Source organism: Thamnophis elegans, chromosome 6 (assembly GCF_009769535.1).
Source record: "Thamnophis elegans isolate rThaEle1 chromosome 6, rThaEle1.pri, whole genome shotgun sequence".
In the NCBI taxonomy this organism is placed as follows: domain Eukaryota; kingdom Metazoa; phylum Chordata; class Lepidosauria; order Squamata; family Colubridae; genus Thamnophis; species Thamnophis elegans.
This window is the reverse complement of record NC_045546.1, coordinates 48,537,250-48,609,338: the sequence shown is the minus strand read 5'-3', so window position 1 is coordinate 48,609,338 and position 72,089 is coordinate 48,537,250.

The window sequence follows — 72,089 nt, the reverse complement described above, 5'->3', positions numbered from 1 at the left end:
TGGCAAGCCTTTTCAGCACTGAGCACCGAAAAGGGAGCATGTGCGCTCGTCAAAGCCACAGCCCAGAAGAGAAGCTGCACAGGGGACATGCGTGCACCATAAAATGTATTTCTGGTTTCCTTCGCATGCATGTGCACCGGCAAGCTAGTCTTCCAGTTACTGGTGCAAATGTACATGTGACTATCAGCTGGCCAGTGTACATGCTCACACCAGAAAATGGAAGACTAGCTCTTCTAGTTTCCAGCACTGCCATATGCACGAAGGCCAGCTGATCATTGCACACACATGCACACCAGAAACCTGGAAGAGGAGTGGGCGATGCCGAGCGTGCCAAGCAACATGGCTCTGTGTGCCACTTTGGGCACACCTGCTATGGATTTGCGGCTTTAGGATAACTCTTGTAGAAAACTCTAGATCAGTGTTTCTCAACCTTGGCAACTTTAAGTCCTGTGGACTTCAACTCCCAGAATTCCAGCTGGCTGGGGGATTCTGGGAGTTGAAGTGCACAGGACTTAAAGTCGTCAAGGTTGAGAAACACTGCTCTAGATGAACTGGACCATACATTCAATTAATATATACAAATTTCAAGCTTTCCATTTTCAAATCCCTTTTCCTCTGAGAACCAGATCAACTTTTTAAAAAATTGTCAAATCTTGGATAGGTTCCATGAATCATTCAATCCTATAGAACATGTACACTGCTAGAGTATACATCTTTAAGAAATGATAACCTACCTAATGTTGTGGCTATGAATGTACCCGAAATAGCATGAATGTTTATATGTGATGATAAAAATGGATGAGAGAGATGTATATTTAAAGTACTGATAATACACTGATTATACCACACACTTCCACCAAAATAATAAAAGAAAAACCTTGCAAAACATATGGAGCCACGTTTTGAACTATAACACAGATGAAACAACAAATTGATTTTTTTTTAAAAAAATCTTCTGTTTCAAAATGGTTAATGCAAAAAAAAAAGACTTCCATCTTTGCCTTTTTCATGCATACATCATTTAATCAGTATTAGAAATTCATCACTTAATATAGTATTTAAAAGTTGAATGACCTATGGAAGGTCTAGTACTTGAATATGATACTGGTTAACAAGAGAAATGATTTAATACATTTTTTTTTGTTAAAACTCATGCACAATTCTTTCAAATTGCTCTTGTTGCTATGTTATGGTAGAAAGCAGGACCTTATTGCATTGACTGAAGTCAGGCTATAGGCAACACTATCACGTGTGCACAATGAAACAAGCTTAAGCAAGGCAATTATGAGAAAAAGCTGCCAAGGAAGAAGACAAGGCTTGTTCCTATGAAAGGAATATTGACAGTGTGATAAAGAAAAAAATGAATCCAGCACTGAAGAACAAAACAATTGGCAGGTATATTTTTCTGTCTAAACCTTGACAAAAGGAAACTTGTTTTTTTTAATGTTTCTTTTTTGCGTCAAGGACAGCCTAACTAAGTAAACTCTCAGCTATTGAACTATACAGCTATTGTTGAAAGAATACTTTTCCAGATGAAAATAAAATCCTGATTCAAAACATATACATTTAAAAGCTTGTCCATTTTTCCAGATATTTTAATTTATTGTATAAAAACCTCTTAAAAGGAGATCATCAAGAAACATAATTCATTCATCAAGGTCACCTTCCCATTGTGTAGAATAGCTACACTTTTAGCACAAGCTCTGTTTTGATTTTATTGTTGCTGTTGTTTCCTATATATAAACCTTATTTTATTGACTTTATTTCAATGTTTTTATTTTGTGAATTTAAATGTATAACCTGCACTTTAAACTATCTGATGGTAGGGGTGGGAAAAATACACAAACAATCCTGCCATTTTGAAATGGTCATAGCAAAGAATTCTTCAATTCAAAGCTTTTCCTGAGAACTTAATCTCCTGGAATTTCATGAACAAATTGGAACTACTATTCTGAAAACCGAAAGGTACAATGAATTCTGTCCACCACAACAAAAGACTGTGGATTTTTGTGGAGTGATAAGTTCAGAAAAATATTTTAATTTATTTAGATATTAATTTATATATCTGCCCATCCAGCCAAAAATGATTCTGAGCAGCACACAATTTGATAAAAAAACAAATAAAGACGTAAACATCCATATTAATAAATAACATAAAAGCAAAAATTATAAACCATAGGAGAGGGAGGATGACAATGGTGGTTACAATGATGAAACCATATGAGCAAGTCTCTGAATACCAGGGAGTTCCAGGCCTGACAATATCTTGAGTGCTTTTGGGATATCAATAGGGATGGAACTAACTTGATTTGGGAAAGGCAAGAATGTTTCTTAAGGCAGCATTTTGGAAGAGGAGGCATGTCCCCTAGGACCCATTAAATGAAGCACTGTGCCAAATCTCCCTGATTTAATCAGGGAGAAGCATTCAGATAGCTGTCCCATACCATGAAGCATTTTAAGGGTTAACATCAGCATCTTGAATTGGACTTAGGAGTAAACTGACAACCAATGTAGCTTGTGGAGCAGAGGTGTAACATGTGCTATTCTAGAATTGTATATAACCAGGGGTGAAATGCTACAGGTTCAGGTCAGTTCGCCTGACCCAGTAAAAAAATGCTACCGATTCAGGCGAACAGGTAGTCAGTTCTGTGACAATGAGCTCTGCTGCATGATTTACATTCACTAGAAATCACGCGGCATAACTGATTGTCACACAGCTGATTGTTGGAACTTTTTAAAAACTTTGTTTAGCATTTTTTACTTAGGAGAACCTAAGTAGTAAAAAAATGCTAATTTTTTTTTTTTAAAAAAGTTCTGATGATCAACTGTGCAACAATCAACTGTGCGACAATCAGTTGTGCTGCACGGTTTATATTCAAGCAGCAAATCCTGCTTTCTAGCGAATATAGATCACACAGCACAGCTGTTTTCTCCCCTCACTGTTCTACTTACCTTTGCAGACTCAGAAAATGCTTCTTAGTACATGCGCATGCGAAGCAAACCGGTAGCAGACTTCAGAGCATTTCACCCTTATATATAACTATCTATGATGCGCCATTCTGTGCCGAACCAGCTGTAGCTTATAGTTACTCTTCAACAGCAGCTGTATATGCAGCACATTACAGTAGTCCAATCTGGAAGTGATCAGAACATGAGCCACTACAAGTACTGTAAGCCAGGCTTTACATCCAGGAACAGGCACAATTGTTATACAATGAAGCTATACAAAGGTCTTCCCAATCATGACTGCCACCTGCTCCTTGAGCAGGAGGAATGAATCAAGGAAGATCACCCCCAGATTGCACACTGGGTCTGCTGCAGTAGTATAGCCCCACCCAGCACCAAAGATGGCAATATCCTGAACCAGGGGGGTCCTACAATCCAAAGCCACTTAGTCTTGCCAGGGATCAGCTGGAGACTATCTTTATGGCCTCAGTTAAAATGCTGGTAGTGCAGATATATAATTGGGTATATTGAGTTAAATAACATTGTAAGTGAAAAACTCTCCTCTTAATTTTTGATCAGATCCTATCTTTTAACTGCTCAGATGAATATAGTCTTATTTGATCAACTAACAATTACTTATGAAAAAAAATTGATAGTTTGAAGAAAACACATGACATCCAAAGAGGATCTTTCCCACAAATACATTCTGTATGTATTAATGCTTTTACATTAATGTTGTTTTTAAGAACACATAGAACTATGTTGTATATGTCATACTCTAAGGTACTCCTATGCTGGATGCTTTACCAATGACAAGCATGGAAAAAAGCAATGCTTAAGTTCCTTCAAGCCCAGGTAAGAAAAGGGCTGATGCTGTCATATATCAACATAAACAACTACTTATGTTTGTGCTTAATAACAACATTAATATGGCAGTATGGCTTTTCAGAAGCTCTTTTCATTTTTCCTCAAAACAACTATTCCATTGCCAACCATTCATTGGCCTTGGTCATATTATATAGCAAGAAAAATAATGCATGAGTAGCAGGCGGCGGGGGGAGAAGTCAGGTTGTTTTTCCAGCAGCTCAGGAGTATCATTCAATGGTTCTAAAAATGAGAACTTTATGGAAACATTCTGAATTATTTAGGTGTTTACCAGTGGTGGGTTCCAGATCCCATTGCAACCACCACATGCACACATGCAGCATGCACATGCGTACTTACTGTCCGCGATGCTCCAGCTACTCGGCAGAGCATCACGCAGGCACCGTACACTCTGTGCGCATAAGCCCCGATCGGCTCAAATACAGGTAAGGAGTTAGGGCGGGTGGGTGGGCCCTCTGGAGCACCATATCGGAATGGTACCTGGGGCCATACTGGGGCATACCGGTCGTTTCTCACCACTGGTGTTTACTAATCAAAATATATTTGTTATCTCCTAATAACATTACATCAACTCATAAACTTTAAAATGCTATCTTTAACTCAGAGGCCTGCCAAATTATTTCTCTGTCCTTGACAGCAGGCCATATCACATAATGTTCTACTGCCATGAAAAGAATATTGCTGTCCTTGTCAAAGTGAACTAATTAACTGTTACAATATGACAGACCAATGTGAATAGTCAGAGATATTGTCCACAACTGAAGAGCTTGTATGAACAGTGAAGCTGAATCAAGGGACAGTAAAGGCCCCAACTGGTTTGGTAATCTGGACAAAGACTCCAATCTTATTATAATAAAAATGGCAATTAACACCAGCAAGAAATGTCCATACCCCAAAGGCATTGTTTCTACATTAACTAAAGATAACTTTGATCTTTTGATGGACACCACTAATCCTGGAGAAGAAGCTCAGTTCAGCAATCTTGTCTAAGAAATGTTACAAAATGAATATCTTTCCCCAGTTAATGAAAAATGTGAGATCTCCTGTGAGTAGACATACTTTGTTTGAAATCTGCTAAAGCTGGAATAAGCAGCTAGGATGCAGGGCGAGTTGTTGCTGATGACTTATTATTCAGATCTAATAAATTTGTTTTCTACATCTTATGCCTTCAAACTTGTTTCACTGATCAATCCAAATCAAACCTTAGGCATTCTACAAAAAGCTGTTTTCTTCTCATTCTCAGATACATTCTGTCTGGTCCTGAATGCTAGATAAGATAGCAACAACCACATCTTCCAAGCTGATTTCAATGAGGACCCATCAAAAATATTCACCTTATATTTTATCACCTATAAAGATCATTTGAGTAGCTCCAGATTATCATATAAATGCAACTGAATTGTCTATTCAATAAATGCCACACCCACTGGTCAGTCCAAAGTGATATCTAGTTACAAGAGCCCTGGCTCAAGAACCCCAGTATTACAAAATTAATAAATAAATGCTTTTAATTCTGTTTCCAGTATGCAAGGGTTTGCTCTTTGTGTAACTAACTCTTACCTTGTATTTAATCTTGAATCAAGTAGGCTTATTTTATTCACAAAACTGTCACTGAATTCCTTTGCGTGGCATGTATTTGCTAAAAGGCTCAAAGAAAAGTAGATGCTTTCCTTCCTTGTTCTCACAACTATGAGACTATAATTTATTAAGGATATGGATCTCTGTTACATTTCTCATCATACTGATGTGTATCTATTGTATATCACTGAGTATTTTGTCCTACATTTGTAAATGACAGTTTTACAGAAACAATGAAAATCCTTCTTTTTCAGTATCCAAAATTTATGCTTATAAATACAATAAGTGAAAGCCAGATATGGCTTAGCATATTATAGCATTGTTTTCACTTTGGTTTATTCAGTATTTTCTAAGTTCATAGGTTAGGAATAATAAAAAGGTAGGTATAATCCTTGTCTTTCACCTGGGTTACATGTCAATTTTATGGTTCGGTGCTGTGTTAATGTGTTAGACACAGAGACTTTTGTTTCATAACTGTCTGCTTTCAAGCTGTGAGGCAACAGTTGCTGTCAAGCTCCAAGCCATGTTTCAAGCTGAGTTCTCAAGGTTGGGTGGTTGGCTGCTGACCATTAAGCTGAGCTCCCAAGCTGAGCTCCAGATAGAGTTTAAGCAGACTTGTTACTGTTTCCAGTGGCTTTTGATCCTAACGCTATAAGGTTCGAGACTTTTGACTTTGTAGCTATGGTAGCTGTTCCTGTTTTAGTTGCTGTAACATCATTTTCCATTTCCTTGTTGCAGTGCCATTTTCCTGCTTTCCCGTTCTCTCAGCAGGCTGAGAGGATTGGGCTATCCTTTTGTTGGGTTTTCTGGCACAGGCAGAATACTGTTCAAATGATGCTAGAGATTAGAAATAAACCAAATTGGTTATTATTTTTTAATCCTGATTTTGGGAAAGCCAGAGAGAGTCTGTTTGTTTCAGGTTTTCTAGCAGCAGATGTTATGGTCAGGCAAATTCCTAATAACAATAAAGTAGTTAACAAGCAATTTCTGAAAGTTACCAGAAAAGAAAGTAAGTGAACCCAGTGAAGCCAGAGTCTTTATAGGCCCCGACCATGGATTGAGCAAGACAGTTATTATCTTTTCTCCCAGAGCTTTAAATCCACCAGAGATTGTTTTCTTTCAGTCTCATGAGGAGCAACTCTATGGATAGGGCAATCTCAAGTCCTCTCCTTGTCGAGAGAGAAATTATGAAGAGACAGTTTATTCCCCAGCTCTTCATTCTGCTGCATTCTGCCATTTCTTCTCTGGAAATTGTGTTTTATATACATTAAAATGTGTATGCGTGTGTGTGTGTGTATGTGTGTGTGCATACCTGTGCGTACACTCACACACACACTACTAAAGTGCTCATTGACCAAAATTTAACTGGGCAAAATTATGTAATGTATCACATTGTAGTAAAACCCTCAGAACAATAGCAATGCACCTGTAGTCATTCTGTTTCTCTTTTTAGGTCTGACTATATATTCTTTCATATGGTATAGTTTGAGGTACAATGTTTAGTTGCCTAAGAAAGTCATGAAAAAGGACAGATATGTGTGTGAGTGTGTGTGTGAGAGAGAGAGAGGGAGTGAGAGAATGTACATACACACTTGAATTTAAGTAAGAAAAGCTCTGGCTGCTTTGATCTGTCTGATTTCTCTTGCAGAAGTAAAAGAAAAAGCTTATGAATTCTTTAGTAGAAAGCATTCTAGTCTATTTAAAGAGGAAACTGTTTCTAGCAATGCAGTCAACCATTAGTAAGTATATTATGGAATGAAGTCACTATCTGAGGATGAGGGCAGCATAGACCTGAAGGTGGAAACATTAAGCTAATTAACACTGTGAATTCTTGAAGGAGAACTCATTATCATATTTCAGTGTGCAACAGAGCATTGAATTAAACTACATTTGCATTATTTTTTTTAACCTCTTTTGCCTTAAGCCAGTGTATTTCTTTTCTTATTAATGGGAGAACTATGCCATGGTTTGGTACACATACAATTAGATAACTCTGATAAGAATTATTTGTAAACTCATGCTTAGGAGTGATACAGAAAATGCTGATTCATGTCCCACCAATATACAGCACATACCAGCTGGTACATAGAAAGAGATAGTTAGCTCTTATAATTAGGGGTTTTTCCCACTTTTGACCACCACAATTTAGATATCTGAATATTTGCAGAGGAGGGCAGCTAAAATAATAATTTGTAAGGAAAGTCATATGTGGAATAGCTAGGACATTGAGTATGTTTAATTTCTATCTAACCTCTCACTCCATCCCTGACCTGGCAGCAGCCATTTACTTGCCTGTAGGTCTAGAGCTGCCGGTTTCCTACTGACTTTTGTTATGGGATGCTGGAAGAAAGTGCTTGCCTAACAACTATGGGATTTGGTTAACAACAGCCATATGGACTGCATTTATGCACTATTCAAAAGAGACAATAAAAAGGTAACAAACAAACAAATGAATAACAAAAAACAAAAAAAACCCAAAAAAACAGCACAGATCTTCCCCAGTAGTTTACACCCAAATAAATGGGGATTAACTTCAGACAAACAATCAAGCAAACCACAATATTCTAATCAAGGAACTACCAAGGGGAAAACTGCCCCCCACTAACACTGGCAGAGTAAGTTACCATATGTAAACAAGAAGAACCCGTACACTCACTAATACTGATGATGTCATCCAATACCCAGTGTCTGCAAACAAATTTAGGTTCCAAATATGACTGAAAATTATTCAAATTATTCAAAATGTTCCAACTTGGTCTGAATTAATGGCACAGAATGCTCACAGTATTGTGTCCATAAATGATTCATTTTTATTTATTTCTCCAATTTCTGCTTAATTAAAAGTAATTAAGGAATTTACAGTATTATTACATTTAAAGACAGATATTAAATGATTATATAAAAGCTATACAGTAATAATATGGTCAATGACTTTCTAAGGACCACTGGGGTCTATGTGCAAAATAATAAACAATGATATGAAAGTGATGCCACTGCACTTGGGGACTTAAAAAAGGAATAAGAATAATTTTAATAGTTTACCTCCATCCACAGACCCATTGGCCCTTTCTAGAGTAAGTTTTTTTTTTAGATCAGCCAAGTTTGGCAGTGTGGTATGTCCAGTTGAATTCCTTGTGGTTGGATTGACTCCTTCATAGCCTCGTCTTCACTGAACTTCACAATAGTGATCTAACAAAACCAAATAATTTCAAGCAGGGAACATACAATAACTGGTATTATAAATCATCTGACCGAAAGCAATGTTTAATGGCATAAGGCTATTGTGTTATTACTGTTATCTGAAAATACATAACTGTTTAGCAGAAGAGGGCAGTATTTCAACAATGTTGATAGAGAAAAGTTATTGTTTTTTAAAGCATCATCTCTAGAGAACTAATACATACAAAACGATAAGCAATCTCTTAGACTGCAAAATAATATACTATTCAGTTAAAAAGTAATCATTACTGCTTAACCATTATTAACTTCAGCAGACAGCCTGCAATCCAAAATCCATATCATATTGTTCAGATGTTTATGTTATGAGTAGAAAACTCTTTAATAATGCAAAATTTAGATGATTTATCGTTGGATTTTATTATCCTATGTTACATTCTGGCATTTGAAATCTGATTCTCTTGAAATGAATAGTGAATAAAATGCATTTGTTAGGTTCTGGATTTAAATAAAAACAACAATAAGACAAAATCAACAGCAAAACACGTGGCACATACAAAGGCAGGATAAATATTAGGTATTTAGTGTATGATATACAATATCAGGGAAATATACAAATACTAGACACAGTGCAGTCCTGGCAGCCTAAATTGTTAGTTTGTTCTGTTTGGCACTTGTGTACCTATCCTTGGTGCACTGCAGGATGTGAACTAGCTTACACAGCTGACTAGCAATACTCAGGTTGCTGGCTCTTCCAACCTCCTCCACCAGTCTTGTCTCACCTTGCCTCGTGTTGTAGCAGTCCTTATTCTATCCTGGACAAATAGTTATTCAATCTTTTTTTTAAACCTTCAACAATGAAGCACCCGCAACTCTGGGAAGCAAGCTGTTGCATTGGTTAATTGTTCTCACCCTCAGGAAATTTATCCTTATTTCCAGGTTGGATCTTTTTTTAATGAACTTCCACTCATTGCTTCTTATCCCATCCTTGGTGCTTTGGAGAATAAGTTGACTTCCTTTTCCTGTGACAGTTTTCAAGTATTGGAAGACATAATCTTTCTCTTCATTAGCCTAAGCATCCATAGTTCTAGGGGTGGGTTCCTGCCAGTTCTAACCTCTTCTATAGAAGAGGTTCCACAAATCTACAGTGCCATTTAGAACCAGTTCCAGCTCCCTCCCCCCGCATATCCATACATCATCAAGATGAAGAACGAGAGGAGGAATTCTGGGAGTTGAAATTCACACATCTTAAAGCTGTCAAGTTTGAACACCCATGGAGTTTTTTTTCAAAAGGGTTAGGGGTTGCAAGGGTTTTGTAACTTGACAGCTTTAAGACTTGCGTGCTTCAAATGCCAGAGTTTCTGAACCAACATTTTGGTTGCTAAGCAAGAGCGTTGCTAAGTGAGTTTCACCACATTTTATGTTGGCCACGCCCACCCAGTCACATGGCTGGCAAGCCACTCCCATTCAATCACATGGCTGACAAGCCACTCCCACAAAGCAGGCCATACCTACATAAGAGGTTCTAAAAAAAATTGAAACCCACCACTACATAGTTCCCTTAGCTATTTATTATAAAGTTTAGTCTCCAGCCCCTTTATCATCTTTGTTGCTCTTTTCTGTACTCTTTTTAGGGTCTCTCAGCCTATTTTTTGTATCATGGGGACAGAATTGAACAGAAGTAACTAATTAATTAATTGGATAGTAGCTACATACTACCAATACTCTCATTTCACTAATCTTTAACTGAGTAAAATGCTGCATCATAAAGCATCCATGTTTAAAGCAAGATATCGCAAAAAGGCAAATTTACAGAATGTGTCCAAAATCCAAGACCCATGATTCCCAAGGAAATGAAATTTGTGGCTGCTTCAGATTATTGCAGGGTCTATCTGAAATAGATGGAACCAAGTGCAAGTGCTTCTGTTATGCTATATTTTGTTCAATTAGTGGAACTTCAAACAGAGATGGTAGATACAGGATTGAATAAATTAGCCATTACCCCTGTTATACATCCCTTATTCAAATTCTACATGAATTGTTTCCAGATTAAACAGTAGTATTAAGGGCACTTCCAAAGACTGGCTTGACTGGAGTTCTTTCGCAACCCAGCATGAGTTACTGGCACTTTTCCCTTTACATTACAAAGGTGGTCAAGTGTCCCTTGTTAAATTGATGAGAATGAAGAAACTGTATAAAGCCCACTAGAGGTTTTTTAAAAGGGCTAATTTAAATGAACATATGGCAGTTAATTTTAACAGTCAGGGACAAATCACCACTCTCCTAGCAAATTATAGAGGCTGTCAAAAATGATTTGCCCCTCCAATCCATAAAGTTTCCAGAAAGACATGGGAAATTTATTTTAAAGTCTTTTACACTCCTATGAGCAAGAACTCTGGCAAATCTAAAAAAAATGTAATAAATCAAGGAACTCTTCCCACTCCAAACAAGAATTTTTTTTGAAGTCTTTGAATTTAGGAAAAGCCTGACCAAATAATAGTAGTTATACTATTCTCTTGAAACGTTGGAGGAAAAGTCAGCTCCTGATTTATCATTCTCTTTTTTTAATGGAGGTTACTTTAGTCACGTTCCTCAGTACTTGGTCATTGTCATTATTGTGTTAATGTTTAAAAAAAGGGTATCAGGATGTTTGCAAAGAAATATCAAATTTGCTCTGTACAGTTTACAACATTTTTGTCTATGGAATAGATTGTAAATTACAAATAGGGATAGAGAAAAGATTGAAACTAGGCAATAAGCAGACTCTTTTTGACTGTTCTACATTAGATCATGGTCCTATGACATCTTATTAAATTATATATGAAAATATAAAAGATCTATAAATAGGTATATGTCTTTTTAGATCTTAATTCTAAAAAGCCATTCATAGTCTAAGAGTTTTGCTATATGAATGACTGCCTATCTCCAAACTTTCTATTTTGTTAAGATTCACCATCATTATACTCATCATCCCTATTACCTATCATCTTATGACTATAACTTGTTGCTTTTGTCTTACGATTTAAATAGTTTAATTGGTACCCTAGTATGATTTATGTTATTTGCTTATTTAGTATCCATGACTGCCACTAAGTATTGTATTTAATGTTTTATGATGTAAAAGTCGCATTGACCGATGATCTCTGGAGAGCCAGGAGATGGAGGACATTCCTCCATCCTGGTCCTCCTTGACCTCTCAGCGGCTTTCGATACCATCGACCATGGTATCCTTCTGCGATGACTGCGGGAGGTGGGAGTGGGAGGCACCGTGTTGCGGTGGTTCTCCTCCTACCTCTCGGACAGGTCGCAGTCGGTGTTAGTGGGGGGGCAGAGATCGTCCCCTAGGCCCCTAACATATGGGGTGCCTCAGGGCTCGGTCTTATCCCCCCTACTATTCAACATCTACATGAAACCGCTGGGAGAGATCATCCGCAGGCACGGGATCAGATACCATCAATATGCGGACGATACTCAACTGTATCTGTCCGCCCCGTGCCAACTCAATGAAGCGGCAGACGTGATGAACCGAGGCCTTGAAGCCGTTATGGACTGGATGAGGGTTAACAAGCTTGTACTCAACCCAGAAAAGACCGAGTGGCTGTTGTGCTTCCCTCCCAAAGATTCGATCAATATTCCATCACTCAGGCTGGGGGGTCAAATTCTATACCCCTCAGAGAGGGTTCGCAACTTGGGAGTCCTCCTGGACCCACAGCTGTCGTTTGACCACCACTTGACGGCTGTGACCAGGGGGGCATTCGCCCAGGTTCGCCTGGTGCGCCAGTTGCGACCCTACCTGAATCGGGAGGCTCTCACAACAGTCACCCGGGCCCTTGTGACCTCTAGGCTGGAATACTGCAATGTGCTCTACATGGGGCTGCCCTTGAAGAGCATCCGGCGACTTCAGCTAGTACAGAACGCGGCCACGCGAGTGATTGTGGGTGCACCTCGGTTCACCCACATAACACCTATCCTCCGCGAGCTGCGCTGGCTACCTGTCAATCTCCGGATGCGCTTCAAGGTGCTATTAGTCACCCATAAAGCCCTACATGGTAGTGGATCTGGATACTTGAGAGACCGCCTTCTGCCAATTACCTCCCTGCGACCAATAAGATCTCATAGATTAGGCCTCCTCCGTATTCCATCGGCCAGCCAGTGCCGGCTGGCAACTACAAGGAGGAGGGCCTTCTCAGTAGTAGCCCCGACCCTTTGGAACGAGCTCCCCGTGGAGATTCGTACCCTCTCCACCGTCCAGGCCTTCCGCATAGCCCTTAAGAACTGGCTAGCCCGTCAGGCCTGGGGACAAGGATAGCCGCCCCTCCCGAATGATGAATGTATGTTGCTTACTATTTTATAATATGTCTCTATGTCAATGTTTGTATTCCCCTCCCCTGATTTTATGTGAGCCGCCCTGAGTCCCCTCAGGGAAAAGGGCGGCCTACAAATATTAATCAAATCAAATCAAATCAAATCAAATGAATATAATTTTACAATGACTATGATAATGATTTATCACTATTGTTATATGTACACTGAGAGCTTATGCACCAGAGACAAATTTCTTGTGTCTAATCACACTTGGCCAACAAAGAATTCTATTAGGCAGTGGGTATGCTCCAAATTCCCTTAGTTAACAATGTCATCTATTGGGAACTAGGATATTTATCTTCTCTGTTTCAGGGGTCACCCAGGAATACATATGACACAGTCTGATGATATCCAGAAAGTCTTTGAAAGCTGGCTATTCTTCAAGCCTTTGTTAGGATGGTTGTCAAATTGTCTGTTTGTGTTGTTCTTCTTCTGAACACACATAATATATTCCTTTATATTTCATTTCATTTAAATTGTAAGTTATCCAAAACTGTTTGAGATTTGGTGGTAAGTTGTATAAATAAATAAATTTTGGGGAACAATTCTTTGGGAGAAGTAGAGTCGTACAAAGATAGACAGGTGTCTCCATTTTAAATTCAACACACCATGAATTAGAAAAAGGTGTAATCCTCAAAATATTTTATGTAACTTAATTCCTGTTTAAAATGAAATTACACAAGTTTGTATTTTAGCCACCTTACTTAATATTTATTTAAACTTCTTACCAGGTAGATGGTCAGATTGAAGTTTCCACCTCCTTTGTCTGGATATTTCAATTCTGCTAAAAACTGATAATATGGCCATGATTTCATTAATACCTGTAGGACTTAAAGAAGGTCTCAAAACATTTTAGCCATTTATTTGTTTCGTTGTTAAATTTATTTACAGTGCAGCTACTATAGACAGCTTATAATAATAAAATAAAGAAAATGATAAAAATGTAAAAACAACAATAGTAAAGGAATGAAACAATAAAATAAACAGTGGAAGTAAGTAATAAAATTTAAAAAATGAGAGGAGAGGGAGCAGGAAGAGGAGAGGGTGTCAGCAGGGTGATGCAATGACCACTTTTTGGCAAGCAATGACTAGAAAACCAACATGGTGGTTTTTGCCAAAAAATATTGAAAGAATTAGTTTGAGTCAGTGGCTATATAAATTGTAATAATTAAATTTAACTTAATTATCAAGGGAAGAAAACTGAGTAGTTTAAGAATTCCAAATATTTGGAGTTGGTGCCCCAGGCTAGAGTTGTCTAGAAGATGCACATTGATCATGATGCTTCACAATCACATGCAAGTATAGCAGCAGTCATGAAGTTTATCCAGAAAAATGTAGAGATTGCATTCAAAAGTTCTGAAACCCTTTACTGCAAAATCTTTGGTCCAAATACTGTATGTTGCCCATATTTTCATAATGCCCCTATGCCTAGACAATTATTCTTTCTTTACTGACACATTTTGCAGATCAAAACAAAAATGTTCCTAATAATTTTCTTTTTCCAATCAAAAACCATTTATCACATTTAATGTGGCCAAGTTTTGTACTGCAGCAATTAAAATTCATAAATAGATAATTACAGAGATGGAACAAGAGCACAAATATTGACGATTCTTTTCTTTCAATCACTTTCACAATTAGTACTGAACACTTTTTCAACCTTCTCATTCTTATTATGTATACATGTTATTAACTATACACTTCATTAATCATATTAAAATGCAATTGTTTTCTCATAAAAGTTGGTCAGTGGCTATTAGTTTACATATTTTTAATATTTTAATATTTTATTAGGCCTTTATTTATGAACATTAAAATAAGTTTTTATTAATATTTTATTACATAGTTTTTCTGTTATTTTACTATTTTTATTTTTTCATAGCATTTACATCTTTTATTTCACATGCATCTATTTAATCTTATTTCATCAATTCATTTTTCTCAGATTTATTTATATGAATCAATGACTATAATAAATTTGATTGATTGATATTTAAATGTTTGCTTGTAAATGTAGATTAATATGACTAATTGGATGGTTACGTGTTTTCTAACTGGGAAAGATTGAGGACAAAAGAAGAAGGGGATAACAGAGAATGAGGTGGCTGGATGGAGTCACTGAAGCAGTAGGCGTGAGCTTAACTGGACTCCGGAGGATGGTAGAGGGCAGGAAGGTCTGGAGAAACATTGTCCATGGGGCCATGATGCCTCAGACAAGACTTTGCAACTAACTTTGCAACTAACAACAAGTGCAAAAAGAATTTGAACTTCTGCAAGAATAAATACCAATGCTGTTGAGGGCTGTGTATTACACATTTTGATTAAGATTACAATCTACAAATTCCTAAAATGAAAATGACTAATTTTATTCAGGCAGAATTAAAATTCTTTGTTTAAATTATTTTAGAGATGCCAGTGTGAAATCACTTTTAATTAACAATGAATGTCCATAATCCAGAAATAGTGCTTTTTTTCTTGACATACTTGAAATAATAAAAACATTCTGTAGCTAATGTCAGTATTTCTATTATGTATTTCTTGTTATTATCAAGGGACTTTATTAATAACCAGAAAAAAGTTTCACAATTGGAAACAGAGATGGAAATTTCATTTTAACCTGAAAAAACATGTTTAGGAATTAATACTGAAATTGAGCTTCAGATCCTTTGCAATCTGCATTCAAACTTTTTATTTCATCCCAAGCTTCAGATAGTAAACATATATACATATACACAAACACACCCTCTATTAACATATTAAAAACAGCAATAATTTGAAAACTTAGATAATTGACTTCAAAGAATACGTTCCAGAAAGACCAGGCATTTGTAAGCTAAATGAAAACTATCTAATTTTCCAGGCAATTAAGACTCTGAGAGGAAAAAAATAGCCTCATATTTCTTTGGAGAATATTTATGTTTAAATGGTATCTAGATATAACCTTTCATCCCTTAGAAAACTTATAGTTGCCTGGATTGTTGCTAGAATTGATTAATTAAGAATGCCTATGATCTGGTTTGGTTGTTCGATTACCTTGGATGGGTATGTTTATTGAAATTCTTATAGACTCACTAGAAGTAGTTATTCTAAAAGTTTCAACAAAGCCAGCAGCAGAAAAACATGCTTCAGATTGAAGTATCTTCTGTTTGATCAGCAATACAGACACAACAATGCAATTAAGTGGTACTGTAAAAAAAGACTTTCTAGCTTTTCCTTATCTCTGGAGGTGGGGAGGGACAAAGGGCAGTAAAAAAAAGAAGGAATAGGAAAAGGAACAGATTAACACTGGTTGCAGTATGTAAAATAAAAGAAAGGTGGAAAAAGACAGCAGAATGATTAGTTTTATTGTGAAAGATTAATATGCTTGATAGTGCCACAGAGGACTGGACATTATATATAGACTTAAACAATTTTAAAAATAAATAGATTGGTTAAGCTGTGAAATTCTGAAGTAACAGATGTAGAAAAGACTGTTACCATAGATGTTATATTTAGAGGAATATTTAAAATTGCTATCTCCATGGATACTGCTGCTGTGAAAGAATATACTAGAGAGCTACAGTCAATAGCAGATAAATGGGGAACAACGGGTCAAAATGAGCTGCACTACTTTTGCGGGCAACATAACTGCATTGATGGACTATTTATTAAATGTATAGATGACAAAATATTGGGAAGTCTGGGAAACACTCAGAATGGCACAACAAGCTTTTGATCTAATCTGCACGTTTAAAAAATTAGGCTGGGAGGAACAATGTCATTCAATAGGAACAAATGTAAGATATCATACTTAGGGAAGAAAACTATAGACTACAATTACAAGATGGCAGTTTCATGGCTTGAAAGTACTATATTGGAGAAAGACTTGGGTGTGATCATTTCTGTTAGATGAATATGAGCCAGCTTTCACGAAGTAGCCTTTCTGAGCTATGTTAGAAGAAACTTTGAAACTTTGTAAGGACAGACTGGAAGAACTTGAGATGTTCAGTTGGAGAAAAAAAGACTGAAGAAAGACACAGTATCAGCTAATGTAGGGAAGATCAAACAATCATCTGATGACACAAACAGTTGGACCTGAAATAATAGATACGTTAGTTATATAGCTGTTGTTTAAAAAAAAATTCCAGATGTAAGATCTATACAGTAAAAGAAAAGTTTCCCAACAGAGTTTGGCACAGAGTGAATCTCTGGGGTCTTTAACAATTGACTAGATGGTGATCTTTTGAAAGTTTTTTCACTATTTTTTTTCTGCATTTTGGTTTGACTAAATTATTTTTATGATCCTTTTGAACTCTACAATTCTATTATTCTGAAAGGTGTTTAGGATTGAAATTGCATATATGTGTTTAATGGAATGTATGGATGACCTTAGAGGTGGCAGATTTGTAAATTTTAGACTTGTAAATTTTCATCAATGTAGCCTTACAATAAAGTAGAATTTAATAAACCTGCTTGGTTTACCTGGGAGAACTGACATATAATAATTCAATTATTATATTTCATAACTTTTCTTGTACATGTCTGTTTTATGTAAAACAATAATTCTTCAAAGAAAATCCATAAGTGTAAAAAATGTGATTTGCACATTTTTGCAAATTATTCAAGAAATATGCTATAGGTATCATGTTACATTTTTGAAGCATTTAATCAGAATTTATTCCCTGTCTTGTTTTCTTTTGTGGCCTTTTGTCACAAAGTGTCAATATTCAATTTATAATGCCTGATTGTGGAATATGTTTAGCCATTGACCATGGTTTTCATGGAGTTGACCATGAAATAGGGCATGTGGTATTGAATACAACAGTTAAGGTATGGATTGAAATAAGATATATCTACTCTGCAATTATTACATCATCTCATAACTTTTAAGAAGTATTGCTCTCTCTGTTTCAAGAATATTGCAATATTATTGTGAAAGAGCCTATGTTCATAGTATCTTGTTATAATTGCTGATAAAATATCTATTTTATTTATGTATTCCTAATTTGCTCTCAAGCCCTGCATGAAGAAATTCAGTACAGTTAGAAATACATGAGAAATTCACTATTTTGTGCATGTATGTATGTTTATGTGTATGTGTGTGTGTGTGTATGTATGTATGTATGTATATATATATGTGTGTGTGTGTCTGTGTGTGTCTGTGTCTGTGTGCACACATGTGTGTGTGTTTGTGTATTGTGTCACAACCCCTGGTATGCCCAAATATGGGAAGGAGCATACTCCTTCCCTTTTCTGTCTTTCAGCTCACCCTAGGAGCCATCCAGGCAGAAAGCCATTGTTTTACTGTTGCCTTTGTTACATTTGTGTTGCATTTGTGCTGATAAATAAATAAAGGGAGACTGGTCTAGATCTATTTCAAGTTATTTAGCTCTCATCAGCTAGCCATACCCTTACTGGGAATTGAACCTGGGCTGTATTACATATCAGGCAGTTGTATTAGCCACTAAGCCACAGGCTCTCCTGCTTTATCAGGTAAGCTAGGGAAATAGGTATGTATTGTGTCACAATCCCTGGTATGCCTATCTATATATCTATATCTATATCTATATCTATATCTATATCTATATCTATATCTATATCTATATCTATATCTATATCTATATCTATATCTATATCTATATCTATATCTATATCTATATCTATATCTATATCTATATCTATATCTATATCTATATCTATATCTATATCTATATCTATATCTATATCATCTATATCATCTATATCATCTCTCTCTCTCTCCCTCTCTCTCTCTCTCTCTCTCTTATATATACATACAAAAATACAAAAATACATACATACATACATACATACATACATACATACATACATACATACATATATATATATATATATATATATATATATATATATATATTTAAAGTCACAACCCCTGGTGTGCCCAAATATGGGAGGAAGTTCACTGCTTCCATTCTCTGTACTAGAGAATGTACATTATCTATACTAGTGTCCCTTTATTTATCTATCAGCACAAATACAACACAAATCTAACAAAGGCAACAGTAAAAATATTGGGTTTCTGTCTGGATGGTCTCTTATGATGAGCCGATGGACAGAGAATGGAAGCAGTGAACTTCCTCCCATATTTGGGCATACCAGGGGTTGTGACTTTAAATATATACCTTTCTCCCTGGCTCAGCTGATAAGGAGAGGAACTCTGTGGCTTAATGGTTAACACATCTGCCTAAGATGCAATACAGCACAGGTTACAATCCCAGTAAGGGTATGGCTAGCTGATGAGAGCTAAATAGCTTGAAATAGATCTATACTAGTCTCCCTTTATTTATTTATCAGCACAAATACAACACACACAAACACACAAACACACACACACACATTCTTAATTAAGGTAAGGTAAGTTTGTTCTATCTGTTCCATAAGAATACTATCTTAATGTAGTATTAAAGGTGAATAGTTGTTGTCAGCGTTCCAAGTATCATGTAGAATTAAATCAGAGTCCAAGGCAAAACAATCCTTAAAGTTCCAATTTAATAAAGCAGACATCTTAGCACATCTGTGTTAATCCCAATTCTGGAAATGACATCAGAATTCCACCAAGTTAAAAGTTCATGATCTTGTCCCCACATACACAATCCATCACATGGTCCAATCTTCTTCTTCCATGCTGGCATCCACACCGAGCTGCTTCCGGTCAGGTGTAAAAGTGTGGAGACAAAAGATGACTTGGCTTCTAGAAAAGAATGAAAACAATACATTCCACAAACCTACTCCTGTCTATTCTCCCCCTCCCATCAACTATACCAATGAAACAGCATAATGAAATAAGAGAAAGCGTGGCAGGCCAAAATTCTAAAAGGAATATAATTGCAGGCCTGGCAGTTGTATTGTTTTGAAATAATTGAAAATTGGGGACTAGGGATTATTGCCTTAAAAATAAAAATAAAATTGTGCTACTATTATAGTCACAGAAGAAACATCAATCGGTTTTGAAATAATAACTATCTGATTATTACAAATCAACAGTGGGATTGATAGTCTTAATGCACAGAGTGTATTATATAATAAAGAATAATATAGAGGTGGTCCTCATTTAGCAAACATAACTGAGACCAGCAACTTGGTCATTAAGTGAAATGGTTGCTAAATGAAATTATGACTGTACTTATGATCTTACTTCAGCTTTCCTTTCTTTTATAGACCTATGAAAGTCATAAATGAAAAGATTGATACTAAAATTAGTTTTATATCACCATCCTAATTGTAATGGTCAGTAAAAGAGGCAGTCACTGATCTGTCCATGGTGATACACATCTTATTACAAAACAATTTTAATTATTTAATTATTTCTTTTTTATTTTTACTTGGTTATTTTATTTATATTTTAAAGAGTGGTTTCATTTTAAGCAAGTGTTAATTAAAGATATCCCATACTGTCTGGCATATACCATTTTGGAAGTTATGCTCATGCTTCTTTGATTGGCAAGCTAACAACTGATAAATGTTCTATTTCACTTATTTCTTGACATCTGATCTATTATGGAATGTACAGTAAATTAATTATAATGTACTATGTAGTTTCTTGCTTTGCAAAACAGCATAAATCCTAACTGTTCCTGGCAACAGTAATTTTATTTAATTAAGTTATAAATTACCTGCTAATTTAAACACTGTGATATAGTCTTGTAGAAAAAAGTTTACCACTTGATTTATTGCTGATTTGTAGGAGAAAATAAGTCATCTTGCAAGGAATCTGCAAGAATCAATAGCATGCCATCTGAAAGATTGGGGTTTTTTTTTTTCATAATGTATGCTTCCACAATATTATTACTATTGTTCTTGTTGGTGCTACTGCTTTTATTTTTGTTATTTAATTTTGACATAGTTTGTCATCCTCCCCTGTTGGGTGAAACAAAATCTCTCCATAACAGGAGATAAACTTGTAGCAAATATATTGGTAGATCAGTGGTGGGATTCAAATAATTTACCAACTGGTTCTCTGTCCTAATGACCAGGCGGGTAGGCAGGGCTTAGTGATCATGTGGCTACGTGGGCGTGATCAACTCAACATTACTCAGGTCGATAGACACTTTGCCTTAGCTGTTACAATGGTATAGGGGTTAACCAGAGAGGCAGTTTCTGTAAGCAGGGAAATAAAGATTCAACTAGAAATAACACCAGAATACTAAAAAGCGGAAAAAAACTAAAAGAAGGTTTCTTCCAACAACTGGTTCTCTGAACCTCTTAGAAAGTTAAGTACCGGTTCTCCCGAATAGGTGCGGAGTGGTTGAATCCCACCACTGTGGTAGATATTTGGATGTGAGAAAAGCAGATAATTGGCTTTTTGGGAGGGTTATAATTATTTTGAACCCTTTATACACTTTAATTTTGCTCCTAGAATGACATTGAAAAACATTTTTTTTTAAAAAAAATAAGTAAATTGTAGTTAGGTAAGTTTCCCTGAGGTAAATCTTTGGCCATTTTAAAATTTCACAGTTTTAGTATCATCAGTAAACAGTAACTACAAATAACTTACTTGTCTCATTTGTGCATGTTGTTTCTCACTGCTTATCAGTAGTTTCTCTGGGATGAAGGAGGATGGATTAATTAATTTTTGCTAGATTTAAGATTTTGGTTAACAGTTAAAGAATAATCTTAGCCTTTTATGTTTGATAACTCATCAATAAATGAAAAAATAAACCAAAGGAATATTAAGGATAATTCAAAGAATGTGATACTGGAGGACCAATAGTGAATACTATTTGTTTGTTAGAGTTCTATCCTACATTTTCTCTAGCCTTCAAGATGAAATATATTGTATTTCCTACCACCTTATCTCTATTGTTCTCTCATGCTGCTTCAATATATTTCTTTCCTCTTTCCAGACATGCTGTCACTCATCCTTGCTTAGCCACTGCCAATTTGCTCAGGAATGGTATAAACATCACTTTGAAGGTTGATACATTGTTGGCAACTGCCTAGGCAATGTGGAACTATAGACTCTTCTCAGTTTGTTGCTGATATATTTCTATCAGAGAACACTTTGAGATTGAACAATATAGAATGTGTCCCAGGAGAAAAGCAATATAGTTTCAGTCCTGGGACAGTGTGGTATCTTTTATGTGACAGCAAGTGGAACCTTGAATTTATATTAATATTTGGTTTTCTTTCTTGTGCTTATTTACTGATCCTTTATATTCCTTCTGCTACATTTCTCTCTCTCTTTTTTCTTTTGTGTTATGTCATGTGGAGGACAAATTTAAGTATATGGTAGGGTGGTAAGAAGGGCTTAGTTCTGTATTTTATTGCAACTACAAATGGCTGCAGCTCAGAAAATTATCTGGTTCTATTGAGGAAAACTGGGCCAGAAAATCAACTGCTAGACCATCACAAAGATGGATGGCATTGACTATATCTTTGAATAAGAAGTGTTTGTCCCCACCTTAATAAACAACAACAGAAACTATGATACGTCTCCTCTTCAAAAGGTCATCTACCATTCTAGTTTCTTGATACAATATCAAACAGTTTCTAGTTTTCATTTTATAGGGAGAGTATTTTGGAAAAAATAATGGGATGTAGTTGCAGAGATTACTCAATGGAATTAATTAAACTGCCTTACAGCTTCTGGCTGCAGGTCAGTATGCTAATTGTTACTTTAAACCCTAAAAAGGCCAGGATTTGGATATCTCCAAATTACCTTGTCTGGACTGAATCTGTTCATCTGGTGAATCCTGCAGAGAACATGTTATTTACAACAGCCCATTATTTAGCTTTCCTGCTGTTAGCAAAGCTTTTAAAGAATAACTTCTTCCTAACACTCTTTGGCATCCAAAGAGCCATGAAGTCATGGTTCTTCATGAAAACCTTTGACTACAAAGCTGATGTAATGTTGCAATGATTTCTGTTTTTGTTTTGTTGTTTATTTTTACCCTATGCTATTGATTAATATAAATCAATACTCAGAAAGTAAGACACTCTTATTTTTATACACAGCCACAACAACAGCAGTCTAAATGTAAGTCATGCACATTTTTGATACAAATCTTGGCCTATTATTCATATTTTTTTAAAAAAATCTTCATTTCCTGTATGTATTCATAACTATATTTCATAACTAAAAACCATTATATCCTATGTTCAGATCAAGTGTATCCTTCCCTTTCTCTCAGTTTCATTGATAAACAACATTTCTCTCTCCCCATTTATTAATTTGTGCCCTTTATCAGTTATTTCTATTACATTCTACATTGCAAGTTCCATATTCCATTATAGCCACCCAGTGAATTCCATGACACCCCTCATGAAGGTGGTGAATAAGGACTTTCACATAATAAAGTCAAGCCAATCCCCACACATAAATAAGTTACTAACCATACCCAATCTGTCACCTGCACAATTTTGCCAAGAACAGTGTCAGTTTGGGCACATATTACACAGTGTGCTTACGTTCACAAATTAAAAAAAACAGTTTTATCCCATGCCAACATACTGATGCTTGCAAGGAGGTAAGTGCAGTATACTGAGACAAACTGCAATAGCTCATCAAAATACACTTCTCTCTTTATTTGAACATTTTCCAGGTATCTAATGAGATGGCTGGAACTGCTGCCTAGTCAATTTTGAGTCTATTTGTAATAAATTTCAAAGCACATGTTTTTCCCCTTTTCCTGGTGGTCTAACATTTTCTAGTAACTAAACACTGCAAGCCAAATCTAATTTCCACAGAGGAAATTACTGAAGAATTGAAGCATAACATTTTTGCTAGTTGCATCCTGCAAAGTTTCAAAGTCCATCTGTGCTCCTGCCATAGCATGATTCAAATCTCATCCTCTTCAAATCCAGGAACAAAGTTGTTTAGTTGACTAATACTTATCTTCTGATCTTTGCTTCTAGAAAAAATGTCAGTACATCTGTCAGATATAACATCAGTTTTCATCTTTGTCTCTTGAGCAATGAGCCAGTTTTCTGATGATATGATGGTTGCCAATTTCTTGATGCTCTACAGATTTCTCTCATACTTAAAATCACTTCAAAATCCATGCATAAGTGGAAAACACTAAACCTGAAAGTCCTGGTGGTTTTAACATTGCAAAATGTGTTGTGAACTAAGCCAAAAGTTGATTGGAAAAAATATACCAACAAGATTCATGTAATTGGGTACATGTTTAATTCAAAAGGAAAAGGCCATGTAATAGTTTAAAAATTAATATAATCAATGACAAAAAATGAATCACAGTCATTTTTTAGTTTCTAGTTGCTAAATATTTTAGGTTGTTATTTACTTATTGTCAGCATGTAACATAATGTCAGTCTTCTTTTACCCTGTCATTGTAAATGATTGCAATGTCCTGTTTTCTCATTATTCATTTGTTCCATACACATCATGTAGGAGTTTTAAAAATGTAACTGTGTCTTTCTGCATTTCAGAAGTCTTACTGAAGATCAGGATGCTATACAATTTGTATGCATGACAATAGCTACGACTCCCAATGTATGCATCACTCTTCCTGTATATATTGCATAGGAATTTTAACTTCACTGCAGAATTAAAATCTCTAAGTACAATTCTATGATACCATTGATTCTTTGTTATACACAAGTTTTTAAAATGTATTTTACTTATTTAATTTATATGACCCCCCCTCACAATTCCAGGCTATTAGAAATATAAATATTGGTGGTTATAGAAATCTAACTCCTAATACAAATTTCCATGTCACTTAATTGCAAAATTCAGCCATTAAAATACTACTAATGGCTGCAGACATTCCAATTTGTTTTTTAAAAATGGATATTCCAAAATTAACCCATGTTAAAGTGTACAGAGTAATGTTTTGGATGACATCTTTATTTAGTTTAAACTATCAATGGGCTGTAGAAGGTTCAATTCATATTACGTGAACACAGATGAGTTATTGAAAAAAACACAGTATAATAACCATTTTAAAAAGGTGTGTTTAATTCAACTGAAAAAGAAAGGGATATTTATAATGTTATTTCAGTTAATTATCAATTATTTACAGGTGCAATTATGACCCCATTACCTTAGAATAAGTTCCAAGCTCAGTAGTCTTACTTGTAACAAAATATGCTTCAAATTATGTAATACATTATTTCTTTCAAACTTTTAAAAGTGTAATATACTTCATGTAAGATGCCAAGAGTCTGGATTATGGTGTGCTAGAAGTGTGGAAAATTAATTAATTAATTAATTATTTAGCACCTTAGTGACATTTTTTTAAAGTAGTACAAGTACAGAATATATTTTATAGTATAGCAAAGTTGAGAAACTGTTCCACATTAACTATTTGTCGAGATAGTTTATTATTTCAAAAAGCATCCAACTTTGAAGGAAGTGAATGATGCGTTTAAACAGATAGTACCTACATCTCATGGCTAAAATGTAAGCTTTACAGGGCCAGTTTATATTTAGAAAATAAAATGTACAATATCAAAACTATGAAAACAGAAATTTGTTTCATTAGGTTTTGACTAGAATACCAATAATATAGGAATAAATTACATATAGTGTGTATAGTAGGCATTCAAGATTTAAAGATTTTTGTACTTTTGTAAATTATAGCAACAGTATATTTATTGCACTTTTTGGATATGTTATATATTCAATATAAAAATACAGTACATGTGAATATGAATTTATAGTTAATATTAAACAGTTTAAAATATTTTAATTACATTGCTATTTTTTAAACTGCTCCATAGCAGCAAAACAATGAAAACACAAATTACACAGCAGCAAGGCCGTCGCTCAAAATCTAAAGCAATACAAATTAAAAACCAATTAACAGACAATTCAAAAACTTGGGAAAATAGAAAAGTCTTCACCTAGTGATGAAATTATACTAATGCCAATTGAGTCTTTTGGGGAGAAGAGTTCTATAAACATGTTTGTGTGTTGTGATGGGGGCATAACAAAATCTCTCCCCCTTTCACAGACCCCAGCTCACCAGCTTTGGTTGGGACGATTATGAATTAAATGTTAATATTTGCAGTGTATTGAATCTTATGTTACCTAATTACAAATTGCACAAAAATATAGTTGTATCTTCTATCTGTCTCATTTTGGAATTGGGTGAAAAAGATTTAATAAGATTGCATTGACTTGAAGATAAGTCATCAAATGTTTTAGTTTAAAATAATTTTAGATTGCTAGCATTTGTTTTGACCTAGATTGGTGTGGTGGGTTAAAATATTAGGCTAGAAACCAGTTTTAGTCCCATTTTAGGCATAAAGTCAGCAAGGTGACCTTGGATGATCTTACCCAACCACTTTCTCTCAGGCCTAAGAAGTAGCTAGTGGCAAACCACTTTGAAATCTTGCCAAGAAAACTACAGGGACTTGTCCAGGCCATCATCAGAAGTCAAGACTGACTCTAAGGCAGAGAAAAAAGTATTTGTTTTAGATCATTTAGACTTCAGCTCTCATAGTGAGAAAATGCTGACTTCTTTAACATATCTAGAGTGTAAGATATAAACTTCTAGCTGTTGGATGGAAACTCCCAAAATATATTATTACATGGTTGATTTCACATATATATGAGTATACTTTTGGTTTTAATTTCCCTGTACTTTGCTATGTACCATTTCTATCTTCCACATTGCTGTACACTTTTGAAATCATTTTTCTTCGGGCTACCTCCAAATCACAACGAACATCTACTAATCTGTTGATCTTTGAAAACCTAAGTTTTACATTGTATGGTAAGACACATTTGTATTAACTCATTGTTAATACAATTAACAGGTCCTTTTGTCTCTGTGTTATCTAACTATTGGGTGTTACAGTTGGTTTTTGCACTACTTTGTTTTGCTTTGGTAGTGCCTTCAAAACAATCTTGACTCCTTGCAACTGCCTGGACTAATCCTTGCAGTTTTCTTGGCAAGATGGTGGAACTGGTTTGCCATTCCTTCTGCCTAGGGCTAGGACAGATTGACTGCTTTAGATTGACTTTGGTGCCTACAGTGGGACTACAACTCTTGGTCTCCCAGTTTCTAGCACAGTGATTTAAAATATTTCTATCTTGAAATGCTGCATTAAGACTTATAATAGCTTTTTCAGTAAAAAATTCTGAAACAGGGTTTATTTACCAGAATTCAATATATAATTACCATTCCTTTAATTTTTCAGATCAATTTTCTGAATGGTTAAAACTAAGCTTTTGCTGATTGTCTATCATATAATGTTTAATGAAAGTGCAGCCAAAGCAAATCAAAAACAATAACAAAGAAACTATGAAAAAAACCCAGAGAAATGAAATGAAGACTACACTTAAGCATAAGTATAAGCGAAAATTAATCTTCCCTATTATTGCAAGTCTATCTACATTGTAAACTGTACACTTAACTGGAAATGTAAAAACAAATATTTACAACATTGCTTATGCTACAATTTAACAAATAATATTTTCCATTAGACCTTTCTAACCAAGAAACATTGACTGAAGCTATTTAGTTACTATAGAAAATTTTAAATAGAACAACATTTGTCTAATTTATTGCCTTCGTATATGCTAAATATTCCCCCTCCCAATTATTCTGAATCCAACACTTTAGTGCCTCTGTTCTGGGGGAAAAAGAAAGACTTCCAAATCAAATGAAGGGCAAAAATTGGAAATAAAAACAATACGCACATACCCCTATCTCTGCAATTGTTCAACCTCCATGAAATATTCCATTTATTAAGGCTAGGGAAAAACTTCAAAAGACATACTTTTCAAATAGCTAAAGTTCCTTTGTTCTTTGCAAGGCTGACATGCTTGGGAAGTTATTCTCACTTATCTTTGCATGTGAGTGCCTGTACAGCCAATACCTGTCCATGCACATATATACAAAGACAATCAAAAGTCTTGCAAACACCACTGCTGTTTTAACATTTTAAAGCAGTACTTTATCTGTGCTCATTTGCATTGCAAATCACTGCTTTCAAAGGCTTTGCACAAGGACATTTCTTTTTTATGAAGAGAAATGTTCCATTAACGTATGAGCGGGGAAAGAATAAAATCCCAGTGACTGGTGTCTTCAATATTACAAAGCTCATTTATTGAAAACAAAGCTGTCAAGAATATATTCTGTTTTTCATAATTCTTTTTTAATTTAAATTACGTGCAGAAGAAATTACAGTGAACAGAAAATAAAGGCAGATACAAATCTAAATAAATGAATATGTGCTTTAAAGCCTGACTCCCAAATTAAAATGGGTTAGTCCAGAGAGATTTGGGCTTCAATTCAGGTGAAAGAGAACTTGAAGAAAAAGCATCAGTTCCAGCATGGATTCTGAGAAATATATAAAATCGTCAAAGTTTTTTTGTGGGGGTTGCATGTTTTGGCTTAGCCATGCCTATTACTCATACCACCACAGTCATTACTATAAACAACCTGTGGCTTAGTGTTAAATTTCAGTTACAGTAACTCTTTCAAATCAAAAATCCAATCATGGCAAATTACTCATAGCATACTCATTATATTCAATAGAGGTATACTATTTCTCACAGCAACTTCCCACTCACTGAAGTGAAATAGCAGATGGCAAATAATACATCAAAGTTATTAGTGCATCAGTATTATAATCAATTAGTGACATAATGCTGAAGACTTTACTTTTCATTTAACTCTCATAACATTACCAGCTTAGTTGCTTACTAGAATATAGTAGGCATAACATTCAATGATAAAGTTTCCCCTCAATATTTAATAGAGAATAAGTAAACATGATTTATTCTATTATGACATGACTACAGAATTGGGGAATATCTGAGTATATATAAAAGGCTTTGCATCAATCTGGATTGAAACATTAAATGATAACACATTGGATTCCTTTCTTGGCTTTACAGTCATCAATGTATTAAAAACACTTTGTTAAAAATAGTGGTTAAAAATAGCTTTTTTAAAATTCTTGATCCTATGTCTTGCTTTATTTCATACATTTCTTTCCCTCTGCACTGTATTCAACTTACTTTTAAGTTTGTCCTGCAAAATAGAACTCTTATTTACATGCCATTAAGTGGGGAGAAGTAAGCTATTATACACAGACATTTTTTTATTTCTTTTAATAAGCATTCATTACAAACACTAAGATTCATAAACCTTAATATTTCAGCCTCTCCAAACAAATGCATTTGCATTTTAGTTAGTAGTTTTAGTTACTTGGGAAGTTCATTACCCCATGATATCCATAATAATCAAATTTTATTTCATATGATGCATTCACATTTGAAACGTATGTCACAGTATGGGTCAACTCTCACCAGAAATGTATAGGCATCTTACCTATTTTAGCTATTGCACAGGATTGTGAAAAACAGGACAAAATCTCCCCTTGAAAACTTAAAGAATGGAAAGGTCTCTATAAATACTGAGATTAAGTTGTTCAAGCTGCAGCATTACTTTACCAAGCTATATAAACATCATGATATGTGTACAGATTACAGGCAAATTATCTTCTCGGTGTGTGATTTTTACAAGACCATTAATAGTGACTCAAGATACATGCAATGAAAATAATATGTGCCCATACAAGACTTGTAGTGTAGCTGTAAGGTAATAAATTCACTTTATATACTGTACTTGACATTGGAAAAGTATATATCTTTTTCCAGAAGCAGCAAATTGGACAAGCAACATTCTAATGCTCTATGTTCCAAATCTTTATAGGAAACATTTTAAACCCCAATTTAGGTGTAGGCTAGGCATTAATCATGTATAAAATGTTATTATTTCTTTAATTTTTCAGTGTTGTTTTATAGTAGCTAAAGATTGGCTAATATTTTATTATTTGCTTCTTGTATAGCATGGAATAAATGTTTTCAGGATGCATGAGCTAACAAAGTAGCTGTTGAATATGTATTAACTTTGCACCTAATTTTATTTTTTCTCTAATCTTTTGTAATTGTTTTAGAATAGAATAATAGAGTTGGGAGGGACCCTGGAGGTCTTCTAGTCCAACCCCAAATGAAAAGAAAATGGTTTGATACTATTTTAATAGACTAAAGCAGAGTCCCCAACTCCTGGGTGCATTCAGAACCAGGTCACTTGAGTGATGGGTGAGCACACTTGTGCATGTACCCACTGTTTGCACAAATGGAGCTGTGCACAAGCACACGTGTCTGTCACTCTCAGAACCATCCCCTCTACCCCCACCCCCCAGCGGTCTATCAAGCCAGCAAGGTTGAAGACTACTGGACAAAAGATTAAGACTGGTAAAAGTAAAAGGAAGGAATATAAATGTGGCTTATTTTATTAAGGTTAAAATGGGAAACTAGTAGAAGTAAATAGAAGAGTGTAACATTGGTTTAGCTGATCAAAATTAAAATATAAATTCCTATTATTTCTGGTTATTTTAAGAGACTTTTGCTGACAGCAGGACTAAAACAATGATATGTTTTAAATGTGTTTATTGATAAGATATGGGAAGAAGATATTGTAATTTAAGAGGTGGTGAAGAGTTACTAAAATTGTATCTATAATGAAGATTGGAAGTCACCTTTATATGTTTCTTTTCTTTTTCTTACATTTTTCTTTTTCTTTTTTAAATTATTTGTCTTGTTTTTTTCCTTTCTCCCTTTGCACTTTTTACTTTTCCCCTTTTTTATCTTTTTATATTGTATTTACTGTAATAGTTATAATATTATAAAATTACTTGAAAAAAATAAAAAGAAATTTCAAGCATTTGGTAATGAAAGTATTAATACATGTATGGTTGTATTCATCTTCTCCCAAAAAACTAAAAAGAAATTCATGGCAAGAATGAACCAAAAGGCAGTTTTTATTTGTAAAAAGTTTTATAGTAGTTCTAATGATACCAAAAGGGGATTTGACTGCTCTCTTGTTAATAATATACTACAGTCTTATTATTATTTTTATAGTTAATCATTACCATTGCTTCTTTAGTGGGTAGTACTGGCACAAAGATGTTTACTTAAATAAGCATGAATAATTTTGATCAGATATGAAGTAAATATGTATTATTCATGTTTTAATAATTAATAAAAGATGTTTCTTTTCCAGTTGTTTACATCCTGCATAAATTAAGTGTGAAGTAGTATCTCATCACATACAAAACCCAATCATATGGATATTTTCCAGCTAATAGTTAGAACAGCTGGCATAAATATTTAGGAAAGAATGCACAATTATTTTGATCATTTTCATAATATTATTAACAATAAACTATAAACTTTTTATATAAAACTTTCTAAAATGGCCAAAAAGGAATTAAAGTTTCTAAAGCAAAAGCTTTATTAAAATTTGATAAGTATGAACAATATCTAGTTTATTCTTAAAAATAAAAATAAAGTTTTGCAACTTTTGTCTAAGGGAAGATAAAATCATTTTACTTGGACTTGCTCTAAGGCAAAGCTACAGTAAAAACTGCTTTTCCACCCACTTAGATTGAATTTGGAAATTCCACCACAATTTGGTACAATGGGAAATAAATTTTCTTGGCATATCCTTTCTTCCATGAGTTCTGTAGTAATAGATAATTATGAAAGACTGTCACCACTCAGGCTGAGCCTCCTGATACCTTCCTACTATGCCCAGATGAGTAATCCATACTCCTAAATTCTCTCTTTTGTCTACTCCTAGAAAAACAAAACAAAATAAAAAAGCTATTTTGGCTTTTTCTACCCCAAGACATAAATTAGCAGAATTTAACAAACTTTGTTAAGTTGTGCCAAAGAGTATTAATAGTGCCCATGGGGAAAGTTTTAATTAGAAATTCATTAATAAAACCATGAAATCAAATCTGTAGGAAGGAATTCATTGCCAATGGAAAATAAAAGAAGGTTGACTAGCACAGTTAGTTATTTATTACCTCTTGAATATTTATTCACTGTAGAAATAATGATTGGGGGTCATTTGGGGATTTCTTCTTGGATGTTCATATACAGCCTTCTTTTTAAAATTCTTTTTTCTTTTTACCTTCATTTCAATCATTTTTCATGAGCATTTATCCCACATTTTATAGAAAATAAGATCCAAATGAAGTCAGCATTTTTGAAGTCTGATGGCTGCTTTGTACAAATTGTCTATTTGTGATGTCCTCGGTATTTCTAGAGTGTAGCCAAGCTATCAGAAATCAATTAGAGACACACCTGCTTATCCCCTTTGCCAGAATTGTAAGTGTACAGTTTTCTCCAGGTCTCCCTTTGAGTACAAATGGGATCACACAAGATAAGCGGAATAAATAAATAAAACTGAATTCTCAACATGCTAGGTTATCAAAAGCTTTTATGGTACTCTGTTGCATCAAATCAAAAGTAGGCTCCATTGCACTAATAGAAACTGTACATGCAGAATTTTGTAAGGTTGTAAGATAGTTAGCCAGGAGAAAAGAAATGTAGTCCATTTCCTTGTTCAGAAATGATATATTCCTGTTATTCTACTCAAGGCAAATCTCTTACAATTTTCTCAGTGAAATAATAGAGAAAAATAGTTCAAGCATATTTATTTATTCTTTTTTATTTATTTTTTGCCCAATGATTGAAACAACGAATGGAAAAAATCCCCACCTATACTCAGAAGGGAATCATATTGATTTAAAGTGTTACTGTAATGTGATCTTGATATTCAGAAAATCTGAGGCAACTTCTAGAATGGCTGACAAAAGTTCTTAAGAGACCAAGAAATTTAGGAATCAAGTAAATTATTTTTCATATAAATTCTGCGTCCTTACCCATTATCATCTGGGACATGTATTTAAGTAACCAACAGAACCTAGTAATTGCAGGGAAGAGGAGCCAATGTCGAGACGTTACATCGTGCAGACTCGACAGTCCGAGTCCGCCAACGACACTTTTGTCCCTGGACAGTCCGGCAGGACCTAAACCGTCCCAAAGAGACGGTGACTGGGAAGACAAGACCTTGCTGGTTGCAGAGATACTGCAAAGTCCCTGATCGACCCAAGGGAAGCGGGTGGCAAACAGGCAGCCCCCAGGCTGACATAGTCGGAGATGGTTCCGAAAAGAAAGAAGAAGTGAAAGTGTTCCATCTGGTGAGGTTCCTTTTTTCTTTTACTTTTAGAAGATTGCCCTAAGAAACTTTTTTTAAGCTAAATTAGTCCTTTAAGTAAGAACAAAGCGGCGAATTTAATCCCTATTGGACTGCCTTAGAAGGTTTTTTGCTCTTGCTTGTAATGATGTTTTTGGATTGAAGTAACTGCAATGTTTCCTGTTTCTCCGCTTGAGGTGAATGGACTGATCTTTTTTCCTCTATCTCTTTTTACTACTTTAATTTTTTTGGCTTAAACTAAACTTTTTTTATTCTAATAAACTTCTCCTTCTACTTGTTACAAAATTATATTAAAGATACTTAAGGAAAAAGTATTAAAAATAGTTGAATCTGCCACTTGGAAGCCTAAGTCTGAAGTTTTTTTGTTGAAACAATGTATCCTTTGTTCATTCCTATTTGACTACACTGACTTTGCAACAGAAGGGTTTGGAACTTGTTTTTAAAACCTGATAAAGACTCAAGGTCACAATCAGAGTACTGCTGGTGCTTGTGGAAAATATTTTGGCAAGAGTAGGAAAAGGAAAGAAAAAGATAAGAACCCTTCTACTTTGAAAACCATAAAAGAACTTGTGCTTAAGATTTAAAATAAAAATAGATATATTCTTCAAAAAATTTTGACAGGCTAGAGTGGTAGTAATTATCAAATTCCTCCTTTTCTTTTTCTTTATATATATATATTTTTTTACTCTGAAAAATGGATCAATACTCAGATCAAGAAAACATGATAATCCAAAATATTTTGGCTGGACTTCAAAACATCTTGATAAGAAAATGGACAGACTGTGGGGTATCACAGAAAAAAAATGATGGGGTTGGAGCCCCAGAATTTAAAGAAGCGAATGAAAATACAGAAAACAAAGATAAGACGTTAGATGAACTTATTAATGGAGTAAATGTGAGTGAAGGTGGAAAGAAGGGAAGCTGGAAAAGTGACTTTGATAATTTGGTGCTTCATTCCAAACTCCAAGATGCAGGAGAAAAATAAAAAGAGTGAAAAAGATGGAGTTAACAAGACAAATCTATCCAGAAGTAAGCTTGACAACCAAAGTTAAGCTTACATTAATAACAATTCAAGGGCAATGAAACTACATGAGAGATCTTTTAAGCTACAAAGTGCAGAGAGAAGCCTTAAACCCTGGAAAGGTCCTGAAAAGAGAACTGACACAACAGCTGGCGAGAGAGAAAAGATCATTTTGTTACTGGAAAGACACTGGTTAAAAATGCTAGTTGATGAAAAAAAAAGCTAGCTAATTATTGATGATCAATAAGTAGAGATTTTAGTACTTTGTAGACTGTTCTAGGTTATCATTGAATGTTTTTTCGTTAACATATAATTTGCTACAATACCAATAGTGAAATGATAGCCTTAATTAGGATAAATAACCGGGCCATAAATTGTAATTTGGGATCTGGCGAAAAAATGTACAAATCTTACAAATTTTTGTTTAGATCTTGTTATGAAGATATAAATAATTTGAGTCAGGAGAGAGGAAATGTGATATAAATAAGAAATGCTAATGTATACGTCTGGTGATTATTAAGTAGAAATCTCTTAGATTGTTTTAGATTTTTAATGTTTATTTTGTTAACACGTAATTAACCAATTTGGGACTGAGGAAAAAACCTATAAATCTTATTAATAAATCTTTGTTTAAATATGGTTACAAAGATATAATCTCGTGTAGGCCTGTGGAGAGGAGAGGTGAGATAAACAGTAAATAATCCTTAGTCAACTACAATAATAACAAAGAAATGTTAATGAATAATATTTAATGATACATATAGGTGTGTTATGGGGGGGATACTTAGATATCTTACTTAACTGAATTTCTTTCAGAATATGCAATAAAGGTGTAATGTTATTGGAGGTTTATTGAAACTGCAAATGAATGCCAGTGGTGGTTGCGTATTTAAATACAAATGATTCTAGATAAAAACATGTTTAAATAATTGTAATTAAATGAGAATTGTGGTACAGGGATAGTAAAATACATAAATTTTCTTTTTTGATTTAAAATGTACAATTCAATTTGAATGAAGTATATGTAAGGATTGTGGAAGAAACGCACGGAATGTATTTGTAACCAATCAATACGCTTTCTACAAGATGTAACGAAGGATGATTCTTTTTTGTTTTTTGTTTAATTAAAACAATAAAAAAATTTAAAAAAAGAACCCAATAATTGCATATTTTTTGGGAGTAGATTATGAAAAAAGAATGACTGTATGTAGACAAGACAAGGCTTGTAGAAGGTCATTATTTTTTACATCTTGCTTAAATTTACTAGGGCTTAAGCAATTCAATTGCTACACATTTTTCTTTATGTAATTCATTGGACAAGGACAGTACAAAGGATGGTTGGAATAGCAATCTCTAGCACCATGATGCCGAACCTATGGCACGTATGCCACAGGTATAGAGCCATTTGTCAGGGCATATGAAGTGTTGCCCTGTCAGCTGGTCAGCAGACATGCGCATTCTGGTCAGCTGACTTCAGCCTTCTTTTGAGGCCATTTTTCGCCCTCCAGAGGCTTGAAGACTCTGGAGCGCGAAAAACCAACCTTATGGGCAAACCGGAAGTTTGGGAACATACTTTTGGTTTGTTCATAGGGCTGTTTTTCATCCTCCGGAGCTTTCAGGGAAGCCTCCTGAAGGCCCCTGAAGGTTTTGGAGGATGAAAAATGGCCTTACGGACAAACCAGAAGTCACTTCTGGTTTTCCCATAGGGCCAATTTTTCATCCTCCGGAGGGCCTCTGGGGAACGGGGGAGGCTGTTTTCACCCTCCCCATGCTCCTATAAAGCATCTGGAGCCTGGGGAGGGGAAAAAAAGCATGCGAAAAACAGGGGGAGTGCTAGTTGTGCATGCATGCACACTGTGGTCGTGCACATAGCATTATGAATGTGGCATGCCCACACATGACCCCATCCCTGCGCTCCCCCCACTTTGGGCACACGAGCCAAAAAAGGTTCACCATCACTGCTCTAGACACTTCCATTTCCTGCTATGATAGTTGTTTAAATAAATTGGTACCTTATGACTTCTATAAGCCCCTTGTAAAACCTTGCAACTTTAGGAGTTACTCTCCCATGTAGCCTTGAAATATTTGGGTAAAGCTATGTAGTGAATTCACACAAAAATTCACACTACAGATTCTTCCAATTTTAGCTCGGTATCCTAATCCAAATTAAATCAAACTATGATGGCTTTTGGGGCATGAAGCACAACAGTACAATACAGAGACATATAATTTAGTAACATTTATTTTTAAACAAAACAAATAAAATTATATAGAACATATTAGTTGCATTGACTGCAGTACAAAAATCAATTTTAATTTAAAATATGCTAAATTTCAACTATAAATGGGACAGATACAACAAATGAGATTCCAAATTGGTCAACCCAGAAAGATATGTCAGGGTGCTGGTCTAGTGGTGGGTTGTGGATGGTATGCCCTGGTATGGGCATACCAGTGCCTGCTGGGAGCAGCAGGCACCATTCCGGTGCTTCAGAGGGCCCACCCATCTGCCTGCATTCCTTAGCTGTAATTGACCCAACTGGGCCATTTGTGCATGTGTATGTAGCATATGGTGCCTTTGCAAGGCTCCGCTGAGCAGCTGGAGTGTCGTGAGCAGTGGGTGCACAATCATGTGCAGCGTGCATACACGTGGGGGGTGCCTGGCCCCATCACAGCATACCAGTTGAGAGAGGATCCGGAGCCTACTACTGTGCTGGTCATATTGAAACAAATAGATATCGTGCTCTCTATCAGGATAATTCTTTAAACTATAAAACAAGATAAACATACATCTTCCTTATTCCCTACATAGAAAGCAACAAAGAGCATATGGTTTAAGAATTCCACCCAGGCATGCCCAATGGCTGTAGACACTGTTGAAAGGGCTGGTTTATTGTAGATTGTCCCCATAGAACTGAAAAGAGCAGTTCAGTGGTGGGATTAAAAAAAAAATTACTACCAGTTCTGTGGGCATGGCTTGGTGGGCATGGCATGGCTTGGTGGGCGTGGCAGGGGGAGGATACTGTAAAATCTCTATCCCCTCCCCATTCCAGGGGAAGGTTACTGCAAAATCCCCATCTCCTCCCAATCAGCTGGGACTCAGAAGGCAGAGAATAGATGGAGGTGGGGCCAGTCAGAGATAGTATTTACCAGTTCTCCAAACTACTCAAAATTTCTGCTACTGGTTCTCCAGAACTGGTCAGAACCTGCTGAATATTACCTCTGGACCAGTTCTCAAATTGTATAAATCTTTTGCTGTAATAATCCATATTACACATACTCTATCAATATTGAACTGATGAGAAGGAACTTGAAAATTATCAAATGCTTTTTATGTTTTTCATGGGATACACTGAAGTAGGGAGTTAAATCCCTTATAGGTAGGATGCCAAAATGATATCAGGTTTCTTTGGTTGCCTTCAAATGCGATATCTGGAAAAGTCCTGAAGGCAGCTGTATAGAGGAAAATTTCCCCAAATTTATGCAACACAGGGAGGCAACTGAGGACTGCAGGGAAAATTATAAACTTCATTTCCTGTTGTAACATTTTACAAGCATTCTCAAAAATGAGAAATAAAGTTGTTTCATTTCACCAAAGCAACTGGCAGAAGGAAAAATACAGTAAATCAATTGGATTGGTAATCTATCTATAGCTACAACTGTATACAGCGTTGATATAGTTTATAACTAGAAATGTAAAAAAGTGTTATTAAGAAATAGAAAGTTACTGAATTGAAAAGATCATGATTTGAGATTTAGATGGCATAATATAATAAAGCCAAGGTGAATATATTTTAAAAATCCTGATGTCATTAGGCTATTCTTATAGTATGGAATATATATAAATTTACAGTTATGATTTATGGTTTTGATGGCTAGAAAACAGTAGATAATAGAAAAAGTAAGCTTTTTCTTTTCTTTGTAATCATAAAGTAAGAATTAAGTTTATAAATGTATTATTCCCTCCCTCCTTTCTTTCCTTCCTTCCTTTCTTCCTTCCTATTAAGCTTAACCCAGCCCATTACTTATTATTAACCAGCACTTGCCAACTAAATATCTCAAGTAGTCACAGAGTTCAAACCTTATGTCTCTGACACAGTGCAAGGCATTGGATTCAAAATAATTCAAAGTACATATTTGATACAGAAATGCTCTGAAAGTGGAAGCTTCCATAGTGGAAGTATGGGAAGAAAACCTAGTTGCATCATTTTGTGAATTTCAGCAACACAATCTCTACTATCATCTATCATAAAACTATAACAAAACCTCTATTATTATTCTGCTGCCCAATAAATCCTCCATTAAGGAGCTGAATGACTGCAGACTGGCTGCTCTGACATTTGTAGTTATGAAACCTTTGAAAAGTTAAAATCATCATGGATCCACTGCTAGGCCTTTGTTTTCTGACCATACAAATAGAACAGCAAATTATGCTGTTAATATGGCACTGAACTACACCTTGCAATATCTTGAATACCCAAGGACTTATGCATTAGTTCTTTTTGGGGACTTCAGCTTGGCATTCAATACTATCATTCCAGAAATTCTTCACTCTAAACTGTTTCAGCTAGTTGCATTTCCATACTTGTAGATTATAAGCTTTCTGAGAGATAGAAAGAAGCAGGTGAAGCTAAGTAAAATCACATTGAATACCCAATTAGCACTGGGACCCCTCAGGACTGTGTGCTCTTTCCACATTATTCTTTTCTCTATATATCAATGACTGATTCTCCAAGGAACCCTGTATTAAAGTACTGAAGTTTGCAGATGATACAACTGCCATTGGTCTCATTCAAGACAGTGATGACTCTGCATGTAGATGAGAGGTTGAACAACTGATCTTGTGGTGCAGCAGGAACAATTTGGAGCTGAACACAATTAAAACTGTAGAGATAATAATATACTTTAGAAAGAGCCCTCCAATTCTACCACCTCTTTCTATATTAGACAACACAGCAACAACAGTAGATTCCTTCTAATTTTGGGGTTTTATAATCTCCCAGGATTTGAAATTGACACCTAACATTAGGATCATCATTAAAAGGGCACAACAAATAATGTTCTTTTAGCACCAACTCAGAAAGTTCAGACTGCCCCAGGAGCTTTTGATACAATTCTACACAGAGTCTGTAGAATTATTAACCCTGTCATTTGTACTTCTATAATTGTCTGGTTAGGCACAGCAACCAAGCAGGACTATCAATGGATAGTTAGAACTGGGGACGGGGGGGTGGGTGGTGGCAATTGCAATCAGCGTCCTTTCCATTGAGGACCTATATACTGCATGGGTCAGAAAGAGGGCTGAGAAAATATCTACAGACTCCTCACATCCTGGACCTAAACTGTTTCAACTCTGGATGCTGTTATAGGGCTTTGCATATCAAACCAACTGAACACAGAGACAGTTTTTTCTCCTCATGCCATCACTGTGGGGAACATTTAATTACCACAGTACTGTTTTATGTCTGTATATTTACCCATGTGGTATGACTGTATTACTATTAACCTTCTCATCTTTTCCATTAACTTGTCTTATTGGTATCATTATTATGATTATTATTACTTGGTTGTTTTGTATGTTTCTTGAGAGCTTATGCATCAGAGACAAATTCCTTGTGTGTATAATCACACTTGCCAAAATATTCTATTCTATTCTATTCTATTCTATTCTATTCCATTCTGCATGACTTGCAAAATTCTTAATTAACTAAACAATGGACCCATCCAAAGTTAAGGTGCTACTTTTACTGAAACCAAGTAGCACCTTAATTTTGGATGGGCCCATTGTTAGTTTTATATCCTGCATGGGGGGAAAAAACACTTCAACTTCAGGAAGAGCAAAGAGACAAATGTGGAGAGGGGGAGTGAACATTCTCTGTTCTTCTACCCAACAAAATATGATGAATAAGATAACCATCCTTATTATTACAATTTATATTAGTGAAGAAATGATTTTTAAAAATAGGCATTTGGGAGCTAAATAGATGATTAATATACCTATTTATATAGGTATGCTAATATGATTGTGATTTTATTATGATGCTTATTAATATTGTATGGATTGTATATTACTTTTCTAAGTTACTTAAATAATGGAGTCCTTGGGGCTCTCTGAGCTTGGTTGCTTGCTTGCAGACATTTTATTACCAAACTAGATAACATCCTGATGTTACCTAGTTGGGTAATGAAACATCTGCAAGCAAACAACTAAGCTCAGAGAATCTCAAGGACTCCACAGTATGACCCTCAGCCAGAAATATTCTCTTTTACTGGTTACAAAAAATAATTTTTGATTGAACAGCATGTAGGTACTTACGATAAACAAACAAGCAAATCTCTATTAAAAGTGATGACACAATCATTTCAACACTGTTTTGGTACAGCGTTAACTATCTTTGGCTGTTTGGAATATGCCAAGAGATTATCAAAGTATGCAATCAAATGCTGATCCTTGAAATAATTAATTTATAAAATCTAGAACACTAAAGAAATATAGCCCAATGTTCCTGCATTCAAGATACTAGTTCCAGTCTGTGTTACTGTATTTCAATCATCCATACTTTATTGTAGGGGACAATAATTTCATTTTACTATAAGCAAGAGTCCATTTAGGCATCAAAATAAATCAGGAATGAATGGCAGTAGTAGTTTTTAATTATTTTACAGATATTTGTACTAATGAGAAGTAGAAAGAGACATACATTAGTGGTGGAAACCTAATTCATTATGACTAATTTGTCTCTTGCCTATATTATAAATATCATGTACAATCTAGATAGTTTTATCAGTACTGCTGGAGACATTACATTCACTGTAATGTCTATTGGTATCAATGCTGGGAGCACATTATCTGAGCTTCCTGGAAGTAATCCAGGACCTCACTGAAATCCAGGAACTCCACAGTATATTCTCTAAGTTGCTACCTGCTCTATGAGCAGACCAGTTATATGGACAGAACCAGGGGTGAGTTTCAATTTGTTTTATTACCTATTCTGTGGGCGTGGCCTTTTTTGTGGGTGTGGCCTTTTTGTGGGCATGGCTTAACAGTCATGTGACTGGGTGGGCATGGCCAACTTGATGTTACTCATCAGGAGATGTCATGGATTGGGTAAAATGTGGTGAAGCTCACTTAACAATGCTCTTGCTTAGCAACCAACATTTTGGGCTCAATTGTAGTCATAACTCAAGGACTTCTCAATCTCTGCCTTCTTCTGCCTGGCAGTCTTGTCCTAGTAAACTCCTTCTCCTTTCTGGCAATTTTCCTCTCTGTTAGAGGCACCAAAATAATCCAGACAATATGAGGTTTCCTGCTGAAGCAGGGGGTTGGACTAGATGACCTCTGAGTAGCCTTCTAGCCCTAAATTGCTGTGCTGTTCATTCCTTCTTTCTTTCTTTCTTTCTTTCTTTCTTTCTTTCTTTCTTTCTTTCTTTCTTTCTTTCTTTCTTCCTTCCTTCCTTCCTTCCTTCTTTCTCCCTTCCTTCTATGGGAAGCAACCAACCCCCCCCCCCTAAAATATTACTCCCAGAAAGGCTCATTCCACATGCCTGCCAGATAGATAATGAGTCTATGGAAAGTTTGGCTCCATTCACAAGCAGGAAATGATCCAAACCCTTTAGAAACACAAATCCCATATTGCATAAACCCCAAAACCTCAAAAACATAGAACCCAGAAACAAACTGCTGAATGTCACTTTGCAAACTTCCTTTTGAGCAGCTTTTCAATTTAAAGCAGGTTTCAATTTAAAGTTTGCAGCATTAAGACTTGTGGACTTCAACTCCAAGAATTCCACATCTAGCAAAGCAACCTTGGCAACTTTAAGACTTGTGGACTTCAACTCCCAGAATTTCATAGCCAGGCATGCTCAGTTCCGATTTAAAGCAATAACATTTTTCCTACTTTGCTGAATCCCGGTAAAAAAGTGAGATTCCTTCTTTCTTTTTCTTTCTCCCTTCCCTTCCTTCCTTCCTCCCCGCCCCCTCTTTTTCCCTGAACCGGCAGGGAAAAAGCTTATGATGGAGGTTCAGGAGTGTGGACAAGCCACCATTACTACCAGTCTGATCTGGTATAACAGATTTTCACTACCTCTTCTGGCGTACTGAACAGGACCGGGAGGTACCCACCTCGGGCAAAACTGAGCAGTCTGAACAAGATGTCAGAGTTCCAGATATATAAATGCCAATTATTTGGTAAAAATAATTCAAACTTCACCTATGCATTCAGGAGATGTGAGCTGTGGTGACTGATTATTAAAGGAAATATGGTCTAAAGCAGTGTTTTTCAAAGTTGGCAACATTGTGATATCCGGATTTGAATTCCAAAATTCTCCAGCCAGCCAAGTTTGAAAAACACTGGTCTAAATTTTAATAAATGTGTCACTGAATATAGGGTGACATAAAATCTTAACATTCACATTAGTTTCAGAAGGGAACAATTAAGCATGTACAATGACAAGGCTGGGTAGTGTTTTGGTTTCAAAGACAAAAGGATGTTTTGGTGTGTGTGGAGAAACCTGCCATTTCTAAAAGCAGCTACACAATCTCATGAAAAGGTTCTGTTGCTTTAAGTAATGGCAGACTTCTTTGTAACCCTTCCCACAATAAAACACCTTTTTGCCTTTGAAGCTAAAGCTCTGCAGTGCCTAATAATAATGAAGAGACACCTGGAGCTCCGTGCTTAGTTCTAATCCCTGTACCTTAATAATTGTATTATAGAACTAGAAAAAGTTCAAAAAAGGGCAACCAAAATCAATAGGGTGCTGGAGCAGTTCCCCTGCTAAGAAAGATTATAGCACTTGAGGCTTTTTAGCTTGGAACAATTGAAAGAAAGAAGAGACATGATAAAGGTATATCGAATCATTACAGAACAGCAGCAAATCCCCTATGCAGAGAGATTACAGCTACTGAAACTCTTTAGCTTGGAATGAAACTGGGTAAGGGGAAACATGATAAAATTGTATAAAATCATGCATGGCATAGATAATGTGCAAAGAGAGAGAGAGAGCATTTTCTCTCTCCTTTTCATAATGTTATAACTGAAGTCATCCCCTGAAAAGCATGGAGATTTAATACTGACATAAAGAAATCTCTCCCCTTCTCCACAGTTATCAGACAGCAACCACAGCCAATCTGATTGGCTTTTAAAGGGGGACTTCAAAGGGTTTCATGGAAAACCAGGCTATTAATATCTAGCAATAATAGCTTTTACTTCCTTTTAAATCATAACTGTAATCCCTTAAGTGCAGTTTACCCAGAAGGAAAAGTAAAGGTAATGCAGCTCTTTCCCCTACAACCATTAAATTTTCCCAGTAATTGTGGGTCAAGAGAGAGTTGCCAGGAAAGGTCAGGGTGTACATTTCAGGGGAGGTAGATCTCCAGTTTTGTGGATCAACTTTCTGTCAACTCCATCTTAAAAAGTGGGGGATCAGATTGCCAGCAACTCTCAAGGATCCGAGACTTAATTTCAAATCTGTTTGCTATAATCCACCCTTGTCCATGATTTAGTTTGGCAAGGCTGAAACCTGATTTCTACAGCTGCTATCTAGTTGGTGATAGGGCAATCTTCTCTTTTGATGTTGGGTGATTTAAACTGGCTGGTTTCAGGTACTTGTTAAGCTTAAGGGTTCCATTTTTATGGTGAAACGGTTTTTTACTGAATGATTAATATTGTTATTAATGATCATGGGGATTTTAGTTTATACTATGGATATTTTAATTGCATTATTTGTGCATATATAAAATTAATTTATATTTTTTTCTTTACAAATAATTTGTTGTTAAGAACATAAGTAATCTAATGAACCTACTCTTAGGGTTTTCCTGCCACCTATTTTATGAAGTATCTATTCTAAACAATTACTTTTATCAATCACAGTTTTATTTCCTTTTTGAAGCAGTGAATTATGTTTTTACAAATCAGTTCTAATCTAGAAACTCTCAATGCCCAATTCTAAATCCTACAATATGGTAATCTTATAATACTATCTTGAATTTGTATTTGAAAAGAAAAAAGTTTCCAGAAGTCTTATCTTGTATTCTAGCCATTGTCCAAAATCAGAAAGATAAACTAACTATAATTTGAATGTGAAGTATAGTATATATAAAGTCATTTACATACATACATACATACATACATATACACACACACACACACACACACACGAATATATATATATTCGTAAATTTTCACGGCTACAGGTATGCAGGTAATCTTACATGGGAAAAGACCCGAATACACCAAAACCTGCGCACACACACACACACACACACACACACACAAACACACACACAAACACACACTTACTTGTTGAAATGTTCAGTTTTGGAGAGTAATTTGGTTCCTTCAAAATCAATTTCATGTCCTTTTGCTTTAAGGTGCTGGAAAAGCAGTCAGACAAGAAGAAAAAAACTTCCTCCCTCTTCTAGCACCTTAAAGCAACAGGACATGAAATTGATTTTGAAGGAACCAAATTACTCTCCAAAACTGAACACTTCAACAAGACAATAATTATGGAAGTTATCGAAATAGAGAAACACCCCCACAACATGAACAAACATGATAATACCTCCCGCCTAGCAGACATCTGAAAACTAGCCCTAGTCAATAAACGAGTCCCAGCCACAAAAACCGACACAGGACCCAGAACAACACAGGACACCATCACTAATCATCTTCACCAAACATCAATTCCATCAACCAATCAAGATGTGACAACACAGCCAACCAATCCATTTAAAGAAACAAAGCCAACATTCCACACCCACCCACCTATATTTGTAGAAAAACAGCAGCTCCAATCATGCTTTGCTCGCACAAGCAGGAAGCCACAGGCACCAACCTGAACACGGGAAAAGACCTGAATAAGCCAAGACCTACACACACACACACACACACACACACACGACTGCATTAGAGCTTATTTCAGGGGGTATCTTACTTTTTTTCTATGTAGTGGAGGCCCATTACTTCTGCTTGCTCACAGTGAAGCAGGAGGCTACATGGCATGCCAGTGCTATCACTAACAGTTGGGGGGGATGGAGTTGCCTCCATCTAACTTACAATGACTGCACCGACTTACCTCAGGGCTCCCGCAACCAGGTCAGCTATGCCCCACCACCTGCCTCACCTCATGGCCATGGCACCAGGAGCTATGTCAAGCAGGACCCTGCATAGTGGCTGGCCCACTTCTTCTGCTTCCTCGGGGCTGCAACAGAGTAGGAAGCTGAGAAATGCACTAGTGTCGCACCCATGAGACAAGGTGGGTAGTGCTGCTCCTTGCACCCCACACTGGCTTATCTCAGAGCCCGCCCCCAGCCAGACCATCCACACCCTGACATCTGTCTTGCCTTATTGCCATGGCACCAACACACCACTTGGGCTCCTCTGTTGCAGCCACGAGCAAGCAGAAGTGGGCCAATAGCCACATGGGCTTCTGCTGTATATGGGTGTTGGGGCTGCCACCACAAAGCATGTGTCAGGGCATGGATGGGCTGGCTGCAAGGGCCCTGAGGTAAACCAGTGTAGCGCACATGGGGCAGCTCCACCACCCCACCTCATGGCCATGGCACTGTGAGCAACCACATGGAATGGGTGGGCGGGCTACTGCATGGGCTCTTAAGTTGGGCTTATTTTGGAGGTAGGGCTTATATTAGTCCATACGGAAAAACGTGCTAGGGCTTATTTTGGGGTTAGGTCTTATTTTCAGGAAACAGGGTATTAGAGTACTACAAATCCCTTTTCTTTGATAGTGAAATAAGCCTTATAATATTCAAATTGTCTTTATATTTTAATGTAATTTATCTGAAAATCAATTCTCTACAGATTTGTACATTTGTTATGTTTCCATGCTTTCCTTCTCTCAAGAGTTCATAACAGTTTTTACAGCTATCATGTGAGGTAATTTAAATAAAAGGAAGGTCGATTATAAAGCTCACAATGAACCTGAACCATTAACTAGTCGTTAGGGTTTCTATTATCTTGTAACTCCTTCAGATTGCTTTTTAGAACTTAATAACTCTCCCTGCACAGCTCTGCTCCTAAAGATCCAAAGCAAGACACTTTTTCAGCAGTAAACCCTCTGGAAAAGAGGATTCTTATTCTTAGAACTGCAGAATATAGTATTGTAGAAGGTCACACATTTTAATTGCACTTAGGATGGTACTTTTTATTTCTCCCTTATTGCAACACAAGAATATCACAAATTTCATTGAAATCTCTTGAATCAAATCATTGTTCCTGTTCTACTACTTGGCAAATTTTGTTCATAATCAACATAGTCTATCAAGTGATTATTTCTTTTCTTTGACTCCTTCAGAATATTGTTGCTGTTTTTAATATATCCACACTTGTTTCTTTGTCTTTTGTATCTGGCTACCTGTCTTTTGCTATGTTTTCATATTTTGAAATAGGTTTTAGATTGTCTTTTTTGAAGGCATTCAAGAAAATAGTTTTTTTTCCTGGCTCACAAAGCATAATGCCTTAGGAGGGTGATATCCTTTTCATGGAAATGTCATTTTCTTTAAAACAAAACAAACAAACAAAACCTGTAGGTTCATACCCATGCTTTTGTTTATATATATTTGAGTCCAATATATATCTAAACTGGGGACTCATCTTACCTATCTTTGGGATTGTATTTTATTTTTTCCAAAAGATTTATTTTATCATTTCATTTGGTAGCAGAATTTTAAAAATGTTATTGTGGCTTTTACAAACTATACAAACATGTTTCTCTCTGAAGTCAAAGTTGCATCAAGCATTTCTGAATGGGACGAATTTGTGAATTAGGCTTGAACAAAATCTTAAACTTTATTCAAATCCAGTACAGAGTATCTGTCCAAAAGCTTTGCAATAAAAAGTTGACAGTCTGAAGGCTACGTAGTTGGCTGGATGAGCACAACATGAACACAGATCTCACCACTAAAATTGCATCAAATTGACTTTTAAAGCAAGATTTTATATTTGGAAACCATCAAGTTCATATCATCTGAACATTTTGTAAAGTTCAGTAAGTAATGTTGAATTTAATAGCATTGCCCTTAAGAGAGATTTATGCTAGTAATAATGCAGATTTAAAGGCCCATTAAAGCATTACACTTTAATGACTGGTTAAGACATTTAATTAGCACATCTAGCAACAACTAAGAAACTATTGCTATCCATTTTTGAGGATGGTTCTATCTCACATTATCCTATAATTTCTGAAAGTACCTTCCTTCAGTATTGTAACGGTTCTTACCATGCATTCTGCAGGTATGTTTAAAATCTGCTTACATTAATAGAACCTATAATCAAATATTACTCATTGCTCATTCAAAAATGTTCTGTCCCCCCTCTTCTCCGCTCGTTAACAGATGACAGGCAGACAAACGTAAAAGGGAAGAACTTTATCAGTTCTCTGCTCAGACTGGCTGCGAGCCCAAAAATAAACATAAATCAAGTCTCTGACAAGAAGATAACAGAATACCAAACAAAACTCTTACAAAACAGTTCACTTCTCCAAGTGTCTCCTTGAATCAGGGTTACAGAAAGCAAATCACTTCTCCAAGTGTCTCTCACAAACAAACCATGACCAATGAATGATGAACGAATGAATGAACGTTGACTCCTGCAAGCAGGGCGTGGCACCATCCTTCCTTTTATCACCAAAAGACGCCACTAACGAGCCCCAGCTGCATTGTTAATCTTGCATCCTGAAAAGACTCACAGAAGACTTCTGCTGAGTCACAACACTATCCCCCACCGCAGGGCCCTTTCCCCGGGTTCCGATGATCATAGTACTATGGATGCGGTTGGAATGACTTGTCCACAAGAGGGCCCGCACCCATTTCCTGTGGTGCCTTTTTCATGAGTCCCAAACCTCTGCCAGAATAGCCCCCTTGAGCTGGAACTCCCTAGGTATCCAGTGGCCACCATGTTTCCTTCCGCCCTTCACGGTGTCGACACCCCGTCCAGGGTCCTTCACCCTCTGCAAGGCCAACCCACCAGCCCCCCTACCGTCAGAGGTTGATGGCAGCTCTACCAGCTTCAGCCGAGCCTTAACACCCTGTCCAGTGTCCTCCACCCTTTGCAAGGCCGACCCACTAGCCCCCCCTTACTGTCGAAGATTGACGGCTGCTCTACCAGCTTTGGCCGAGCCTTAACACCCTGTCCAGGGTCCTCCATCCTCTGCAAGGCCGACCCACCAGCCCCCATACTGTCAGAGGTTGACAGCAGCTCTACCAGCTTCGGCCGAGCCTTAACACCCTGTCCAGGGTCCTCCATCCTCTGCAAGGCCGACCCACCAGCCCCCATACTGTCAGAGGTTGACAGCAGCTCTACCAGCTTCGGCCGAGCCTTAACACCCTGTCCAGGGTCCTCCACCCTCTCCATGGCCAACCCACCAGTCCCCTGTACTGTTGGAGACTGGCGGCCACTCCAACAGCTCTGGCCAAGCCCTAACACCCTGTCCAGGGTTCTCCACCTCCTCCAAGGCCAACCCACATGACCCCTCGCTGTCGGAGTCCAGCGGCAGCTCCACCAACTCCTGCCGAGCTACCATGCAATCCCCTCCTGCAGAGCCCTTCCCCCGGTTTCGACGATCAGGGCGCGGCCCAGAAGGGTTGGTGACAGCCTCCACGGAACACGGTCCAAGACACTGGTACTCTGCCGGGAATCTAGAAACAAAGTCCAGTGCTGCGGCGACCGGAGTCGACAAAGGCTGGAATCTTGGCGGAGTTCTCCTTGCAGACCAGGCCCATTGGCACTGGGCACATGACTCCACGCACCTCCGCACATCATTTTTCAGATGGGGCCACCAAAATTGACGGGAGGCCAGGTGCAACGTCCGAAAAAAACCCCAATGTTTTAATGCAGATGCGCAATGAACCTGCGAGAGCACCCGTCAATGGATGTGCCCTGCAGGAACATAGAGCTGGCCCCAACACTTCAAAAGATCCCCTTCCAAAGTCCATGGGGACACCGAACCCACTTCCGCCTTTCGTCGCTCCACCCAGCCGTCACCCCGCTGCGCATCCTGCCTCAGAGATTGCTTGCTCACGGGATGACAAATGGCAGTGCAGGATGCAATGGGTAGAACAGTCCGAGGTGGAAGTGAGTTCGCAGGGTCAGAGTTCTCTACTTTACTCGGCAGGGCATCTGCCCTGGGACTCCACACCCCCCGAATGCATGCTACCTTGTGCGAACGGGGTATCACGGCCGCACAAACATGCTGGTTGTCTGACATGATAGTGTGTTGCTGAGGGATGGCTGCAGTCCATGCAACCCTTCTGTTCTTCTTCTCAACTCCCTGCCAGGTGTCCAAGATCCCCACAGTAGAAGCACAATCCCTCAGCACATCATCTGTCCATCTCTGTCCATGACACTCGAGGTCTGACAGCACCCAACTCCATGGGCTCCTCCCAGTCCACTGCAGTCCCTTGCTGAACTGGCATGCTGGTGGTCTCCTAGAATGCATGGCGAGGCCTTCACCTCTGCAGCCAGGCATCTATGTGGAGGCACAGGTGGACCAACGTGTCGAACATCAGTGTCCACCCTCACCAGTTCATCCTGCAAGGCCTCAGACAATCCATCCTGGAACGTGTCCATTAGAGCTGGTTCATTCCATGTGGAATCTTGGCTATGCAGCCTGAATTCACTAACATAGTCCTGCAATGAACCACTCCCCTGCTGCAATGACTTCAGACTTCTAGCTGACGTTTCCCCCTTGATAGGATCTTCAAACATCCGTTTAAAGTACTGACAAAAGCCCTGGAAGTCATCCAACAAAGGGCTCTGCTGAATTAATGGGCAGCTGTGCCTGAGAGCAAACTGATAATGAATCCCACCTTCATCCGGACAGTGGGAAAGTCCTCCACTCTCAAACACAGGAACAGCTGGCATTGTCCCAGAAATGCGGCAAACATGGCTAGACTCCCATCATATTTATCTGGCATGGCTACTGGGCACTTCCTCCTTGGCTGGGGGCGGGCGGGGGGTTTGCAGCTCTCTGCAGCTGTGTAATTTGATCCGCCAAAATCACAATTTGTTGAGCCATTTGCCTATTTTCAGCAATTAATTGCTCCATAATTAATCAAATGGAGGCTTGTCAGCAGGAGTCAATCTGTTCTGTCCCCCCTTCTCTGCTCATTAACAGATGACAGGCAGACAAATATAAAAGGGAAGAACTTTATCAGTTCTCCGCTCAGACTGGCTGCGAACCCAAAAATAAACATAAATCAAGTCTCTGACAAGAAGATAACAGAATACCAAACAAAACTCTTACAAAACAATTCACTTCTCCAAGTGTCTCCTTGAATCAGGGTTACAGAAAGCAAATCACTTCTCCAAGTGTCTCTCACAAACAAACCATGACCGATGAATGATGGATGAATGAATGAACGCTGACTCCTGCAACCAGGGCGTGGCACCATCCGTCCTTTTATCACCAAAAGATGCCACTAACGAGCCCCAGCTGCATTGTTAATCTTGTATCCCGAAAAGACTCACAGGAGACTTCTGCTGAGTCACAACACAAAAATATTCAAAAAATATTTGTTCTAAAATTTAAAGACAGCTTTTTAGTAAATAAGAACAATAAGATAATATTTTGAATGTTTACAGAAATCTTAATTTGGTAATATCCGATTTAATGGAAATTTTGAAATTGCTAGGTATCATTGTGAAGTTATCTTGTATTATGGAAATATAATGATTGCGTCCTATCATGGAAAATATCTTGGAAAACATGTCTATATTTTTTTTTCTTCCGTTCAATTCTGACTGATTATAAGAGATGTCAGGACAAGTCCTTGCAGTTTTCTTGGCAAGATTTTTCCCCAGAATGGATTTGCATTCTAGGACTGAGAAAGAGTGACTGGCCCAAGATCATCTAGCTGGTTTTATGCCTAAGGCAGAACTAGAACTCAGTCTCCCCATTTCTAACTTGATGAATTAACCACTAAACCAAACTGGCTGTGTCTTATCTACAGTATATATTATAATGTGTTTGTGTTGTACTTGTGCTGATAAATAAATAATGTGTTTATATATACAAAAATCAGAATGCAAGTCCCGGTTTTCCTGTTATACTCTATGAAAGTGAATGCTGAACTTGAACTGAAAGTTATTCATTCCAAACATTAATTTATAAAAGAAAATGATAAGGTTCTACAAATTTCAGCAATTGAAATAAGTCAAAACATACAGTCATCATTCCTCCAATATTCATTAAGGCATTTCCACTCCCATTTTCTTTTTTTATTGCATTTCTGTGACTCAGTGAATGGATTGGTTTTTCTTCGTGATCACAGAGTAGAGTTAGCAGACTGTTTATAAAGCCATCTTCTGAATCCTTATCAGTCTGTGGCTGACCATTACACAAGGGAAACAAAAACAGCAATTACTGTTCAAGAATTCAACTGTTCAATACCAGCAAGAGAAAATCAGCTTAGCACAAATTGTTCATACAAACTAATTTTCCTTTCAGCACTTTGAAGAAATAGTCTTTTCATCCTCTTCTTTTGTTCCATCTCTTTATTCTACATGTCTTGATTTTCTAGCTTTGGATTACAAAGAATTTCCTCCAGGGTAACATTCAGTGCTGCAGTAACGTATCTGTTTTAGGGTAGAAGGTTGTAACAACACAACTTGTTCTCCAAAATTGTATACTCTACCATTAAAATATAAGGTACTTTTACAGTACTTCCAATATTGCTATGATGTGTCACATGCTTAAAATGCTTTAAAATATTTAGGGTATTTCATAAATCTTTCCAAAAGTTTACTCGTTTTATGCTATTCTTTAAACAACACATTTCCACTCTGAAAGATGCCAAATTTAGATTTCAGTTGCTCACACCTGGTTCAGGAATTGTTTTAACTTTATTGAGTTTAGGGAACTTTAGATTTAGCAAGTAGTGCAATATCAACCAACATCTGCTTAAGTTATCCATTGTTAAAATTTGAGTAATATTAAAATTCAAACTCTTTTTTTCTGAAGTTACAGTTTGATGATTAACACAAATTAGATATTAGGACAATAGCAATAGAAATTAGAGTTATATACCACTTCACAGTGCTTTATAGCCCTCTCTAAGTAGTTTACAATTTTCAATTCTCTTTTTACTGACCTCAGAAGGATGGCTAAATCAACCTTGAGCTGATCAGAATCAAACTGCTGAACTGCTGGCAGTCAACATTCAGCAGAATTAGCCTGCAATATTCCATTCTAACCATTGCACCATTACGGTGCTTATAACTCACTGAAGAACTCTAGAAATGTTACAAACATTAGTTGATACCTACATTTTGGCAAGTGGTTTCTCTATTGCAAGAATACCATTTAAACAACAACATTGGATAATTAGAATTTAGTTTCAAGTTTTTTTCTCATGAAATATATACTATATTTGTTTCCATCAGAGTTCTAATTTTATTGTCTGGGGAAACCCACATGATCACCTCTGTTTTGCAATTAATTGCCTAAGTATTGTACTAACTTGCACATAAGTTACTGAAAGGAAAATAGATTTTATTTGTATAGGAACTCTTTACCATGAATTTTCTAGTCTATTTTTCCTATTTGATGGGAGAAAACCCCTTGCATTTATTTTATATTTTCCTGAAATTATAATATGTTTATCCTTTGGATATTTTCATTTTCTTAAATTAACATAGAACTCATATCTCAAAGTAAAATATTTTGCTACACATATTTCTACACTTTCTCAAAATAACCAAACTGTGAAGATTTATGTGCATATTCAGTGTTTTCCCTTTCACATTAAAACTACATTCTAGATCTAAAGGAACATATTTCTTTCCAGATTTTGGTGTCCCAAAATACTTATTGTGCTCCCAAAAGTATTGGCTGAATTAAGATAAATTGAAATAATTGCTGCTGCTTTTTAAAAGTATTTTTTATTTAATTGCATACTTGTATATTTGCTTTAATTCATCAAAAGGTAAGCAAACAAAGGACATTCAATAATAAATGGCAGAATAATATGAAATGGCTAATGTGATATTTCAAATTTGAATTTGAATATTATTCTATCAGATGCAATTAAATAAAAAAGCAATTAGGAAATCAAAGGCATTTTATTCTAAATTATGCAGCTTTCAGTCTGTGCAGATGTATTGACAAAGATTTTTTCTATTCAAAGCATAATACATTAATAATGGCTAGACTTTGATCAAGAAAGGCAGCAGTGTGTGATCTCACTAATTGAATAAAATAAAAACATATTGAAATGAATAAAATTCAATAAACTGTCAGTATTTGTTATTTGATATGTCACAGCATCCCATATTTCATTCATTTGTACTGCACTAAACAAAAGACAATGGATTCATTTTACAATATAACTATTCTTCCACTCAGTAAACACTGAGAATATTTGCTTGATCTTGATATTTAGCTTCTGTTAATGAATATTAAAATCATATTTTCTAGTTTCTTGCAACTGCAATACTATTGGCTAATGTTTAGCTTGAGATCTACCAAGGCAATAATGTCTTTGGAGTCACAGCTGTGCAGAATGAGCTCACGTACGTACGTACGTACGTACGTACGTACATACATATTTAATTCCTATCAAATTTTGCTTTTGTTCCTGTTGAAATTCATATGACTGGTTCTGCCTATCCTGCCTGGTCAAGATCTTCCTGAATCTTAATAGTATGCTCTATCATTTAAGGAGATATAGTGCTACTTCAATGTCTTCTTTGGTGTTTTATTTCTTTTGTGAATAAAATCTGAAGATCACATCTTAATTTGCAAAACATAAGGACCATTTTATTGTTTATGCCACATTTTAATAATTATAATTTAATAATTGAGGTACATATTACATATCTAAGAATTAGCCTTGGCATTTCAAGGTCTAAATAGCTTTGTGTTTTACTAATTCTGGATAAAAAGACACTGATAGAAAGCTCATTATGATATTTAAGATAAAAAGGTAAAGGTTTCCCCTGCACATATGTGCTAGTTGTTCCTGATTCTAGGGGGCGGTGCTCATCTCCATTTCAAAACCGAAGAGCCAGCGCTGTCCAAAGATGTCTCCATGGTCATGGGGCCGGCATGACTAAATGCTGAAGGCGCATAGAATGCTGCTATCTTCCCACCAAAGGTGGTTCCTATTTTTCTTTTTGCATTTTTGCATGCTTTCAAACTGCTAGGTTGACAGAAGTGTAGCATGCCTTAAATTACTTTTTTTTAAAATAAAAAAGTCCTTGTTTAAAAATAATGAATGGATTGCTTTGTACATTTGACCTTTGTGTTTCAATATATCTTTTAGAATCTAAGTTTTAATGAAAATTATAAAACAATTATAGCCATCTAAATTATTTCATTTGCACTGCTTTTTTTTACTTTAAGAAAGCAAATAACAATGGTTCGCAAATAAAAACAATATAGTAGAAATTTGAGACATTGATAAATATTTCTTGACAAAAATATTTCCATCCAAAGTTAGCTGTTCTGAAACTAAGATAATAATAACTACATCAGTATTCAGCACTCATATATAATGTTTATTTTAGTTTATTATTACATTTTTATACTAGTAGTAAGTTTAATAATAAATTAAAATAAGCATATGTGAGTGCTAAATACTAATGTATTTCTTCATTATACTACATCAGTATTCAGTGCTCACATATGTTTATTTTAATTTATTATTAAATTTACAATATATACTTATATATTAATTTAATAATAAATTAAAATAAACACAAGAGGATTATAAAGCAAATACAGCAGAGAGACTACCTGAAGTTAAATTAATACATTAGCCTTTCCTTTCTATCTACCATAACAACCATAATTTGGGCAGTAGAAAAAATCTCTAACACCATGACTGACAGTAACACACTATGTAAGCTGGAAGAAGCTTTCAATTTGTATTTTGTACCAATTTCAAAGGTACAAAGACCTCAGAGCATGCTTTATCCTGTTTTCTTTGCTTATTGTAGATATTCCTGTATCCAGAATAATTTTTTTTGTGATGGATATCAAGTAGCATCAAAGAATTACATATAACATCTTTCTACCACCTCATGGCTACCTAGTCAGGGATGTGCAGTCAGGGGAGGCAGGGGAGGCAGAGCCTCACCACTGTCATCACGAAAAAAAAATGTAAAAGGAAAAAGGCAAGAGCTGAGGTCAGGCTGAGCTAGTTGCTGCCAGAGTCACCATGGATGACTCTGCTTAGTGGTTAACTGTTTAAAAAAGCCTCTAAAAAGTGTCCTCTACAGGAGGCAGCAGGAGAATGATATGCCTCATCTAGTCTGACTTTTTATGATCACCCGAGCAGAGTTAAGCAAGGGTTAAAAGCTGAAAAATTCCTGACGTAGATGAGGCACATCATTCTCTTGCCTCCTCCTGTAGAGGGTGCTTTTTAGAGGCTTTTTTAAACAGTTAAGCACTAAGCAGAATCATCCATAGTGACTCTGGCAGCAACTAGCTCAGCCACACCTCAGCTCTTGCCTTTTTCCTTTTAATTTTTTTTTCTTTTCATGATGGCAGGCAAGAGCAGAGTTGAAATCCTCTCTGAAACAGCTGGAAAAGGTACATGTGGGTCAGAGGGAGGGGGAGGAATTCAAACTTCATTCTCCTGGTGCAACTTTGTCTCTCTGTCTGTGTGTGTGTGTGTGTGTGTGTGTGTGTGTGTGTGTGTGTTTGAGAGATTGGGGAGGGAGCATATTGAGACAGTACTTTAGTTTATGCACTATGTAACACTCTAATACTATGCATTTGGGTCTTCTGAAATTTTAATTATCCAATCATAAGCAAAAACAATGTTTTCAGTAGAATGAATTTCCATTTCTACTTACACCTGCCAGCCAAAATGCTGTTAGTGGTATTGCTAACATGGGCTGAGGAGGAAAACCTAAATTTTTTGAATCCTGGTGCAACTTTGTGTGTGTGTGTGTGTGTGTGTGTGTTTGAGAGAGGGGGAAGGAGGGGAAGGGAGAAGAAAAAGAAAAAGAAAGAAGGAAACTTATTTAGCAAAGGAGAAAAACAAATGCTGTTGCTTTGAATCGGAACTGAGCATGCCTAGCTGTGGAATTCTGGGAGTTGAAGTCCACAAGTCTAAAATAATTGCTGCCTCACCAGCCATAAACCTCACCGCACGTCACTGTACCTAGTGTACCATCATATGCCATTTTTACTAGTAAGGACACAGTAGTCTTAAGACTGATGAACTGTGTGTGGCCATTGTTTATTACAATTAATAGTAGTTTATAACTAGAGTCTCTAATTAGAACTTTGAAGAGGAGAGTATACTTATATAGAATAGGAATAGGAATGGAAAGAATAGAATAGAATGCAATGGAATGGTATGGAATAATCCACCTTTGTCAATGATTAAGTGTGATTGGACACATAAGGTATTTGTCTCCAATGCATAAGCTGTCAGTGTACATATAAGCAACATGATAATCATGATCATAAAATACAGTATCATAAATCATAAAATACTAAGTGATAGTCATAGGATACTTAATAAAAGCAATCAACATACATCATAGAATACAAACAACAAAGTTATAGTCATAAGATGCTAAAGGAATAGATAATAGAAAAGATGAGAAGGATAATAGTAATATGTTTATGGAGATTCTCAGTCAGCCATGTCATGGTTGCCCCAAAGGGGCTTTTTCAAGTGGCAACTAGATTTCATTTTTCTTTGAAGACATTTCACTTCTCATCCAAGAAACTTCTTCAGTTCTGACTGGATGGTGGGGAATGAAAGGGTATATATTCTTTGCAGGCAGCTGGTCATTTTCATTGTCATTCTGGCCACTTGGAGATTTATCTCTGTTCTCTACTTGAGTAGTGCAAATGGGTGTGGAGTCTTCTTAGAACTGCTGAAAGGACTGTGTTGTAGAATGGAAATATATAATGTCATATCCCTCCCCTTCTGTTGAGAGAGAGAAAGAGAGAGGGAGAGATGTTCAATTTTGATGTAGATTGCCTCTTTGACTCCTTCAAACCAGCCTGTCCAAAATGTGGATTTTGCTGTCTTCAAAACAGTGACCTTTGTCTTTTAAATGCAGATGGACTGCTGAATATTGTCCTGATGGATTTGTTCTCATAGGAAGGAATATAAATCCTTCCAAACTCCATCATCCAGTCAGAGATTAAGAAGCTTCTTGGATGAGAAGTGAAACATGTTCAAAGAAAAACAAGAAAGTCCAATTGCCTCTTGAAAAAGCACCTTTTGAATAATAGTAATACTGCCCTACTACTGCATTTTTCTTATAAGACAAAAAAGAGACTGAAAATCTGGGTGCTTCTTGTACACTGAATACAACATTTTTGCCTCCCGAAACCCTGCCCCCTTCACCAAAATGGCCATACATTGTAGAGATAGAGGTCATATAAAGGTTACGTAGAGATGATGTGCAGCAAACTGCCACACCTCAGTACCTGTTTACCTCAAATGTCTATGAGCTCATCAAATTAGCACCACCAGGCACCACCAGGCACCATCAAGATATCCGACACTTCCTCAAGGAAGTGTTACAACTGTGGCAAACCCGGTCATCTTAAAAGGGAATGTCAAAATCCAGCAGGGCGTATGTCTGCAGCATCCCGCGGCCCTTTCCATCAGGGGTCGAAACCAAAAGTAAAATGTCCAAAGTGTCAGAAGGGTTATCATTGTGCAAGTGAGTATCAGTCAGGAAATGGCTGACCAGGCCAGTCTCTGGCCTCGGTCCAAACAGAGACAACAAACCAACAATAGAAAATACTCCTCCAGCTACCAGAAGTAGTGCCGGCGTTGATTTGATATTGCAGGAGGAATTGAAATTTAAATTTCCTGGGGAGGTTCAAGTAGTTCCATCTCAATTATCAGGCCCCCTACCAAAAAAGTATGTAGGGCCTGTTCTTCCACAGTCAAGCATGGGTAAAAAGAGTATTTTTGTTATTCCTGGGGTGATAGATTTGGACTATACTGGCATTATTTATGTTCAATTGTGGATCAATTTGCCCCAAATTTTGCCCATTTACAACTGCTCAACTCCTGCATTTGCCTTATTTTATCCTGGCAGGGGGAGAGCCAAAGGACAGAGGGGAAGAAGGCTTCGGTTCTACTAACCCAGCCACTTCCGTCATAGCTACTGTCACTACCCCGATAACATTTCAACGACCCTGTCAGATCATTGTGCTGCAGGGTAAGCCCTTTGAAGGAATTTTGGACACTGGAGCAGATGTCTCAGTGATCTTTGCCAAGCAGTGGCCTGCCACCTGGCCAATTGAGCCTTGTCCAAGTGTGTGGGGTGTGGGGGTCATCAAACTGCATGTCAAAGTACACAATTTCTTTCAGCCCAATTGCCTAATTAAGATTTGGTCATTCAGGTCCACCTTTTTAAATAGATGTTCATGTCAGCCTTTGGGGACGTGACCTGTTCAGTAAATTGGGTGCCACCCTTACTTTGGAAGAATGAGGCTATTGGCCTTAAAATTAACTTGGCTGGTTAAAGAGCCTGTGTCGATTGATTAATGGCCCATGCCACATGAAAAATTGGTATCTCTCCACCACCTGGTAAACAATCAGCTGCTTGCTGGTCACTAATCCATGGAATACCCCTGTTTTTGTCATAAAAAAGAAAAGTGGTAAGTGGTGTTTCTTGCATGACCTTAGGGCCGTCAATGCCTGTATTCAACCTATGGGCCCCTTGCAGTGTGGGACACCAAACCCTAATTTGATTCCCCAAGGTCATGAGGTAATGGTAATTGACTTAAAGGATTGTTTTTTCTCTATTCCCCTCTGCCCCCTGACCAGGAAAAGTTTGCATTTACTGTGCCTGCAGTGAATCATTCAGAACCTAATAAATGTTATCACTGGACTGTCTTGCCTCAGGGAATGTTAAATAGTCCTACTTTGTGTCACCTTTACGTTGCTGCAGCATTAGCTCCTTTTCGCAAGTGTCATTCACTGGCTTTGGTATATCATTATATGGATGATATTTTAATTGGAGCCACAAAGATACAACCTAATTGGCTTTCAGAAATATAAAATGATTTAGGTGTCTATGGATTGCAGATTGCCCGGAAAAAGTACAAGTGCTCTCCCTATTTTTATTTGGGGCATAAAATGTTGCAATCTTATTCTGCTCTGGCTTTTCCTCGCTTGAACTTACCCAAAGTTATTTCATTGCTTGATTTACAGCAATTGTTGGGTACCCTTAACTGGGTTCACCCATATTTTTCCTTGCCTACACATTTACTTAGCTCCTTATTTGATTTATTGACCAAAGGAAAACAACCTGGAGATCTCATTGCAGTTCCCTCTGCAGCACTTGCCACAGTTGAGAAAATTAATGCTATCTTAAGCACTCAGTTTGTGGATCATATTCCTCATAGAGATTGTCAGTTAACTCTTCTGGTGTTTCCTACTAGTAAGCTGTCTACGGGAGTATTATCTGTATTAGAAGACAAAAAGGTACAGTATATTGTGTTGAATGGCTTTACTTACCTCACACCCCATCTCAAAATGTCTTGCCATTTATCCAGGCCATTGCTGAATTAATAACTTTAGGACACACTCGAACTTGCTGCAGAAATGGGACCAATTTGATTAATATTGTTCTTCCTATTCCAAAATCTGATTTTCAATTTTATTTTCAGAACAACTTATCTCTTCAGTGTGCTTTAACTGACTATGTGGGCTGCATTGCGTATCATTTGCCTAAAGATCCTCAGCTTGCGTGTTTAATGACTTCTTCTTTTCCTGTCCGCCCACTGCTTTCATCTTCTCCACTTTCTCCTCTTTCACAAGCTCCTACTGTTTTTTCAGATGAAGGACAAATGAGAGGAGTGATTGCTTACAGGGATTCTCATGATGATACCTGGAAGGTGTCCTACACTGCAATATAGTTGTCCCTGCAACGCTCAGAATTGTCTGCTGCTACTTTAGCGTTCCATATCTTTTCTCAAAAGCTTTTTAATTTAATATCTCTACTCTCATTATGTGTGTCAACTTATTTTTAATCTTCCAAGTGCTTACATCACACCCAGAATTGACCCTAATCTCATGGCTCTGTTTTTTAACTTTTCAGCAACTACTACAAGACCGAAAGCTTTGATACTTTGTTTCTCACCTACATAGTCACTCATCTCTTCCTGGATCTCTTGCTGAAGGCGACAGTCATGCTGATGCTGCTGTTCATGTTTTACCCACTTTGTTTTCAGATTCACTCTTCAGTCACTCTTTTTTCCATCAAAATACCAGGGGGTTGGCATAAGCGTGCCATATTCCACTCGACCAAGCCAAGCAGATTGTTTCATCCTGTTTCCAATGTTCTGGGGCATCTCCCTCAGGAGACACAGGAGCTAATTCCCATGGTTTTGCCTCTAATCAACTATGGCAAATGGATGTCACCCATGTTCCCTCTTTGGCTCCCTGGAAGTATATTCATTTATCTATTGATACCTATTCAGGAGCACTTTGGGCCACACCTCAATGAGGGGAAACAGCTAATCATGTTATTTCTCATCTTTTTTCAGCCATTACTGCCTTGGGCAAACCCTCCTCTTTAAAACCTGATAACGGCCCAGCCTATTCTTCACCGGCCTTTTTGCAATTTTGTACAACCTGGAATATTGTTCTTATTCATGGGCTACCCTACAATTCCACAGGTCAAGCCATCATTGAACACGCTAATTGGTCCTTTAAGGACTGTCTTCACAAACAAATAAAAAAGGAGGGCTCTCAGGTACCCAATTTGTTGTGGGTAACACAGCAGGTTAAAAAAGTATTATTTACCTTAAATCAATTGAATGCCTCCATTAAAAATTCGACCGCTCTAGTATATTATAGGGCATTACCAGACAAAACATGGTTAGGCTGGTCCCTCTGATTACAGGGGGACAAGGATATGCTGCTGTGCTTGCTCCTACAGGATCCTTGTGGATTCCAGCACGTTGTGTCCACCCAGCTAAGGATGTTGTGGCACCAGTCCCCAAATCTGGTTCCAGAAATGGCCAAGGTGACTCTACAGAGGGCACAGTGACCAATACAATCTCATCAGACCAGCCGTCCAGTGACATGGGGAGATGTGAAAAACCTGACCACCAAAGCACAGGCAGTGCTGCAACAGCAACAAGTGGAGCAAACCCCCGAGAACTTATGCACTGCCATTTTTGCGGTTTGACACCTTTGGTGGGTAAGTATGTACATCCCTGCACATACAGTAAGTAAGTACTTTATATGAGTATGCTCCTTGATTATTCATGAACTATAAAAGATGTGGTAGAATTACTGTGATCAATTATTTCCATGATATAGTGGAGGTCCTTGGGGATAATTAACACCATTGCAATGTACCTGAATAATCACACAATATATATATATATATATATATATATATATATATATATATATATATATATATATATATATATATATATATATATATATATATATATATTGTATATATATATATATACATGTGTATATATACACACACATATATATATTATGGGAGCAATGCAAATTCTGGCTTAAAAATGCACAGCAATTGCTCTGTAAGCCAAATACAATCTATCACATTTAAAAAAAAGGTTAGTGTTTATCCTTTAAGGATCCTTCAAATATCCTTGACTATATTTAACTAACTAATTATTCTAATGCCAAAAAAAAGGGCTTTCGCACTGTACAGGAAAATATACGGTACACTTTCTTCTTATGAAAGTAAAGTGCTCAATGCTACAAAATATTTGGAATAATTATCAACTATAGGGAATTTTCATACATTGTTTAATGCCAAAAAAGTGTATGTACATTTTTTATTGTTTCTATAATTTGTATTACTAAACTTCTGCCAGGATTTATCAACTGTTGTGTTCAAAGTTGTTCCATTTAATGGCTAAAATAATAAAGGGCTGAATTAAGGAAAGCAAAATAATTTGAGCTTAAACAGAGATTTCCTGGTCAATCAAAAACAAATCAAATATTCTCTGGTTGCTTAAAACATTATTTTAAAATCAAATAAACAATAAATCCCCCAATTTATCTTAATCTTTATCAGTGTTTCTAAACAACTCTAAGCCAGCATGGGGAATTTGGGGAGTTGAAATGCAAACATTGTAACATTGTTGATATGTTACAAAAAGCATTGGCTAAACCAAAAAACATTATTTGCCACATCCAGGTCCTCAGAACCTCTAAACATAGTCACAGATTAGCAACTTTGGCTATTGTTAATTTGTTAAGAGTTTCCATGAAAAATATTTTATTTTATTATTTTATTTTATTTTATAATTTTACTTTACTTTTTTATTATTTTATTTTATATTTGTTCATATCTAGTGGCTTTAATATTGCTGTTTTATAAGATTTAATATATATTTTGCGAACGTGTCAGATTTCATTTTTCACTAGAGAACAATGCTCCAATGGTCATCATTTAAGAGGTGTTTTTTTTTACAAGAAACAAAATAGGCATGGGTGGACAAAAAAGCAGCCAGAAGAATAGTAACTTCTGACTTCCAACTGGCTTCCTCATAGTTTTTTTCTTTTTAGAAGCTACCAGGGAGCATCAAAAACCTTCCAGTCTCCCTCCCTCCCACAAGGGATTGTGAGGCTGGCTGGGAAACTGTAATGGCATGTTGAAAATGATGATCATGTGACCACAAGAGCAGCTCAGCAGTGTAGCAGCAGACAGTAGCACAGAACAGCCACAATATCTCCAAATTTCATTCCCCCAGGAGACACGGGTCTTGAATTTTTACACATTTTGCAAATTAGCTTATCAGAGGCACATTGGTTCAAAAATAATTTCCACATGATGCACCGTTTCTTCCAGTTAAAGGTCATGACAATGAGAGTTTTAGTGGTACATAGGTATGGTAAATATCAATAATTATAATACATACAAACAAAAACTCTTTGAGGGGTCTTTCATCCACAGGAAGGAATCCTGAGAACAAAAAGTTTAAGTAACACTGATTGATATATTGCAACCAATAAAATATGTTTAAAAAATGAATACATGCTGTACACTATGCTATTCCTTTATGTCACCCTCTAGTAATTTCAAAATATTTTCAATTCCTTTACTCTTTTCTGTTTTGCTTTTGAATTTCTGTTTTTATAACTTTAAATTTAGTTGTTCTGCCACTCTACAGAGAACCTGCTAAGATCTGTACAAATATCTGCAAAAGATAGTAAATGGAACCAGTTTTTTTTACTAGATTCTTTAAAGATTATAGCAGTGGAATGCAATTATTTTCCACTGACTAAGGAATGGACATTTCTTTTATACAATAGAAATATCCTCTTTCATAAAAGTGGAACTCTGGGAAATACACATGGAGTGGTGAGGAGCAAGTGCATAGCTTCCTAGCCGTCCAGATTTGTCAAATCATTCCTAGTGATCCCTAGGTGTGTGCCTTTGAGTGAGCTTTTATAGTTGTTATTATTCCCAGTTACTGGAATAGTTCCTATAGATTTTTTGGCAAGGTTTTCCAGTAGTTTGCCACCGCATCCTTCCTAGGTTTGAAGAGAGAAACTGGTTCAATGTTGCCCTACTGGGTTTAATTTGCCCAAGTGGGGCTAGAATTTACAATCTCATGGTTTCTAGCTGCTCTTTAACCAATGCACTTTTCTTAGTGGTTTATTTATAGTACATCATGTGCATTGCAAATCCCAAGTCATTGCTGTAATGAAGCATATTAATGCGCAAAGATAATTGTTTTGTATAGCAATGATAAAGTCTTTGAGCTGACTTTAAACTAGGAGTTTAGAACACTGTATATATGTCTTTGTTCAAATTCAAGATACAGAAATTTATACTTATATTAAATCATGCTATTGTTCCACTAAAATTAATTAAGATTGGGAGGCATCATCTCCTTAATTATAATACAAAAACTATTAAAGTGTTTAAGAATTGTATAGTATGATCATTATTAGGAAAGAAATTTGGAAGGAAAACGGTTCGTTTTGAAAATAGCCTTGATGATAATTCTGTGCATGAAAATGAGTGCAGATATTAGCAAACAACTTGCTTGAAGTTCTTGTGAAATCAGGAAATTCCAGTCAATTAACACTTTAAACACCAAGAAAGTAGAGAAAATAGATCTATAGACATAAGCTTTAGCAAATTGAAAAATACTGTTGTTCTTACAGATTTAAGTTTCAGAGCAGAGATTAGTAGATTTTCCCACCTTCTTTTCTGCTCCCAGCAGAAAACAACACCAATTACTCTCCAGAATGTGTGGTCAAGTGAGATGGCAAAATCTCAACACTCCATCTTACAGCAATAAATCAAGTTTGTTAGTTTGTTTTTGTCACAGGACAAAAGCATGTGTGTGTGGGTGAGGGGGGGGGGGAGAAACAACAACATCCTTCCACTACTATCAGATTAATTCTTTGTATTCAAGGAAGAGAACATATACATTTTAGAAATATTATGATACAAAAACTTGTGAGTTATATGGTATGTTTCGATATACAGAAATAACAACCACTTATATCAAGCAGAGTAATCTATTGGTGTATTAAAGCCATAAAAGGATGTGGTGTCACATCCAGAATGAATAACACTGATGATGATGGTGTTTTGGTCTTCCATTTTTAAGAATGTTCAACATTTTTTATTCTTATAACTTTATGGAGCATACTCTTATTTGAGCAACTGAAATGGCAGATTTTACTAGATTTATTGGCTTAATATTAAGAATTAAGGAAAATGAAACATAGAGCTGAGAAGCGATCAGCAGTTCATGAACCAATTAATGTTCTAAGAGGTCACATGAGAAACTGGAAACTGAGGGCTGAACCAATAGACTGAACTTAATTCTGCTGCTATTCTCGCCTTAGCTATTCTCTTGCTCTATTGCTAGAGGTGCAGAAAAGCTCTTTCTCTTGCCAGCCAACAGAAAGGAGAACCCTTGGCTTATTCTCTTGCCCTCGGTGGTATGTTTATTAATATATTTTTTCTAACTTCCAGTTGTTCACATGGGTTGGATATGGACAGCCAAAGACCCCAAGGGTTTTTGCAAGGACTGCAAAATGCCAAGGTCTTTGTGTTACCCTGCCCTCTTGTAGATAAACCATATGCAAATGTATATAACTCTTAACCTTTGAAATCACATGTGAATGCCATGCATGAATGTTGTATAAAAACTACTGGTGTACTCCATAAATGCGTTAAATCAAACTTTGTCTTCATTTTCTTTTTTTACCAAAATGAAATTCAAAACCAAAGTAATCTTTCAGTGGACTTCCTGGGGCATTAATCAACTTCTCTGATGTTAAAAAAAATTCTATGGCAACAAGCTTAACAACTATTCTGCTTTTTAAATACTCACAGCATTCCAGATATTAAATCTGAGAGAGTTTTTCCCTATCCATTAACTATATTCAAATTAATTCTACCCACGTGGTTTTGTTTTCCTTTATGCAGACTTTTTCCTCAGAAGAAATATGAAAGTTAATCAGTGTATATTGGTTTCCCACAGTTACTTAATCAAGTGGAAAAAATGCTCTTAACTTGTTGGAATTTGACAAGCCAGAAACTGCCTTTTTTTCCATTATGTTTTAAATTCACTCTGCTGAAAAGAACAGTTATCTTGTACGAGAGCTTGTTTGTTGAAATTTATCCATTTTGATACATGATTTCCTTTTAATTGCTTCTTGATTGTGCTGCATTTGCTTCAACAAGTTGCCCATTACATCATTTCAAAAGGGATATTTTTTTGAAAATAAAACCCTTCTTATGTTAGTTATTTTCACTTTTGTGCATTCCCTAACATCCTTTCAAAGGGGATTAGACAAGAGGCAAAAGGCAGCCATTTTAGAAAAGTGAGAGATATTTTGTTTGATGGTACCACATTTATATGCTGCCTGAGAAGGCTGGCCAAGAGGTCCCACTATCAAAAACTCTTAATGCCATTAATATTTTGCAGTGCAGTTTAGACTTGCCACTAGTCCCCATGTCAGGGTTCCAAAAATAAAACTTTGAGGCTTGTGTTTCCTCAAAGTTCCACTTTATTAGAGATGTCATGTTGGCACATCTGGGAAAACTCCAGTCTGAAAACTTCCAGGTTTTCCCACCCAATTGAAAGTTCAAGATCCCACCCCAAAACCCACAAATTCATCACATGGTCCAATCTTTCACTGCCACAGAGACAGATTCCTCCCATCCACATCCATCCAGGTGCAGAGACAAAAGTGACCTTGACTTTCTAAAAAGAATGTTATTATGGCTACACATCACCCAACTCCGTATAATCCCCCTTCCTATTTTCCCACAGTAGAAAGTGTGGCAGGCCTGAAACACAAAGAGAAAAGATGACTGGCAGGTCTGACACCCACCCATCGCCCAATCTATACTGCACTGCACTAATTTGATGCAAAATTCTGGCATCTTGTAAGTAGAATGGTGATCCAATGGCATGCAGGAAAGAAAATGAGTAAGAAGATATTTTGGAAGTGCTTGACATTCTTTTGGGAACCCTCAAATCTTTTTTTCTTGCCTGAGAAGCATGAGAGATAAGGAAAGAACTACCATGAGCCTTAAATAGAATCAACACATTTAACATTTTGAGTTAAGAGAGTTGTTAGAAAAAAATATCCTTGTATCAAAAAAGAAGAGAAGTAACTTTCATCATGGGATAACCTCATAAAAATGAGATGGCATAAGAGCAGGAGAATAATTAAATAGCTTTAATGAGAGGGAGACCAAGGTTGCTAATGATTGTTGTGTGTAATGATTACATGAGCGGGTTAGTGGTCACTGGATGCATAAGAGTTAAAGTCGATCTCTTACTTTCTATATTGAGCCTGAACTATTGACTTAGCATTATTGCAGAGTCCTTTGAGATTGTGCTGGACTACAAATTTCATAAAGAAATAAGAAGATAAGTAAATTGGTCTGCTGACTAAGTTAAAATTTAAAAAAATTGAGGAATGTATAAATCTTACATTTCAAACTTACTCAATCACTGACTTTAGTGAGATTATTTACTGTTTAACTGTTTAATTGTTTATTAAATTTATAGGCCGCCCAATCCCAGAGGACTCCGGGTGGCTTACAGAAACAGAAATTAAGAGAAATTAAAAACAGATAAAACACGACAAATTTAAAAAAGATACAACATGCACCCAATCTAAGCAGGGCTGGACCTCAATCCAGAGGTCAACAGCCCCAGGACTGCCAGAATAGCCAGGTCTTAATAGCTTTTCAGAAGGCCATGAGAGTGGGTAGGGTCCGGATCTCTGGAGGTAGCTCATTCCATAGGGCCGGAGCGGCAACAGAGAAGGCCCTACTCCGAGGCATCGCCAGCTGGCATTTTCCAGCTGATGGCACCTGGAGAAGGCCCATCCTGTGAGATCTTATCGGTCTTAGGGAGGTGTGCGGCAGAAGACGGTCTCGAAGATATCCGGGTCCTAAGCCATGTAGGGATTTAAAGGTGATAACCAGCACCTTGAATCGTGCTCGGAGACCAATAGGAAGCCAGTGCAGCTCGCAGAGGATAGGTGTAATGTGGGTATACCTAGGTACACCTAGTATCGCTCGCGCGGCTGCATCCTGGACTAATTGTAGTCTCCGAACACTTTTCAGGGGCAGCCCCATGTAGAGCGCATTACAGTAATCCAGTCTTGAGGTGACGAGGGCGTGAGTGACTGTTTGCAGTGCCGCCTGTTCCAAATAGGGCCGCAACTGGTGCACCAGGTGAACCTGGGCAAAGCCCCCCCTGGTCACAGCCGACAGATGATGTTCCAACATCAGCTGCGGGTCCAGGAAGACCCCCCAAGTTGCGGACCCTCTTTGAGGGGAGCAAATTTTCTCCTCCCAGGTTTAGGGATGGACCAGCTGGGCTGTCCTTAGGAGGCAACATCCACAGCCACTCAGTCTTGTCAGGATTGAGTGCAAGCTTTTTCACTCCCATCCAGACCCTAACAGCTTCCAGGCACTGGCACATCACTTCCACCACTACGCTGAGTTGGCACAGGGCGGACAAATACAACTGTGTATCATCCGCATACTGGTGGTATTTAATCCCGTGCCGGCGAATGATCTCACCCAGTGGCTTCATGTAGATATTAAATAGGAGGGGGGACAGGACTGACCCCTGCAGCACCCCATAATTAAGGGGCCTAGGAGTCGACCTCTGCCCTCCAAACAACACCAACTGCGACCTGTCGGAGAGGTAGGAGAAGAACCATCATAAAACGGTGCCTCCCACTCCCACCTCTTCCAGCCATCGCAGAAGGATACCATGGTTGATGATATCGAAGGCCGCTGAGAGGTCAAGGAGCACTAGGATAGAGGAATGTCCTCTATTCCTGGCCCGCCAGAGATTATCGGTCAGTGTGACCAAAGCGGTTTCGGTGCAGTAACCAGGCCTGAAACCAGACTGAAAAGGGTCTAGATAATCTGTTTCATCCAAGGTCCGTCGGAGTTGGAGGGCCACTACTTTCTCAACAACCTTCCCTAAAAAAGGGAGGTTGGAGACTGGATGATAGTTCTTAAATTTACTTCCAAGGAAATGTATCTAGGTCCACCATTTTATTTATTGCATTTTATGCTAGTCTTCTCTAAATAGCGATCACCTTTTGCTAGTTTCAGAATTCCTAGTTGAATGCATTCTTGCTGAAATATTAGAAATATATAAAAAAGCTTGAGGACAATAGATTGACAAAAGTTGTTTTACAGTTTATGAAATTTTATTTATATTTGCTTACTTGTATCTCTTGAAAAGCTTCAAGAGTAGCACATTAAAAAGGATGCCCTTTTTCATCTTTATGCCTTTCACAACTTAATATAATTCCAAAATATTTGTAATATTAACTGCATATTTATCATAATATTATCTCTTATCTCTTTAATATTTTATTCTGCACTGATTTGCAGAATTTAAAATTATCATCCTGCTAATCTCTGTGAATTTGTTGCAGATAATGTGTAAGATTTCTTATATTTTTATAGACAACTTGTTTTTCAATATATTTGTGTTTTACTGTTTCAATTTGCTCTTGATGCATAATATGTTGACCTTTTGTACTGTTTATGAAGAACACACTTAAGTCAAATGACTAACCTTATTCTGTCACCACAAGTGAATGAATAATTCTTGGTGACATTTATTATCTTAGCATGAGTGGAAAATTTCAAAACCTAACTGATAGATATTCATTCCTGAATATGTCCATTCTTTATTATTTATGCTGTGTCATGATCAAGATTATTTTGCATGCCTATTTTATTTTTCAAAAAGAAACTTTAAGGGAAGAACTGTAAGTAAATGCAAACTCCAATGAAATTTAAGCAGTATGTCCAAACTTTGCAATGACAAGTGATCATTCACAATATTATGACTCTAAGCAGCATCTATATCTTCTTATAATGCATGTACATACACACACATATACAAACTTACATTCCTTACAATCTGTGCTGCCCTGCTCACTCTCTCTCTCACACAATTAACTGTGGTTTAGTGATTTTGCTAATATTCCTCAGCAATTCCCTTCACCAAAACTCAGAACTGTCCCAATTATGTCTAGCCACAAGTCAACCAAGGTTAGTCCATGGAGCAATGGCCCAATAATCCACAAAGCAATTGAAAGTTGCTCAAACAAAACAACTCCCCCAGACAACTTACCGTAAATCCACACACAACAGAGCACACGAGGCAAGAAAAGTCCAGTGTTTCCAAGGCACGAATCAATTCCAAACATGGTGTCAATCCAGAGTAAAGCAGGAAACATGATGACCAAAAATGCACAACTAGAGAACAACAACAGTCTCAGCAATGCCTCCATCTGTCTGCTGTGATAAATAGCTAGCTTCTGGTGAAATCCATCAAAATGAGTGGGGCTTTCTCCAGTGTAGCTGATCTTTGCTGCTTCTGTCTTTTCTTTGCCCTACGTGTTCTCAGATAATGTAGAGAAGGCAGTTCCTCCTCCTCTTCGCTGGTCACCTGCCACTGCCTGCTTTTCCCAGCTGATACCTCCTCCAAATTTCTTTCAAATGGTTGCTCAGAGCAATCAATCAACTCAGTTCCTGACCTGCCAGGGACGAGCTCATCCTCTCCTGAACTGATATCTGAGAAGGAATCTGGGGAGACATCCAAGGGAGAAATTATAAATTATCCCTTGTCTCATGCCAGTTTTCCTTCAAAGTCACATCATTGAAAGTTCTTTTCTGATGCTATTTATTCTATTCATTTATTTCATAAATATCCTTCCTTCAGTGGTTCTGAATCAAGATATTTTCCTACATTTAATTGTATTATCTTCATGAAGAAAGCAGCACAAACTACCATATTTTTGGAGTATAAGATGCACCAGAGTATAAGACACACCAAGGTTTTGAAGAGGCAAATTTTAAAAAAAGTTTTTGCACTCTGCAAACCTCCCCAAAATGGCCTGTTTTTCATGAAAATGAGCCCATTTTATTTTCAAAAAAGGGCATGAATAGCCCTTAGGAGGCTTGTAGAGCGCTCTTGGGGGGGGGGGGCAAAAATGAGGAAAAAATGGCCCCTTGTTTGCTCATTTCTGCCTTCCCCAGCCCCCAGGACCTCTCTGAAAGCATCCTAAAAGCTATGCATGGCCATTTTGGTGAAGGGGCGGGGTTTGGGGAGGCAAAAAATGCTGTATTCAGTATATAAGATGCACCCAGATTTTCAGCCTCTTTTTTGAGGGAAAAAGGTGTGTCTTATACTCCAAAAATATGATATGTGTAGGATGATAGCATAGTTTTTTTATTCTTTTCCCATCATTCTGTTGTTGTTTTTGAGGACATTTATTTTTTAATTTATCTTTCTTTTCTAAAGGAATAAAAGTCTGAAATTCTGATGGGAATGCTACAGAGCTGTTACCCTTATTCATTTAGGAAGAAAATATATGTGTTATATTTTATACTGCTTTATTTTCCTAGGCATTAGACATCATGATAAAACTATCTCAGTTTGACTTTTTTTTATTTGGAGGTTAACAGAAGACAGAAGGTAGACTGCAAATCAATCAAAGTATGTGAAATCAGTGAGAAACAAAAGAAGTAACAATGAAGTAAACATAAAAATACCAAGAAACATTATAGTAAACAGAAGGTAATTTTTTTCAAGATGGAACAAAAAGTTCTTCTATTATATTTGTTACTGAAAAGTTACAACTAAAGCTCAGTATCACTACATTATTTTGCTGTAGATAACAGGAAGTCAGAAATTCAACATGGTGTGAGGAAATAGAGGAAAAACAAAGTCACTATACATTGAGTTTTGAGTTTCAAGTTCTGGAAGCAACAATAAACAAAATAATAAATGGAATTGGTTTCCTTTATATAGATGATGTAAAATGCATACATATCAGTGATGGGTTTCAAATTTTTTAGAACCTCTTCTGTAGGTGTGGCCTGCTTTGTGGGAGTGGCTTTCCAGCCATGTGACCAGATGGGAGTGGCTTGGCAGTCGTGTGACTGGGTGGGCATGGCCAACTTGTAAAATGTGGTGAAACTCACTTAACAATGTCTTGCTTAGCAACCAAAATGTTGGCTCAGAAACTCTGGCATTTGAAGCACGCAAGTCTTAAAGCTGTCAAGTTACAAAACCTTTGCAACCCCTAACCCTTTAGAAAAAAAACCCAGGGGTGTTCAAACATGACAGCTTTAAGACTTGTGAACTTCAACTCCAAGAATTCCTCCTCCAGTCATATTGGCTCAGGAAATCTGGCATTGAAGTGTGCAAGTCTTAAAGCTGTCAAGTTACAAGACCCTTGCACCCCTAACCCTTTAGAAAAAAAACCAGGCATGTTCAAACTTGACAGCTTTAAGACTTTAAGGTTTAGATAGGACTCTTAGAGGCAGGCGGGGTGATTGGTGAGCCAACCAATCAGTGAGAGGCAGGCGGGGCAAGCGTGGTGTTGATGGGCAGGGGGAGGGAGCTGGAACTGGTTCTAAATGGCTTGGTAGATTTGTGGAACCTCTTCTATAGAAGAGGTTAGAACTGGCAGGATCCCAGCCCTGATACACATGATATAGAATATTACTTTATATAGTGTCTTTCTGTGAATAGATATAAACAAGTATCAACATGTTTCCAGCATACTTCAATATACAGTAGATTACCGCTTGATGGATCTAAAGTATTACCACTCTGATCAGATCCCA